The sequence below is a fragment of the Cupressus sempervirens genome, chromosome 5, assembly GCF_028749045.1.
Source record: "Cupressus sempervirens isolate cs-2001-9-10 chromosome 5, ASM2874904v1, whole genome shotgun sequence".
In the NCBI taxonomy this organism is placed as follows: domain Eukaryota; kingdom Viridiplantae; phylum Streptophyta; class Pinopsida; order Cupressales; family Cupressaceae; genus Cupressus; species Cupressus sempervirens.
Window position 1 is genome coordinate 919,196,008 of NC_143122.1, and position 72,089 is coordinate 919,268,096.

The following is a 72,089-nucleotide window of genomic DNA, read 5'->3' on the forward strand; positions in this document are numbered from 1 at the left end:
AGCCCTGCAGCTTACACGAAATGAAACATCAGGGAACCTTAAGAACAGTTTCGGCTGGGCATATTATACTGACCGTATTCCGCTATGGAATAGGTCTACTAGGGCTCTGGCCAATTTTTCAACTTACTTTCAATTCAATATTGATCTGAACAACGAAATATGCGATAATAATGGAGATGAACTTGCGCTCTTCATGGCACCATTCGAACTGGAACCACCAGAGGATGCTTATGGTGGATTTCTTGGCTTGTTTAATGAGGAAAGCTTTAAACAATCATCTTATCAGATGGTTGCTGTGGAGTTTGATACATACAACAACGATTGGGATCCTGACGACAATCATGTTGGGATTGACGTCAATAGCATTTTCTTGAAGTTCATTTTTCCGCTCAATACATCCAGTGTATTTAATCGCTCTACACACCAAAATCTCACAAACGCAACATGGGATGCCTGGGTGGATTATGACGGTGTAGAAAAGGTTCCGCACTTCTTTCTCTGGTATAATTCTTCTAAACCCAAAATCCCTCTATTTAACCACACAATAGATCCAAGTAACTATCTACCAGAGTACATCAAGATTGGCTTCTCGGTTGCCACTGGAGAGTACAAAGAGACGCACATTGTAAAATTTTGGAATTTTACTTCTGAATATTCGTGGGGAGTCGGACCTCCTGGTGAATTACTTAGAAATGGCAATGCAAACAGATTTTCTGTGAAATTTTATTTGATATGTGTGTTCTTCCACTAATAGATTCGGCACCGATTTGTGACGGCTATGTGTCACAATTACGATAGAAATGTGTCGCGACTGTGACAGACATAGATGTCGTAGTTATTTAGTCACAATTTACGACGTCTAACCTTGCCGTCGCATTTGCGACGCCCATCCATCGCTCTGCAACCACCTTATTGTCACACCAACCCCGTCACAATTCCTCTTCTTTCCGTCGACATTGCGACGGGGTTTCCGTCACATTTGTGACGCCGATCCGTCGCTATGCAGCCATATATTTTTGGTTTAACTTCCACAGCCTTCGCAATTGCGACTCCAATTGCGACGGGGTTGCCGTCGCATGTACGGCAACCCCGTCGCAATGTCTGGGGTTGTCGTCGCAATAGCGACGGAATCCCCAGCAATTGCGACAGGGTTGCTATACATGCGACGGCAACCCCGTCGCAATTGCGACAGATGTGGAAGTTAAACCAAAAAAAAATATTGGCTCGAAACTAATAATTTTTAAAAAATTACTTGACCTTTAAATTACCATCTATAATTTATTGCAACATAAATAAAATAATTAAATACACTTTTGAAACTGTGACATTTTGTTTATGAAAAATAAGAAATTTTTAAACAAGCATATTACACTAAGATGTTTAAACAAAAATCTAAACCAAAAGTTCTCTTTCTGCCTACCAAAGCCATTAAAAAATTGAACTCATCTAACCACAAATCCAAAAAATTGAATGCTGATAAATGATATGATCAAAGAATACATTCTTACAATATAAACAAGTAATTTTTTATATTGTAAGAATGTATTCTTTGATCATATACCTTGTCTCGTACATTATCTTGTCTTGTACAATGTATTTTTTATATTGTAAGAATGTATTCTTTGATCAGAAGCATACCTTGTCTTGTACATTATCTGCATCTTCGCATAATAGTTAGAATTGATCAACAAGGCACCCATCCACCATGGAGACACTTAACCTTGATGCTATGTACAAGTGAACTTTGGATAATCACTTGTCTATATCGTCGATGCTAGTGAGCTGCATGATGGACCAATGACTTGATTACTGGTAGCAACCATTATGTGATAATCATCATGATATGCATCGAACTTCATATGCATTGCCATCCACAGATATGCATCCACTCATGATACATACATTGTCATCCACATAAATGCATCCATTTATGATGTTCCATCACATGCATACATATATTCATGACACCCACACCATATATAGACACATCCATCTAGATGTAAATGCATCATTATCATGCATCATGCACATCATGTTATCATTGTCACATTATTGCATTCCAATCCACATTTCATTAAGCATCATATAAGTATGCACATATCTCTGAAAAAAGGAAAATCATCAAATCTAATACAACAATAACCATAGATCATAAGACTAATGAATCACCATACATCATTAGACTAAAGAAAAATATGATCGGCCATCACTTTCGATTCATATATGGGCCTTATAAGTTTACCATAGTACAATAACATACGCTGATAGTATTATCCACCTGGCAATTAGTGATTCATGATTAATAGCATAATCAGCTGGCAATTGTTAGCAATAATCACTTATGATTAGTTCACTGAATAATCATGAATGATTATTGGGTAACAATATAATTAGCAGTTGTTATGAAGGGTGGAATCTTTCCACCCGCACAATTTCATAGTTTGATGCACATATATATACAGGTCAATTAGCTCTCCAAGAGGCAGTGAAGAATTGACGTTTGATAACTTATATATTCCCTTGCGGAAAGTGCTCGACTTAGGAGCATAGAAGGTTACTACCACAAACACTGGTACAAGTTATTTAATTGTATATCAAAGACAACATCCATTAGAGAAGCATAAACCATACTTTCCATATCAGAGATAGCTTCACAATCCAAAGAATTAGTGCATAAGCCATTCAAAGATATACCAGAGACAGCCTATCTCCGTCCATGAACACCATACCGATGTGTATTTGCAGCATGGATTAAATAGAGAGATCAGAGACAGCCCTTTAGGTTATTGAGCATATTTTTACATTGTTATATTTGGCACAGCCTTCGCTTATTTTTATGCTACATTCTATACTGTACAAAAATTCAGCATTTGCATTTGGACTTACCAGGAAGATATTTCATTCTGATCATAATTGTGTATGCCTTTGTATATTTGAATCATTTGCATTATTTACTACTTGTTAATTAAAATTAGATCAATAAAACAATTATTTAAGTAGGAATTGTATATTTTTAGTAGTGTCTCATATATACCAAAAAGGGGACATACAAACACCTTGTATCTGGATGGCAGTGCCCGTGAAACAGTAGGTCTTAAGATAGCATCGTTAATTGTTTTAAACAAAACTTGTGAAGCTCTCAACTCAGAAATCTTTTTGAAAAAGGATTCTAACTATTCTCCAATCTTCATCAAGATATGTAGCTGATTCTGCAAATGATGTTGGGAAGTCCACCAAATTGCTTCATAGGCTTCTTCATCCTCACCACAATCTTGGCTTATAGACTCTTCCTTTTGGAGGAGATTTACTAGTTCCTCAAAACTGGGAATATGTTTCGTGACATTCAATGTTGTCACAAATGCCTTGTATCTGAATGGTAGTGCCTATAAAACGATAGGCACCAAGATAGCATCATCAACTATTTTACCCAAGGCTTCTAAGGAAGCTCTCTACTATTCTCTTGTAGAGTACAAGAGAATATAGAAACAAAAAATTAACATTTTTGATAAAAGGAGTTGAGAGATATACAAATTGTTTTCAAAACAAAATTTTACAATAATTCATTTTGAGATTTAGGAAAGAATTAAAAATAGCTCCCCACAAATTTAATCATATATGCAGGCTTCTACCTTTTACATACATGTCTACAAGTAAACTGTTAGAGAAAATATAGGAAACCAATTGACGAAATAGGGGAGAGTAAGATGAAATGTAGCTTACTAATCACCCAGTTTAATTCTAGAAGCTTGGCATTTTAGTAGTTCTTGGACTCTTGGGTTTTGTGATGTCTGTTGAGACCATGATCTGTGACTAAGGTTGTCAACCCACCTAGTTTGCTTTGCCTTGTCATCCAATGCCACTTATTCCATGATTCAACAACATAGATAAAGTGAGCCTACATCCTAGACAAGGTCCAAAAGTCCTAGCTAGTATGGACCTAGTCCACCTAGTCCAAACTCATCGCCACAATTGACTCTTGCAAGTTCAAGAGGAGATGCAGCCTCTTTTGCTCTAGCAAAAACTCTCTTCAATATTTTTAAGATGTTGAGGCTTTGGTCTCATAGGAAGATGTCAATGCTATTATTTTAAAAACAAAGAGACTACTCAAACAGAGGCAATAAGGGAGCACAGAGTCACCACTTTATCACCTAAGAAACATTCAATCAATATCACATGATAACATTCATTAACACATTAGATTCATAAACACACAACATTCATCAATATTTTGCATTAACACATAATTCATGAACATACATTAGCACATAATTAAATTCATTGAGACATGAAATTCAATCATTATCAATTAAGGTATGTAGATGACAATCATTTCTTTTTTTTCTTTCTATTTCTTTGTTCTATGTAAGCTCTAAGAGGAGCATCAGTGTCATCATCAATTCCCCCCTCATCAGTTCCTTTCTCTATTCTTGATGATCTCAAATTCATATGATGTTGCAAAGGGGGGTCCTCTGCAATAACAAATAAAAGAGTTAAATTAAAAACAATTTATTATAATTGTTACAAGTATTTAATTATTTTAAATAACATAACTGTGGCGCTCTTTACCTAATCTAACCACATCATTTTGTCTAGACTCAACGTCAACACGCTCATGAACATCGACGCCTCGATCCTCTACAGCTGCTATACAAAATGTTACATTAATCCAAACACCAATTGCAATTACATATAAAAAATTTAATAGCAAATGTATACCTCCACCACTGGGATGCACATCATGCGAACCTTTAGCATTCACAGATTGTGTAGAAGGATCGTCAGGCTACATTCCAACATCCTACACATTTTTATCATTGCTTGCTTAACATCAAATAGACTAATTGGTAAAGTATTCAATTTGAAATAAATTTCATTTAGCTTATTTACCTATGACTCAGATGCATCATTATTAAAACCTTCCACACTAATTTCAGATCGTAGCCATTCAGCCACGGCTCTATAGCCTTGTTGGAAGCCAATTCTCTTATCCTCTTCTGTGAGGCATCTCTTGAACTCTGAGCCCTGCATTTTTGCGTGGTATGGTGAATTTCACTTGCATTGTTTCATCAACCAATGGAGGGTAGTTAAAATATCAAAAGGAAATACAAAAGTTGCAAAAGTTGAGGATCAAAAATACTTACAACTCATGCTTGAAGTTTCAAAAAACCACCAGAGCCGAGCATGTGTGTCCCGTGCTTTTCTAGTCTTGCCTTTGTTGCCTTTGATGTGTTAGGCAATCTATGAAAAGTTTGAAATATGTTAGATAATATAAATATAGAGGTTAATTAGTACATAATTACATTCTCAATAGTATCACATACCTTGGTGGTGTACTCTCTACTGGTGTAATTGTATTTTTCTTGTTAGCTTTATACTTTCCATCCAAAATCAGAGCCTGCCACTCAGCCTCAAGAACATAGGGCAGACGCTCGTACCTAGGGTTATCCCGTAAATTTTTTTTGTACTGGTCCCTAATATACTTCAAACATAAACCAACTTTTTCAAGGAGCTTGTTTCTCTCGAATGCACGAGGTCCAAAGAGTTGGGTCATGCTCTCTAGAAGATCATCCTTCAATTTTTTGTCTTGTTGATTCCACCTTTTAAGTAAAAAAAACCATGTTAGACTCATAACTGAAGTGAAGCTACCTTTAATATAGTTCAAGAAATGGATGAAAAAGAAAACTATTCTAGCAATGATATGAAATCAAAATAGTGGTTTGGGGTTTTAGTTAGGATATGATGTTCTACCAGGTACACACGGTGGGCCCGAATATTCGCAAACACTCATCACCAAGTTTTTTCCAAAAAACATCATTCCCTACAAAACAATCATGGGATCATTAGTCGATGAAGAGTGATCAAAAACTAAATTACTATTATATCACTATAGAATAATAACTTTAAAGTACCTAGAACTTTGGCTACTTTTAATGGAATGTCTTCATCGTCGCTGACGATCAATATGACATCCTTCACCGTTCCCGTGCTAGGAACATAGGAACATCTAGGGAATGATGTTGCAGCTCCTATTGCAAAAAGTTTCATAAGTTTCATAAGTTCAGATAAATTAACCTGTTTCAGATAAATTATTGCAAAGAGAAATTTGGAGATATTTATTGCAAAGAGAAATGGGTTTTTTACTTTATCTACATCTGCAAGGATCACCCTCTTTTATTATTAGTTGTTCCAACAATCAACATCAACTAACTAATCAAGTCAATTCAAAAGAGACATCAATTCAACCATCTCCTTGCTCATTGGGCATTAAGGGTTGCCCATATCCTAAAATGCTAAAAGTATCCTTGTACATACCGATAAAGTGGATAGCGATACAAAGATAGTTTAAAGCTCTGATCCCTTTGGTTCTTCATCATTAAATGACTAAATCTATTATTTCAAATTACATCTAAACACATTATAAATTACAAATAAATTAAAGAAAAGTATAAAAAAACCAACAATTATGCTTACCCTAATCTCAAATGAAAAGAATGGAATCAAATTTGTAAAGGTATTTCACTGTTTGTTTCTGTCTTTGTCGATTGGTGCCCACATTTGTGGCACTGCTCAATTCTATATTTCTAGCTATAAGTAATCAAACTTTCCATTTTGTTTTTTAATATATTTTAATAGCAAGTGTTGGACAACATTAGTGACTTTGAAAGGGACTTCATTTCATATATTTTGTGGCAAAGGTGTTGTCTCTTGCCATTGTTTAACTTTACTTCATCTTTGTACCCTTCTGCTAGAGATTGTGCTATTTTGCAGCATACTTGTGAGATTGCGCACATGACAGATTGTTTAGCTAACCTATTAAAGAGGCTAAATCTTCAAAGAGAATAAATTATGGGTCCCAGATTCAACTCTAATCTGTTTTGCAGATTCTATAATACATCCTGCCTTTCACCTTGGCATTTAATGCCTAATATCAACAGAACATTTTTTTTACTATTTTGTTTCTAAGTTCTAAAGCTTTTTTTTATTTTAAGCTTTCAAACATATCAGTTTCTCCTTTATGATTACATTTTGTTATTTGCAAACCAGGCACAGCTTCTCATTTGTGTTTCTGTTAGGGAATGTCATTTCATTTGTGTTTTTGTTTGGGATAAGTCATTTCATTTTGTTTCTGTTTGGGATAAATCATTTCATTTGCTACATTTTGAATATTTTAAATGTAAAAATGAAAGATATTGCAAATCAATTGTTACTTTATTATACATTGACACCATGTGCATGACAAAAGAGAGAAAAAGAGGGATTTGTGTACCAGTAGATGGTACAATAGTCGATGCATGTAAACTACGTGTTGTCGACTCAGCAGTCAGAAAGAGATTTGTGGTTGTCTTGGATGGAGGCAGTGTCATCATAGGATCTGAAGCTAAAGAATAAAATTGTTAGAGCATGCATAAATATAGAACGCGTGCATAAATTCAGTCTTAATTGCATGTATTGTCAATGATTATGATAATTTCTATCTATATTCAATGGAAAACACAAGTGGGGAATGGAACATGCGATCTACCTGAACCACCTGCAACACCCTCATCATGGGAATGAGGCTCGAAATCACGCAAAAAACTCTGTAAAGACAACACATCCATATTTTAATTAATGGCATAAAAGAGCATAACATAAAAACTATTATTGAACTCGTGTTATAATTAAAAATTTCATTAATACTTATTTTTAAAGTTTCAGAGGTGTGCAACAATTCAGATGCCCTATTTTTTATTTCCTGAGTAGTAGGCTTAATGGTTGCCAAACATATAATTTCTCTGCCAATTTTCTTTAGCAACTTTTTAATTGAACCGATCGGGTCATCAGTCTCTGCTAAATCAATATAAAATGGGTCCTCCTCAAGGGTGGACTGCTGAGGGAGTGCAGGTTCCTTTCCCTCCCTCCGACCACTGGCCCTCTGTGACAACAATAGTATTAGTATTATCAAAATTACTCCAAAAAAATGAAGAAAACAACATTAAAAAAATAACATTTTGCTTCTATCTAGTTTGCACAATTACAATGAGTTTTACCTGCTCATGTGTAAATGAGCCGGGAACATCGCTAGCATCCCCTCCAGGCGGTTGCTCCATATTGTGCCCCTGTGTCAAAGATCAAGTATAAAAATGTTAGCCAAAAATTTATTGACTAAATGGTATGTTGGAATTATTGATTAGAAGTTGGTTTAATAGTATGTACCACCCCCATGATAGTAGCCTCGTTTGTATCTATGCAGTTCAAATTGTAATCAATAAGAAGCTCTTCCCCTGCATGTATTTCTTTTATCGCACAGATGAATACACGATTTCCCTCGCGCGCCTCAAATATGCAATTGGGTTGCTTTATAGTTAACCCAGGTCGTGTACTATTTATAAAACCTGCAATATTCCCTATTTCTTTTGGCCTTCCATCAATGTATATAGTCACACTTTTACTTTGATTATTTTCTTGCTACTGTATATAATTTGCCGAGAGGGCATACCTACGCATACTTTTTTTATATTGAACAATATGCATACAACTTTTTTAATCATAACATGGTCCAACATACTCCATCAATTCAGAAACTTTGTTGTAAGACACCTTTATGCCGTCCATAGAAAATAGGCCCAAACCATGTAATGATGATGGTGCTATGCGATATATCCTCTTGTTAACACAAAAATCAGTGTTTATTGGAGGAAGTTCCTTGGGTACCCAATGTTTCTGTAGATGTTGGTACCTCAAGGGCACGTTGATGTCGCCTTCCGTCTCATCATCATAAGAACATGACCCCCCTTGAGCAAGGAAAAATTTCATGCGTTTATTGAATTTCCTTCTAGTCCTTTGACCTCTAGTTAATCTCCCTGTTCTAGATAAATTGTATGTCTCGCTTTCCTCTTCTATTCCTATATTTCCCTCACTCAAGGAAGACACTTCTGACAAATACCTATTCGCTGCTACCTGCAAATAGGAGAGATCTTAGAAGACATCAATCTTACTATTGATAAGTGTATTAAATAGACTGTCTATAAGGAGTATTGACCCATACCTGTCGATCCATGAGACTATGTGGGATGCTCCTAAAAGGGGTTCAGTTTCCTGCAAATGTAATTCAATTATCATGATTATAATCACATCATAATAAGAATCACATCCATCATAAGCATCACATAAAAATTAAAAACATTAAAAGGTACACAATATAACACTTAAATCAGGCTCACATTATAGATATTATTCTAGTTACAACTCCCTTTTATAAATATTTAATGAATTCCCTTTTCTAAACTAAACACTTACAAATGCTTTTGACCTAAAAGAAAATAAGGCTCAATACATTCATGCATCAATATGTGTTTTAAATAGTTTTATTTAATTAATTTATATTAATAGTTAATTTAGATTAGCAGTATTCTATTCTATTTCTATTAGAATACCTCTAAATTTCATCATCATCATCCTCATCGTCGTCATCATCATCATCATCATCATCCTCGTCATCATCATCATCCTCATCATCATCATCATCATCCTCCTCATCATCATCATCATCCTCAACATCATCATCATCGTCGTTGTCGTCGTCATCATCAACATCATCATCATCAACATCAACATCATCTTCATCTTCATCATCATCATCAGTAGCAACATCTACATCATCTTCTACTTCTTCGATATCTTCTTCTTCCATCGCATTATACTTTATTGTCCTTCCTCTCGGTTCATGTCTAACAACAAATGACCAACCCAGTTTATGTGGAACCTCTGAGTAAAATACCTGCTCACATTGGCTTGGAAGAACATAGGGCTCATCCCCAACTGGCTCAAATGACCTTGTATTAACCATTGTAAATCCATTATCATGTTCAATAACAGTTCTATCAGGATCATTTGGATTAAGTCGTAGCCTGTACCATTTGACAACGAAGAGTACTAATTTGAAGGAACTAAAATCACAGTCTAGTATATCATCCAAAATGCCATAGTATCGATTTTTAGACTCTCGAGGATGTAAGTCGTTTCTAGATGAAATATTAGTCACTTGAAAGACTGCAGTTATTCCTGAATCACAAGTTTTCTTCATGTCATCCAACACTTTGACGCGAAATTTCTGACCATTACAGAACATAGCCTTGTGGTGTTTAACCTGCAATAATATTTGAAACATGTCAAAATTATTGTATCATGAGTTGATAAACATACGGGTGATTAATAAATTTGTACGTACTTGGAAATCTCTTAAACCACATGCTAAATCTATTTCCCTTTGCGTAACATTGGAATCTCCATTATGATGAGCTTCTTTAACCAATGAAGATACACCTTCCCATGTTAATGTCCGACCAGAATGTTGACATCGTTCAATCCATACCGTCATCCAATCAAGATTGTTTGCAATATACAAATGTAGCCATAAATTGTTCAATCTCGACTTCTATTGCGTGCATGATAATTCATAAATTGAGCCAAGCTACTACACCTGAATAATTGTCGCATCCGTGGAATAATGGAGATGTAACAAAGAACCTTTTGAGGCACCTTTTTTGTTAGTCGATCTGTTTGATATCTACTCGTATGACATACAGGGCATTGTGTTGCAAATTCATGTTCTTTATAATATATAATATGATCATTGGGACAAGCATGTATTGCTTGATACTCCATTCCAATATCTTTCATAATAGTAGATAATTCTTGATATGAGTGAGGTAGAATATTTGATGATGGTAACAGAAACTCGCCTATCAATCTACAAGAAAAAAATATAAATTGTTAATATAAACAATATTAGTGGTACATTATTCACCCTTTGTTAACTATAAAGACATATATGACATACCTTAACATACGTGACATAGTTATGTTGGATAAACCACTCATAACCTTCAAGTTCAACAACAACAATACAGTAGAGAGAAGAGTTGTTTGGGAGTCTTTATATAGGGGCTCGTATGCCTTCTCAAGTAGAGGTACATCGAGGCTATCATCATCATCATCATCAGATACGCTTGTACTAAATGTGTCATGGATCAATGTATTTATACCATCATCTTCAATTGTGTTTTCTAGCGCATGATCGTCATCTTCCATGGGATCATTGTCTTCACCTTGGATATTTGCACCTCCATGTTCCTCCACTTCAAAAACTATATTCTTTGAATTGTTGTGGTTCATATCATGTACTTCCCTAGGGAGATCAACCTATATAAAATTGATTAACATAAATAAACCATGATCATCAACCCATCATCAAGTGATTTCATATGTATATAAATTGTTATAATGATATAATGACATTTAATCCAATCACCTTTTATAACATTCAATCAATTGCTCTAGGCAAATTTCTGGATAAGATTATTTGTAAAAAATTTACCAACCACCTGAAGGTCTTATTTCAAGAGACCTTACAACATTAAGCCACTAAAAAATATGTAATTTTCATACCCAAGCGCGCGGCTATATAACTCGTGCAACGACCTTCTTGCTTAGTTGTAGAAACTCTCCAGCAATCAAATCATACAAGCTACAAGGCCTAACAGCAATTTCAAAACATATAAGCTAAAAGTCTAGTTAAAATATACATTAGATTAAAAAATATGCAATTTTCATACATGAGTGTGCGGCTATATAACTCGTGCAATGGCCTTCTTGCTTAGCTGTAGAAGCTCTCCAGCAATCAAATCATACAAGCTACAAGGCCTAACAACAATTTCAAAACATATAAGCTGCAAGGCAAGACATATTATATGACATGGAAAAAGGAACAAAATTTACAAGTGTTAGCAAGACATATTAAATGACATCATAGTGCTAGAGAGATCACAATTATATGAGTCTAGATTTTGATTGTAGTCTTTCAAAATTGTGTATGGGCTATGGTAGTATACGCATTACATAAAGACCATTGTTATGATAGATTATAACATTTTCATTTATGTTTTATGCATGTGAAGAGGAGGATACTGCAAATTGGAGCAGTAGGAGGTCCTCCACACTATCTGGTCAAAGATAGATCTATTTGGTGGGGGCTTTCCTATAATGGTAAACCTTTAGCTTTAACACAGAGTTGTTTAGCCAAGGCTTGGAACTTAAAGGGGATCTCGTTGATACAAGACATTATGGATGGTGGGAAGCTAAGGGAGTGGGAGGATATCAAATACAGATTTAACATTCCTGACTCGCAGAAAAAGACATATACCCTTATTAAGAAAGCAATGCTTAGTTGTAAGCCAAAAGAATTGTTAGATGCTAATGGATCCTTAAAGAAGATTAAATGGATTAATGGTAATCTGTTGTCAGAAAGTACTACCAAAAATGTTTATCTCTGTATGAAAAATGACTCCTCTCTCATAGCCAGGGTGTCTCGGTGTTGGGGGAAAATTAAGCCTTTTTCTATTTGGTCTTTTTTCTTTGAATACATGTCAAAAAGTAAAGCAGAGCCAAAAAAAACTTTTTTTCAAGTGGTTGCTCTTATTTAAGAAGTTAGCTCTTGGGAAAGTCCTTTCATCAATTGGTCTTGCTCCTGTGTGTTGTAATATTTGTAATGTTCATGAGTCTTTTGAGTACCTATTTTTTGAATGTTTATATGCACGTAAGATATGGTCTATTTTTTTGGGGTCTCCATGTAAGTAGAACTGTATTAATAGTTTTTCCTAGTTAGAGATCCTTGCTGGATATGTGGATAGATTTGATTCTAAATTCAATAGTTTTTGGTTTGTTCTGACTATTGAGGTGTTATGGATTCTATGGAAGGACAGGAATAAAGAAATCTTTCAAGCCGAGATGAGTAAGCTTACTGAGTTTAATTTTAAACTCACCCATTTTAATATTATGTCACAAGTATCATTGGTTCTTCAAATCAAAAGATCAGACTTGATGAGGCTAATCTATGAAGGGTGCTTAATGATAAAGAAAGATCAAGTTCAAGCTGCAAACTATGTTTCAGGATTCCAATCCTTCTTGGCTCCAACAGAAATGGACGAATTGAACAAATATATTTGTGAATGTCAGTTGCAAGATGTCCCTCAAACTGAGCTTCCTCAAATAGGTTGGGAAAATATGTATAATCAAGAGGAGGATTAGGTTGATGTTGTTCAATCCGGTTGGGGAGCTGATCAGCAATCTGGTGGAGGTTTAGTCCATAATCATGAAGAGCAGGGACTAGTGTAGCATGATGGTTGGAATACAATGCCCAATCAAGATAATAGACAGAGTGAAGCTGATCAAGTGGCTCACACAGAGGTGTCCAACGTCAAGGATGGATGGGGTCAATTTCAATAGTGAATATTTAGATTATAAATTTGCTAATATTTGTAATGAAAATGGATTGTAGTCTAAGTATAGCTAGTTAAAAGGAACTAATACCGTCACCCCCTAATTTTGTAATTGTATATATTCAAGGGGGTGTGAAAAGTCCTTTTTTTTTTCTTTTTCTTTTCGAAACTCTGAACTCGTGATGTAGATATTTATTAAACTGTCTTAATAGAAAAAATATATATTATTATTATTGATAAATAGTTAGAATAATAAAATTACTAAAAATAATAATAACTCTAAAAATAAAAATAAAAATAAAAGTGAAAATATATGAACTTCAGGATTGAAAAAATTGATTGGCGAAATTAATAAAAGAGAGATGAAAACAAAGAGGGAAACTTAGATTTTAAATGAAGGTTTTGTATTTAAGAGTAATAAAAGTTTTAAGTCTTCAAATGTCGGCCGTTATTTCTGAGCTACATTATTTCAAGACTAAGATTCGGTTGGCATTCTATTTAATGACTTTTTTGAAAGCCAATTTTTCCAATCGCTGATGAGTGATTATTTTACAGGATGAAAACCGAACAGACTGTGAAAACCAAAAATAAATCATAATACAATTATTCGCCAATAATTGTTTCTGTAAAAATGCTTAATTTTGGCTAGATATATGCTACATAACTGTATTCCTAAAGGCCATATCACCTGGATTAGAAAAGGCAGTTCAAATTAGAAACCACAAAATTTAACAGCGGATATCTGTTGTTTGATTATTTTTTTCCTGACGAAGCTTATCTAGACGAGAAATTTGCAACTAAAAAGTTCATACCCACAGTGGAAAAGGTGTGATCTTTGTGAAATAGAAGAGGAAACTTGGAAACATACATTCATTCTACATAAAATTTAGATTTCAAACAAAGAAGAAACATTTACTGTAGCATCACATTGCACAAAGAACAAAATCAGGAAATAACTCTGTTAAGAATTTCAAAGAGGGTAATGGCAGTTGCATAGGAGATAATGAAAAGAGTTGTCTTCTTAGAGAGTATACACTGAAATGGTTCAACTCATATATCTCTAGGAAGTGCACTTTTAAAGAGGTTGAAGAGGAAGCAAATAACATGCAAAATGCAGAGCAAGATCACATGAGGAAGAGGGCAAGAAGGGATATAGATGATGGTAGCTCTCACTTTAAAGAGGTTAGCAAGATCTAATGTTCTTTTCTGTAAACATCTTCTAAATGCAATCACCACTAAATGTACTGTTCATATTTATAAAAGAATGAATACTAAATATGTAAGAAATATCTCGTCCATATGAATACCTATTGTACTTCTAAAATTGCTAAAAAGTTATAGTGTCCTTTATTCCATGAATATTTTTACTGTGCTTGTAAGCACTATAGAATCTAAGTGGTCGCCCATACAGTTTCAAATTACAGGTGGACGACAGGTGGGCAACACAACATTTTCCGCTCCATGATTGCCTTTGATTCTAGCTATTAGAGATAAAATATTGGTTGTTGACATGATACAATTTGCATCTCAGCTGTTAAAAAGTGGGAGACGCTCTTATATGCCGTTGAGGATGAACCGACAAAGGACAAGCTATGACTTCCCATAGGGTAATTTTGGTGCATTTCAATCAGCTACTTAAAAATTCAATCAAATAAATTATTTATTTATTATATTTAATACATTTAGGCTAAATTCATGGGTGAGAGGTCATAAATTGAAATCTTATAGGAAACATGTATGCACGTCTTCTTTGTAACACAGTTAAATAGTTCTTTTCAGAAGTACTGAATATGCTTATATTGCTGTAAGTTTCTATAAATCCATGTACACATTACTTGATATCATAGATTATAACAGAAGTGTTTTCTTTCTTTCTTTTGATTGCAGTTACTTTTATTTAACATCATGATAATAGTTCACATGACCCATACTATATAATTAGTTGATCTAAAATCTATCTACTACTCTTCAACATGATGATGATAGTTCATAGAATGCAACACTTATATACAGATTTAAAATCTTACAAGATCAAATCTAAAAACAACGTTGAACCCATCTACTACTACATTTTTTATTCTTGTTAAAATATTTTGAAGATTAATTTAACTAAATCATAATTTTATACTAATATATTTCTCGAGACCAAATTATTTATCTAAATAAATTTTAAAAATTGTAAAACATATAATTATAAAAAATTGCAAACAATTATAGAGCTTTGAAAATAAGAAAAAACAACACAATAAAAGTTCCAAAAATAGAAGAAATCAAAACACATAAACATACATACTCAGAATAATGATCCTGTTGCTCAATCTAATGTTGAATAGAAATCATAATATTGATCCTATTACTCAATCCAATGTTGAATAGAAATTAGAATATTGATCCTGTTGTTCAATACAATGTTGAATAAAAAAGAAAATAGGCTCTTGCCATATATAATGTTGATGTGTGATGGTTCAACTTCAAAGAATTGAAAACATGTAATGCGTAAAAATGGAGCATAAGACAAGACATTTGGTTTTCTTGTCATAACAGATTATTGGCTTTCTTCTTGCTCGAGTGAATGACGAAAAAAATATATTTAGAAACGTTTAAATGTGTCTTCACACTGTCAGCAATAAACTGTTATTTGATGACGACCCGACTGGACCTGATGTTCGCAATTACGGACTCGCAGGACGCGTGTTTAGTGTTTGGAAATATCGAAGCATTCAAACCAAAAATACAGTGTGGTTAATGAGGGAATGGGAAGCGTCAGTGTTAAGCATTGCTGGTCAAGTCTGAATGGAATTTCAATAAAGGATGTGGTATAACTATTCAACTACCTATCATATTTTTTCAAAATGTTAGATTATTTACAACAAAATGTGCTCCCATTGTAGAAGCCTCTCAACTTAATTAATGCCACTTAGAGAAAACAAACTGACGAGGCATTAAAATATTATACAAAAAAATGGATGTCTATGATATCTGACATTTGTGCACCATGCCTATTCGCCTCGAAAAAGATTGAACTCGTGGAACATCACAACAAGAACCCTCGAGAGTTTCAACCTGTTCGATCTTTTTCGTTTGTAATGGCCAAAGGAATTCCATGACAAATTCCGTAGCAGATGACATCGAAAATATTTCTCTTGCACGCTCTTCATATCTCAACCAAGACCTTGATGGAACCTGCATGTCATCGAGGTTTCATCATCACTAACAATTTCCTTGGTCTTATCGGTAAAAAAAAATATAATGAAATTTAACGCAACACGGAGAGGCCTATGTGTTTGTTGGTATGTCAAATTGTAATCACCCGACCGACTACATTAAGAAATGCTCAACTTCTATTTGTTTTCTAGGGAATGTCGAATCATAAAATCAGTAAGTAAAATAGAGACAAAAAACTAACGAGGAATTTAACGTTTTATAAAAATGAATCGACTTATATGCTAACCACCATCTTCTGCACCATGCCTGTCTGCCTTCAAAAAGACTAAAATTTAATATCGAACAAGAAGCCCATGAATTTCAACCTTAGTTTTCTACTTTTCTAGAATATCCACGGCGATTTCCACTAAGAATGCCATATCGCTTGATATCGAAAACACTTTCCCATCTGGTGTCCCAAGATTACAGTTTGGCAAGATGAGTGGAATATTAGTTGGGAGGGTTTACAGATATTTAGTCAAATGTTGCGAAGTGTGCAATATCGGGTGAAATTTTATATTATATCATACAAGGACGAGGTGCTTAGTATTATATGTGTATCATATGTGTTTTAAATGTTAAAAGAGTAAACAAGATTAGCATTAAAATATCAAGAGCACCATATTGGTCTAGAGTATTTTCTCTTTCATGCAAGATATCCAAATACAAATAACAAAGAGTGATTGTCACTATATCACACCTTTTAAGCTGTATGACGAATTCTAGATGATGCACACCACATTGAATGGTTAATGTTAAACTCCATGAGGTTCCAACTAGGTAGCGAATCCTCCATCGGTCGTTGCATATACCTATGCACTTAATCAACTCTTCTAATACATTCATCCTTAATCTATTATTACAAATCTAAAATCTTTCTCTAGCTCACAAATATGATACAGTGCAATACATTTGAAAAGATGAGAAATTTTTTAATGGAGAAATCACAATATATATAAACTTGCCTGCCAGCAAAAAAAAATACCCTATATATCACCGAATCTGTAGACACTGAGACAGACAATAATTGAAAAAAGAGTTTAAATATATGGAAAACTACAACATCATGTAACAGTTATCCTGATGGTTGAATAATTTTGGAGTGGCATGAAAGAAATAGCCACCACAAATAGAATAACAAAATCTTCATTTTTCAAATTTAAATAACAGAAACCAATGACTTAAGAATTCTAAACATAGAAAGACCAATGCAATCACCTCTCCTTTATAATAAGATCTAAAGACTGCACTACGAAATGGGGGAAATCATACCAGATTTAAGCTCTACTACAGTAGATATCCTTAACAAACCTAATATTTGTACAACTTAACACACAATCTCAATGTGGAAGTGGGAGAAAACCTTGCACAAATTTATCTACAAAATTGTATTTCAATAATCTGTCAAAAACTCACAAATTTGATGACAAGAAAAATTTACAGATAACCTTTGATAGTGACCCCAAAAGGAAAAACAAATATCAAATCAATTTTCACTTTTGTTTGCAAGGAACTTAAAAACCATCGTAGACTCTAGAATAGATCCAAAAGGTCTACAATAATTGACGAGAAATTTAGGAACAATCTGGAACCATAAATGGAAAGGCATTCACCCACGACAGTTGTAACTATAGTATTAAATGTCATATTTAAAAATTATTAATTAATCTTACATTGTCCTTGCATTTCAGCTGTCTATTTTATCGTTCCTCTCCACTCTAGCCTGGGCAATTAAAAAAAATTACAATATGTTAATAATTTTAAACTGCCATTTGTTCATTGGTTGGAATAGTTTTCTTTGAAAATTGTTAATAGATAAAATATAAAACCCCTAGCAAAATGCATATGGACTAATGAGAAAATAAGAATACTTAATAAAAATGAAGTTAAAAATATGTATGCACTACATACTATAGGATAAATTTTATTGATGTGTGATATTTCTATCAAGATTTAACTGTGTAGTTTTTTAGTCAAACTTATTGACCCATGTTTCATGAGTAGTGATTCAACATGAATCCATCCCTCATTAGAATAAATAGAATTGTTGGTTTCTAAAATTAATAACTCTGCATATTGTAGGAAAAACTCTTCTACTATCTTTTTGATTGAGGTTTTTGGTGTTTCACTTTTAATTTTTCTTAGTATCCTATTTGGTAACCATGCCACTTTCTTATAGTTTTTCAAACCCATTGAGCTAAATAAAAAATAAATAAAAATCGATGTAAATTCTCTCAACTCATTAGATTTTTTGTATTTTTGCATGGCTCTAGTAATGATTTACTCTACAAAGAAATCCCTATATATCTTACGCCAAAACTTGCAATCCATCAAGTAGTCTCTTGAAGTGTAAATAAATGCTCATATGATGATAATATTTTTGAAAACAATGCAATATATTTTGTCGCTCATTTTAGCATTTGACAAAATATATACATTCTTAGGTCTTTGCATGGATTTCGATTTGGAATTGCTTAAGATTTGTTTTATACTTATTTTTTTCCTAGTATACAACATCAAAATATTTACAAACATGGAAAATTTTGAGTCTATTATAATTCTATTTTGTGCATTTTGTCAATAAATATTTTCCAACATCAACCGTCTATCAAAAAAATTTTCATGCATGTTGACATTTTCTCAACTCACTCAATGAGTACATTTTTGTTTGTAGATTCATAATTTCTCACATTTTGGAGCGCTATTCTTACAATGGTAAGGGATAAAAGTAGCATTGGGGACCTTAAATTACAAATGGAACAACAAAAAAACTAAAAAATGGGTTTCCTCTTGTCTTATATTGCCTCAAAATAAAATAAAAAATAGATTTTCATTTGTCATTAAATGTTTAATTTTTTTAAAATTGTTTATTCATAAATTATTTCTAATTATTGATAATTTTTGTAATTTGGATAAATAAATGTAGATAATTTTAATAATCCTTATAGAACTTAGATTAGTCTGGTTTAAATTAAATATTTATGTCCTAATCTAAATTAGTAAAGATATAATAATTGAGCTTGTATGTTTGACAAAGATATAACTCTATTATTGGCATGGGCTTTTTGAGTGTTGTAGCTGGTAGACATCAATGGAGTTTTCCTTTTCTCAACCGATACGTTTTATGAAATCATTGCATATAGAGCATGACACTGGAACTATTATACTACTACATCCTAAGCTAAATGAGTAAAGATATAATAATTTAGTCTAAGACATTCAAAGTAAAGGTGTAGGTAGGAGCTTGTATGTTTGACAAAGATATAACTCTGCTATTAGCATGGGCTTCTGAGTGTTGTAGGAGGTAGACATCAATGGAGCTATCCTTTTATTAATTGATATGTTTTATGAAATCATTGCATATAGAGCATGACATTATTGGAACTATTATACTATTGCCAGCCTATGAATATGTTTTTGCTACTATTCTTGATTTTCTCTTCATGCCCTCTTGACTCCACATGTCATATACAGGCTTGTTTCTCTTCACAAGAGTGCACATATACTTACAAGTCAAGCATGTTAAATACTCCTATTGTCTGAGACTGTAAAGTAAAACACATAGAAAATAATATTTATTTACAATATGTGTAATTCTAGTTTCTATGATATTACAATTTCCATAAGAGGTCCTACTGATTCCATTTGTCCTTCTTGATTAATACAACTAAATTGGTATGCCCCTAAGCTTCCATTAACATTTGCAAGAACCATGTGATCGTGAACAACACTATAGCCATGATTGTTGTCAAGTCTTCCCTCATTTTACATGTTACCACCAGTACCTATAAGTAAAATTTCATCCAATTTAAAGTTCAATGCTGTATGCATTATCTTCAATTCCATTCCTAGACTTCTTAAGATGTCCCTATGATGCACCTGCATCATGAACTTCATGAATCATTTCTACATTTGATGTTTTTTCCATGCTTAATGTCCAATTTTTGTTATAATTTGAATCATTGTGCTAAGATGGGAGCTCTAATTTGGTAAAAAAGTAGGCTCCATCAAGATGAACAAAAGCTTTAAAAGTAATAGCATAGAAGAAACTAAAGAAAAGAAATGAATTCTTGTAAGTAAAAGGATCCTAGCAAACTGTGCAAAGGAGAAGAAAATACATGTCAATTGAATTACAAGAACTTAATCATTGATAATGAGGACAATTTTTCCATAGAAAGTCAAATCATGATATTGCTAAGAGGGTTTTACAATATAATCATTTGTTAATAAAGAAGGCAAATTTTAAATTCTAGAAAAATTGAGAAAGATTTAAGTTAGAGGCCTTTCCTTATAGATGATCATATTATGATTTATGATGAATCCATAAAGGCTAGATTTCTTTTCTTCTCTTAATATATATATAGATAGAGAAATTTAGAAACCTCTTGGATCCATGTATTTGGGGTCCCATTATAGGAAAAAATAGGAGATAGAATAGTAGCCCATATGGTTGCTCCATATGCTAGAAAAACCATGCTCTTTCGTAGGAAACTCGTGTCCAAAGGTTTCAAAAGAATGTGTAAAACATTTAATGTTCTTTTACATAAAAAAATACATTTTATGGTCCTAAAAAAACTTAATAGGTCATTTCTGATATGTACTTATGTTCTTCTTGCTTATTTCTATGACAATTAAACAGAGTAGGCTGATTGTATTTTATCATTAGCTGGCCCATCTTGTCCATAGTTAGAGAAGCTTATTTTATTGTTGTGAATCCACTGCATGTTGTGTAGGGGGAATGTTAGCAAAACCAAGTAGAAAGAAAGATCTACTTTATATTATGCTATTAGTCAAATATCTATTTTAAAAATTGGCATAGATATGCTATTTTATAAGTTTGGACATCTTAAAGTGACACAAAATTTTTTGAAGATGAGGTAGGAAAGACATCAATTGCTAAGAAAGATTTGGAGAATGAGCATTGAATGCTTGGATCAATGTATTGCCCGAAAAAACATGACACAAGAGATTATATCAAGGCCTAGGACCTACTTCTTACATACATCACAAGACAAGGTACAACCCATGTAGATTCTATTCTAACAAAGTTTTTAAGAATTATTTTTTCATAAATTTTTTTCTTTAAAAATACATAACTAAATGATACCTATAATTTTAAACTTTCTTTTATTATCAAGCAATAAAAAATATTTTCCCATAAGTCTATTCTCAAAATATGCATAACAACGATACAATAATATTGATCAATCAATATAACATGAAAAATAGTATAATCTAAAATTTTATATATTAAAAATGATCTATCTATTAAAAAGATTACTACTCATTAATAAAAATTAATGTATCATGCATTATAAATATATAAATTAATTATAATTGTACATGTGTATCTATGTTTATTTATCTAAACTTGGATGTTTGATAAACTATATAATGGATTGGTTTGAAATCAATTTTCTATTTCTTAAAAGAACAACTCCTATTTTTATTAAAGAGTTTCCTTAAAGTATTAGATTTAAATTGCTTCATGATGTATAATGAGCTTATCTAAATTATTCTACTACTATTTAATATCATGATAGTAGTTGATAAAACCTATAATAGTATAATTAGCTAATCTCAAATCCATCTACTTTTATTTAATAGTACAATAATAGTTCATAGGACCTATAGCATATAATTAGTTGATTAAAAATTCTTCTACTTTTGTTGAAAATCTTAATAATAGTTTGTAGGAGCTATAATTGATATAAATCTCATCTACTTTTATTTAACATCATGATAATAGTTCGCATGACCCATACTATATAATTAGTTGATCTAAAATCTATCTACTACTCTTCAACATGATGATGATAGTTCATAGAATGCAACACTTATATAAAGATTTAAAATCTTACAAGATCAAATCTAAAAACAATGTTGAACCCAGCTACTACTACATTTTTTATTCTTGTTAAAATATTTTTAATATTAATTTAACTAAATCATAATTTTATACTAATATATTTCTCGAGAACAAATTATTTATTTAAATAAATTTTAAAAATTGTAAAACATATAATTATAGAAAATTAAAAACAATTATTATTATTAATCCACATAGTAAATAAATCTAAACAAATTTAAATGGTTTTCTAATATCAATAATTTGAAAGCATATATGAATTTTAACAATATAACATGAAAAATAGTATAATCTAAAGTTTTATATATTAAAATTGATCTATCTATTAAAAAGATTACTACTCATTAATAAAAATTAAAAATTAAAACATATAATTATAAAAATTGCAAACAATTACCATTATTAATGTTATTTTAAAATAGCTTTGTAATGTTATTTTAATAATAGATAGAGTAATATAATCATTGATTCAAATAATCTAATGAAGAAGTCAGATTAATTAATACTATAATATCTAAATTCTAAAAATCTAATATTTTCAATGAAGAGAAAGAAATAAAAAGAAATCTGCAATTGAGTAGAATTTCTAATATAACAAAGTTTCTAAGAAAATTTAAGGAAAGTATGCAGATTTCAAAATATGAAAAAACTACACAATAAAAGTTTCTAAAATGGAAGAAATACAAATCTACAATGTTTCTAATTGAGAAGAATTTCTATTCTATCAAAGTTTCTAAGAAAAATTAAGGAAATTATAGAGCTTTGAAAATAAGAAAAAGCAACACAATAAAAGTTTTGAAAATAGAAGAAATCAAAACACATAAACATACATACTCAGAATAATGATCCTGTTGCTCAATCCAATGTTGAATAGAAATCATAATATTGATCCTGTTACTCAATCCAATGTTGAATAGAAATTAGAACATCCAACCTGTTGTTCAATACAATGTTGAATAAAAAAGAAAATAGGCTCTTGCCATATATAATGTTGATGTGTGATGGTTCAACTTCAAAGAATTGAAAACATGTAATGCATAAAAATGGAGCATAAGGCAAGACATTTGGTTTTCTTGTCATAATAGATTATTGGCTTTCTTCTTGCTCGAGTGAATGACAAAGAAATATATTTAGAAATGTCTAAATGTGTCTTCACACTGTCAGCAATAAACTGTTATTTGATGATGACCCAACTGGACCTGACGTTTGCAATTACGGACTCGCAAGACACGTGTTTAGTGTTTGGAAATATCGAAGTTTTCAAACCAAAAATACAGTGTGGTTAATGAGGTAATGGGAAGCGTCAGTGTTAAGCATTGCTGGTCAAGTCTGAATGGAATTTCAATAAAGGACGTGGTATAACTGTTCAACTACCTATCAAATTTTTTCAAAATGTTAGATTCTTTACAAAAAAATGTGCTCCCATTGTAGAAGCCTCTCGGCTTAATTAATGCCTCTTAGAGAAAACAAAATGGTGAGGCATTAAAATTTTGTACGAAAAAATGGATGTCTATGATATCCGGCATTTGTGGACCATGACTATTTGCCTCAAAAAAGACTGAACTCGTGGAATGTCACAGCAAGAACCCCCGAGAGTTTCAACCTGTTCAATGTTTTTCGTTCGTAATGGCGAAAGGCATTCCATGATAAATTTCGTAGCGGATGACATCGAAAATATTTCTCTTGCACACTCTTCATATCTCAACCAAGACCTTGATGGAACCTGTGTGTCGTCGAGGTTTCATCATCACTAACAATTTCCTAGGTCTTATCGATAACAAAACAATAATGAAATTTAACGCAACACAAAGGTGCCTATGTGTTCGTTGGTATGTCAAAATGTAATCACCCGACCGACTGCATTAAAAATGATCAACTTCTATGTGTTTTCTAGGGAATGCCAAATCATAAAATCAGTAAGTCAAGCATCTTAAATACAACAATTGTCTGAGACTGTAAAGCTTAACACATAGAAAATAATATTTATTTACAATATGTGTAATTCTAGTTTCTATGATATTACAATTTCCATCAGAGGTCCTACTGATTCCATTTGTCTTTCCTCATTAATACAACTAAATTGGTATGCCCCTAAGCTTCCATTAACATTTGCAAGAACCATGCGATCTTGAACAACACTATAGCCATGATTGTTGTCAAGTCTTCCCTCATTTTACATGTTATCACAAGTACCTACAAGTAAAATTTCATCCAATTTAAAGTTCAATGCTGTATGCATTATCTTCAATTCCATTCCTAGACTTCTTAAGATGTCCCTATGATGCACCTGCATCATGAACTTCATGAATCATTTCTACATTTGATGTTTTTTCCATGCTTAATGTCCAATTTTTGTTATAATCTGAATCATTGTGCTAGGATGGGAGCTCTAATTTTGTAAAAAAGTAGGCTCCATCAAGATGAACAAAAGCTTTTAAAGTAATAGCATAGAAGAAACTAAAGAAAAGAAATGAATTCTTGTAAGTAAAAGGATCCTAGCAACCTATGCAAAGGAGAAGAAAATACATGTCAATTGAATTACAAGAACTTAATCATTGATAATGAGGACAATTTTTCCATAGAAAGTAAAATTATGATATTGCTAAGAGGGTTTTACAATATAATCATTCGTTAATAAAGAAGGCAAATTTTCAATTCTAGAAAAACTGAGAAAGATTTAAGTTAGAGGCCTTTCCTTATAGATGATCATATTATGATTTATGATGAATCCATAAAGGCTAGATTTCTTTTCTTCTCTTAATATATATTGATAGAGAAATCTAGAAACCCCTTGGATCCATGTACTTGGGGTCCCATTATAGGAAAAAATAGGAGATAGAATAGTAGCGCATATGGTTGCTCCATATTCTAGAAAAACCATGCTCTTTCGTAGGAAACTCGTGTCCAAAGGTTTCAAAAGAATGTGTAAAACATTTAATGATCTTTTACATAAAAAAAATCATTTTATGGTCCTAAAACAACTTAATAGGTCATTTCTGATATGTACTTATGTTCTTTTTTCTTATTTGTATGACAGTTAAACACAGTAGGCTGATTGTATGTTATCATTGGCTAGCCCATCTTGTCCATAGTTAGAGAAGCTTATTTTATTGTTGTGAATCCACTGTGTATTGTGTACAGGGAATGATAGAAAAACCAAGTAGAAAGAAAGATATACTTTATATTATGCTATTAGTCAAATATCTATTTTAAAAATTGGCATAGATATGCTATTTTATAAGTTTGGACATCTTAAAGTGACACAAAAAATTTTGACGATGAGGTAGAAAATACATCAATTGCTAAGAAAGATTTGGAGAATGAGCATAGAATGCTTGGATCAATGTATTGCCCAAAAAAGCATGACACAAGAGATTTCAAGAGAGAATACCTAGACCAACACATTGTCCACAAAGTTATGACACAGGAAAGTTCAATGGAAGACTTTCTAAAAGAAAATGGAATCAAACACTCATTTCCAAAATAGCAAGCTTGGATTAGGAATTAAATTAAGATCCAAGAATTCATATTTTCTAAACTTCGAGTGCAAATACATTGAAAAAAAATATAGCATGATAGCCTTGGTATGCTTAGCATAACCTATATAGTCAACTAAGAGAAACTGGAAAAATTGACTTTAACACTCAAACCATCTAAAATCAATTCTTATTGTTTTGTAACTATATATAATTATTGATGACTACTTCTTTTGCAAATTTTTGGTTGTATTGAATCAAGCTATGGCAATTACTTCCTTGAATTTCATGTTTTTTTAATTTTTAGCTACTATGATGGCTTTGTTTATTTGGATATCCAAGTTTAAAGCTTGGTTGAAGACAAATTCTGTAGTAGCATGTTTGCACCATTTGTTGGAAGGTCAACTACTGAATTTTGAAAGCCTTAACTCTACATACTAGATAGACATCTGTATGCTAGACAATAGTCTACCTTGGTTAGTTAAGCATGGTGAGCTTGTATTTTACTGTAGATTGTAGCATTTGATCAACAAAACATTTATGCATTTTAATTATATCCGATTCACATTTTGTGTCATAATCATTATTGAGAGCATGAATACCATATTGTTCAAGCCAATGGTAAGACAAACTCTTGACACAAAGTTTGGTCATTACTTCACTTGGCTTTAATATGTTGAGGGAAAGCACATGGTATAGGTGGTTGCAAGAAGAACCTCTTATAGAATTATCACATGAATAAAGTATGAGACAAATCTCAAACCACATTGTATGGTTCTTTGACCTTTCCTCTGATTTTCATAACTAGTGGTTCGTCAATGAAAAAAGGGGAAATTTTGTTTAATGTTTAAATACTAATAGTTGCCAACTAGACTTTACAAGGTCTAAGTAAACTTTGTGTAGATCATTTAGGGAGGACCTTGACTTGCCATCATTTCTTATGCAAATAAGTTTAAATTTTCTTTCCACTTAATTTTTTTTTAGAATATAGGAAAAACCAATGAGTCCTTAATCTTCCAATATTTCTTTTAGTGAGTCTATTCTTTTCTCATATATTTCTATTTAAATAGAATAATTCAATTTTTACCATGGAGCTTCTCATTACATGGGAAACCATCATTCCTTAAGGAGAGATGTGATAAATATTGCTCATGGCATTCCCAATCAATGAGAAATATCACTGACCCAAGCTTATTCTGATCTATCTAGAAAAAATAGTGTCTAAGTATCACAATCCTTCCATCACACCCCATTAACCCTGTCAACCAACTTTCAAAGTTATGTCAAGCCTTAGTGCCCAAGAATATCTCCTCTTCTAGCTCAATAATCTATGCCCAATTTTAACTTAAATAGCTCAATGCTCTCTTGGAGCTATTTGGAATTTGGTAGATTCATGGTAGTGACGTCTCCAATGAAAAGACTTCCATATGCAAGGGCCATAAAATATCTTCTCAAGACTACTGCTCACCTAAGCATTATATTTGTTTAGGTATAAAGTTTAAACTGTGTGAATGCTTTTAGTCATGAATCACTATCTCTATCTCAAGTGGGTATATACATTATTGAGACTTGCCTTAAATTATTTAAGCCGGTGATCCCTACAATGACCATAAATGTCTATAGAGGCTAGGGAATATGGATTCTATTAGAACTACATATAAAATTGATAGGCAGGATCCTAGCTTAGATGTTGCTAGTGAAACAACTATAGTTTCATCCCTAGTGTTCTGCAACATGAACCTTTCCTATTCCAAGAGGCTCATTTGTGCTTCCATCATGGTAAATTTTTAGTAGCTTCATGAATGCAAGCTATATTATATTCTTTTTTTTTTGTTGAGGAGCTCATCAACCTTCCTATTCTAGATATTTTTATTTCACTGAAAAGCATAGATGATCTTATAGTAACTTGTTTAAGTCTACAATCTCTCCATTCTATTGCTCTTCTTATGAGTTAGACGTAAAAGTAAATAAATGTGGTATGTTTTTAGATTATACTACAACAAAATATTAGTTGAATTGATTTTCTTGGGTGATCTCTTAGGATGAACTATTGTGGAGCTGGGTGGATATATAAAGTAATAAAAAGTGTAAACTATTTGATTTACATTCAAGAAAATGGCTAGAGTTTTTGAGCTCATGAATTAGACAATATACATGGGTGGTTCAATAAACATGTTGGAATCAGAGTGATTTTATTAAGGTACACAAACTTGAAGTTGTGGGTGTTAATATATTTCAAGGTTTCATTATGGATTTTTTTTGTTCTATATTATTTAAACTAAAGCTATCTAAGTAGATGCTTTACTACAAATTGTTTTCATGGATTGACTACAATTGGGTATACATTATTTTGTGTGGGAATTCCTTAATGGGAAAGTGCAGTCTCTTTATGACCACAATTATCACATGCTAATAACTATATCTATCTACTATGCCTGGAACATCAACTTTTAGAACTAAATACACACTAGGTGGGATAAAAATTACTTTATCCAACTGAATGGATTCTACTATTGTGATAGAAATCCAAAAACCTAAAACTAGTGTTTATAGCTTGTCAAAACTATTTAGATGCATCCTCCTTCGAATAGGAATGACAATGCTCAACTTAAACCAACAAGTATTCAGTATAAACTGTTCTTACTTTGAAGGCCTTGTGCATCCAGTGAGATTTTATGCAACTCGCAATAAAAAAATTGTATTATAATGGCTATTTTCTTCCTACACCCTTATTGCACCCTTCTTCACTATTTTCTTACTCTTCACATCTCCCTATCATTGCCCCACAACCCCACTTCTCTTTCTTGGTCACAATAGCCTACCTAATTTCCAATGCACTCCCCTATTTTATTACACTCAATTTGGTTTTGTTTTTAAGTTCTTTAAAATTTTCTTCCATCATCTTCCCTATGAAAATTCAACTTCTACTTGATGTGTATTTTTGTGTTTAGAATTTGAGTTTAATGGTCTTCTTGGACAACAATCTAAAATTGATTCAATAAATTAGTTACTTTTAAAGGCTTTCAATCTTGGCATATGTGGTGATGAAAAATACTTGTCATGCCTGTGTTTACTTCCACATTAGGTGTACGCGTGTATGAGGTCAATTGTAGCTAAAATGTTTCTCTGTTTTTGTATGTGCATACCCATTTCCAAAGCCTCAAGTTAGCACATGTAGAGAACATACTTGTAAAGGTTTTTAAATTAGAGTTTAGTTTTTTTAAAACTATCAAAAGCTTTAGCCTTTTAAGCAACATTTGAAACCATGTATTAAAGTTTACAATTAAAACAAGTTTAAGTTCCATCTAATTTGTTTCAACATCTATGTGATGAGCATGCAATCTTGAGTGCAAGATGTAAAGCTACCAAAGCCTATCACCATCTATCCCAATGCAAGTCTCAAGTCATCATCAATGTTCCTACTCATTGAATTAGTCTGCCTTGCTCCCTTCTTGTATCTCTTATTTGTAAAACCTTAGACTATTATTTTTCCTTATTTTAAAAGGTGTTAGCTCAATGGATGAGCCCCTGCATTACAAGCAAGGGATGGTGGTTCAAATCCATCATGCCTTAACATGAATTAATTAATTACACTGCAATATATATATATATATATATAGAACTTATTATTTTGATACCATCTTTTCGCTAACTATTTTCAAGAAGAAAATAAGCGAGATTAAAGACGTTTCTATAAAGAAAATACTAAAATCATCTCTAAGACACAATAATAGTGTTGTTCCTTATTGTCTTTCTAAGACAATAGTCTAAGACACTCACTTAAAGACAATACTTAAGACAATACACAACTTTTTTTTTGTCTCCATTTACAACAATTTACTCAAAAATTATCTCCAATATTATCTTAAAACCCCCCTTCATTTTGTAGTGATCACCCAATGTCCTAATCTTTAAAAAAAAGATTCATCTTCTATTTTGATCAAAAGAGAGGGACCTCAGCTCCTTTAAGTGCTCTTGTTTTCTACGAAATTCCGGATCATAATATTAGAGAAAACAAACTCACGATGTTATACGGAAAATTGGACATTTATGATAGCTAGCATTTTGTGGGCCATGCCTATTCGCCTTGAAAAGACTAAACTTGCAGAACATTGCAATAAGAACCGCAGAGAATTTCAACGTATTCGATGTGTTTCTTTAGTAATGCCCAAAGGCATTCCACAAAAAATTTCGTAGCGGATGACATCGAAAATATTTCTCTTGCACACTCTTCATGATATGTCAGCGTCAACGAAGACCTCGATGCGTTTCTTCGAAGTTTCATCGTGACTAGCAATTTCCCAGGGCTTATCCATCACAAAACAATAATGAAATTTAACGCAACATGGAGAGGCCTATCTGTTCATTGGTAGGCCAAAATGGAATCATCGGACCAACTGCAAGAAATGCTTAACTTCTATGTGTTTTCTAGGAAATGCCGAATCATAAAATCAGTTAGTTATCTAGAGAGAACAAACTAATGAGGCATTTAACGTTTTGTAGAAACAACTCCACTTATATGGTATCCACCGTCTTGTGCACCATGCCCGCCATCCTTCATAAAGACTAAAATGGAATATCAAATGGAACTATTATACTTTTTCCAGCCTATGAATATGTTTTTGCTACTATTCTTGATTTCCTCTTCATGCCCTCTCGACTCCACATGTCATATACAGGCTTGTTTCTCTTCACAAGAGTGCACATATACTTACAAGTCAAGCATGTTAAATACTCCTATTGTCTGGGACTGTAAAGCTTAACACATAGAAAATAATATTTATTTACAATATGTGTAATTCTAGTTTCTATGATATTACAATTTCCATCAGAGGTCCTACTGATTCCATTTGTCCTTCCTCATTAATACAACTAAATTGGTATGCCCCTAAGCTTCCATTAACATTTGCAAGAACAATGCGATCTTGAACAACACTATAGCCATGATTGTTGTCAAGTCTTCCCTCATTTTACATGTTATCACAAGTACCTACAAGTAAAATTTCATCCAATTTAAAGTTCAATGCTGTATGCATTATCTTCAATTCCATTCCTAGACTTCTTAAGATGTCCCTATGATGCACCTGCATCATGAACTTCATGAATCATTTCTACATTTGATGTTTTTTCCATGTTTAATGTCCAATTTTTGTTATAATTTGAATCATTGTGCTAAGATGGGAGCTCTAATTTTGTAAAAAAGTAGGCTCCATCAAGATGAACAAAAGCTTTTAAAGTAATAGCATAGAAGAAACTAAAGAAAAGAAATAAATTCTTGTAAGTAAAAGGATCCTAGCAACCTATGCAAAGGAGAAGAAAATACATGTCAATTGAATTACAAGAACTTAATCATTGATAATGAGGACAATTTTTCCATAGAAAGTCAAATTATGATATTGCTAAGAGGGTTTTACAATATAATCATTTGTTAATAAAGAAGGCAAATTTTAAATTCTAGAAAAACTGAGAAAGATTTAAGTTAGAGGCTTTTCCTTATAGATGATCATATTATGATTTATGATGAATCCATAAAGGCTAGATTTCTTTTCTTCTCTTAATATATATCGATAGAGAAATCTAGAAACCCCTTGGATCCATGTATTTGGGGTCCCATTATAGGAAAAAATAGGAGATAGAATAGTAGCCCATATGGTTGCTCCATATGCTGGAAAAACCATGCTCTTTCGTAGGAAACTCGTGTCCAAAGGTTTCAAAACAATGTGTAAAACATTTAATGTTCTTTTACATAAAATAATGCATTTTATGGTCCTAAAACAACTTAAAAGGTCATTTCTGATGTGCACTTATGTTCTTCTTGCTTATTTGTATGACAATTAAACACAGTAGGCTGATTGTATGTTATCATTGGCTGGCCCATCTTGTCCATAGTTAGAGAAGCTTATTTTATTGTTGTGAATCCACTGCATGTTGTGTAGGGGGAATGATAATGTCAAAATCATTGGTAGGCCAAAATGGAATCATCCGACCAACTGCAAGAAATGCTTAACTTCTATATGTTTTCTAGGAAATGCCGAATCATAAAATTAGTTAGTTATCTAGAGAGAACAAACTAACGAGGCATTTAACATTTTGTAGAAACAACTCGACTTATATGCTATCCACCGTCTTGTGCACCATGCCCGCCTGCCTTCATAAAGACTGAAATGGAATATCAAACGAGAAGCCCATGTATTTTACAATTAGTTTGTACTTCGTTAGAATATCCACAAGGATTTCCACCAAGAATTATACGTTGCTTGATATCAAAAAGAGTTTTCTTGGGCTCTGATCCCTACGTCCACGAAGAGCTCGATGAAATCTGCGGGCCATCAAAGGTCCATCCCGACTAACCAATCGGCAGGTCCTAATCCTGTAAGATAATAATGAAGAGAGAGGCTTATGTGTTCGTTCCTATCTCGAAATGGAATCGGCTGAACAATTGCAATAGCCTTCTTCCTATGAAAGGCACTACAAAATATAATTGCTAACAAATTACCCTCAGAGACCCTCTAAATCACATATTAGGATGGCTAAATTCACTCACCCTACACGGGCCTTCCTTTTCTTAACCTGTGTTGCTCTTTTCCTATTATCATCGCATGCAGGAAACGTTACTTTTAGCTTCCCTCCTCTAACAGGTATAGAAAGGAAAAATGATGCCACATATCAAGAGAGTAATGAAGGAGCCCTGCAGCTTACATGAAATGAAGCATCAGGGAACCTTAAGAACAGTTCCGGCTGGGCATATTATACTGACCGTATTCCGCTATGGAATAGGTCTACTGGGGCTCTGGCAAATTTTTCAACTTACTTTCAATTCAATATTGATCTGAACAACGAAATATATGATAATCATGGAGATGGACTTGCGCTCTTCATGGCACCATTCGAACTGGAACCACCAGAGGACTCTTATGGTGGATTTCTTGGCTTGTTTAATGTGGAAAGCATTAAACAATCATCTTATCAGATGGTTGCTGTGGAGTTTGATACATACAAAAACGATTGGGATCTTGATGACAATCATGTTGGGATCAACGTCAATAGCATTTTTTCGAAGTTGATTTTTCCGCTCAATACATCTAGTCTATTCAATCACTCTACAGACCAAAATCTCACAAACGCGACATCGGATGCCTGGGTGGATTATGACGGTGTAGAAAAGGTTCTGCACTTCTTTCTCTGGTATAATTCTTCTAAACCCAAAATCCCTCTATTTAACCACACAATAGATCTGAGCAACTGTCTACCAAAGTACATCAAGATTGGCTTCTCGGCTGCCATTGGAGAGTACACAGAGACGCACACCGTAAAAGTTTGGAATTTTACTTCTAAATATTCGTGGGAAGTCGGACCTCCTGGTGAATTACTTAGAAATGGCAATGCAAACAGATTTTCTGTGAAAGTTTATTTTATATGCGTGTTCTTCGTTGTTGTGGTCCTATGTGGCTTCATAGTTGTTCGCTGGTGGCAGTATTTGAGAAAAAGGGGAAGAGAAGGTAAGGCTAGGGAAGAGAGCGATCCAGAGCTAGACGAATGCTGTTCTCATGGCCCCCGAAGCTTTTCCTACGCCGAGCTCAGTGCCGCGACAAGAAATTTTTGCGAGAAAGAAAAGCTTGGACAAGGCGGCTTCGGCAGCGTTTACAAAGGAATCCTGCCCGGCACAGGGGACGCGCTGGCTGTGAAAAGAATAGCTCAAGGATCGAGACAAGGAAGAAAGGAGTATGTCTCCGAAGTTCAAACAATCAGCAGGTTGAGACACCGTAATCTTGTGCGGCTTTTAGGATGGTGCCACGAAAAGGGAGAGTTACTTCTGGTCTACGAGTACTCTCCAAATGGGAATCAGGATAAACACATTTTTGGGGAACAAGAGGATACGCTTGATTGGAGCCGAAGATATAGTATCGCCTGTGACATTGCCTCTGCTCTTGTTTATCTCCACGAAGAGTGGGACCAGCGTGTCGTTCATCGAGACGTGAAGGCAAGCAACGTAATGTTGGATTCTGATTTCAATGCCAAGTTGGGTGATTTTGGTTTGGCGAGACTGATGGAACGTGACTAGGAGGATTCCCATACGACCATGGTGGCGGGCACGCGGGGGTATGTTGCTCTAGAGTGCTACATAATAGGGAAAACCAGTCCAGAAGCTGACGTGTACAGCTTTTGGGCGGTTACACTAGAAATTGCCTGCGGAAGGCGGCCGATTGATCACAGCCTTGAAGAACACAATTGTTTCCCTTTTCTTGTCAACATCTATTGCATACTGGACCTTCTGATGTACGGACCACTTTCATTCGTAGATAGCATTCCTGACAAATATAACACATCTGTGGCATTTTCAAGCTATCCAGTTGTTGTTGAAACTTCATTTGAGATCTATAGAAATTATCCTTAAGAAATACAGTTGGGTTTTGTATATTTTCTCTGTTGCCTTATCCACCTAAATTTATCCTATTTTGGCTTGTAGGATGAGGTGTTTCATGAACACGCTCTATTGTTCTTGAATTTTCATTCTGGTGACTCATTTCCACAAATATAGGTAATGCTTGATTGTACCTCTCACTTGATTCAAAATCAACTTCATGTCTCCCTTGTGTTTCAAAATGAGATACTTCATCGGATGTTCGTTGACAAGAAATTTTATCCCTATTTTGTAATTCCAATTCTTGTATTAGCAATCCTACCCTTCTTCTAGCATAATTTAGTCGTCGGACTTCATTTTTCCTTCTTCTTTCTTCTTCTCTTTCAGCTTGTGTCATTTGTTCTTGTCGTCATCTACGATACTCTCTCTGGTATTCTCTCTGGTATGCTCTTTGTTGCTCCATTTGGTATTGTCTTCTTTCTTGATCCGATTGGAAATTCATACTTGATTTATAAATTTGTAACCAAACATTAAAAAAATAGTAGATTTAGTAAATTATATTTTATAAAATTGGTTTAAAATATCACATTAATTTAGTGGCATTGCACTTTAGATGAGATAGATATTTATTCATTTCTAATTAATAGTTTAACAATTCACAAATACATATAGGAGGAACTTTTTTGTGTAGACAAGATCTACAAATATACTAAATACCAAATAGTCTTGTATGTATAATACTAAATTTATTTAAGACAAAGGAAAAATAACATACGTTCATCAAAATTGATAAGTCAAACAAACAAATTAATAAAAAAAAGTGATAATGTCAAATAATATGACTCCTAGATTCCATTATAGTGATGCAAAAACATGTGGAATTCATCAGTGAGGAAAAGGTTATTTTCGCCATCCATGTGCTCTTCATCATAGCAGATGTCTTTCATAAATTCAACGAACCCAAATGATTTCTTCCATGCGTCATGAATTTCCTTTGTATATTGTCCCATCTAAAAGATTTGAGAATCTTGGACACCTCAAACATTAAAGCTCGCATTATGAATTCCATCTGTAATTTTTTTACAAGACTCAGAAATGATTGTTCCCAATCTATCCAAATAAATTTGAACAACTTGGCTTGATTGCACCAAGTCGTTTGGAAGAAGTGAGCTTGTGATAGTGTTCTCAGAATTATTTTGTTGAGCATCCATAGTTAAATTTTTTTTTGATATCTATAATGTAAGGATAAAAAATGATCAGTATCAAAATGACAAGAATTAAGCTATGCATATATAGCAATAAATTGGTATTTGAAAGAGAAGAAGATTTGTTTGATTCTTTCTTATTGACATAATTCTACGCATTTAATTTCTTTTAACAAAAAACTTATATCTTCTTAATATTACTTATATAATTTTCTAATCTTTGATTTAAAATTTTAATAATAAAACCTAACTTCAAATATTAAGGAGAAAATAGATAACATTTCATGAAATATTGTTTTTTATTTTCTTCATATTTTTATAAACGTTAAAATTGAGATTTATAAGTAGAATAAAATTTATAAAAATTAAAAGACATTCTTAAATATAAAATTTAAATTTCCTGATGCATCATTTCATTTAAATGTGTATTAATCTTTCAGACTTAGTTGATAGATCTAATTGAACTTTTCTAATCTATTTTAATATAAGGTTGAAATTTATAAATTTGAGAAAATTTGAACAAAATTTTAGAGATTATATCAAGGCCTAAGACCTACTTCTTACATACATCACAAGACAAGGTAGAGACCATGTAGTTTCTTACCTGCATCATGAACTTCATGAATCATTTCTACATTTGATTTTTTCTCCATGCTTAATATCCAATTTTTGTTATAATTTGAATCATTGTGCTAAGATGGGAGCTCTAATTTTGTAAAAGTGTAGGCTCCATCAAGATCAACAAAATCTTTTAAAGTAATAGCATAGAAGAAACTAAAGAAAAGAAATGAATTCTTGTAAATAAAAGGATCCTAGCAACCTGTGCAAAGGAGAAGAAAATACATGTCAATTGAATTACAAGAACGTAATCATTGATAATGAGGACAATTTTTCCATAGAAAGTAAAATTATGATATTGCTAAGAGGGTTTTACAATATAATCATTTGTTAATAAAGAAGGCAAATTTTAAGTTCTAGAAAAACTGAGAAAGATTTAAGTTAGAGGCATTTCCTTATAGATGATCATAGTATGATTTATGATGAATCCATAAAGGCTAGATTTATTTTCTTCTCTTAATATATATCGATAGAGAAATCTAGAAACCCCTTGGATCCATGTATTTGGGGTCCCATTAGAGGAAAAAATAGGAGATAGAATAGTAGCCCATATGGTTGCTCCATATGCTAGAGAAACCATGCTCTTTCGTAGGAAACTCGTGTCCAAAGGTTTCAAAAGAATGTGTAACACATTTAATGTTCTTTTACATAAAAAAATGCATTTTATGGCCCTAAAACAACTTAAAAGGTCATTTCTAATATGCACTTATGTTCTTCTTGCTTATTTGTATGACAATTAAACACAGTAGGTTGATTGTATGTTATCATTGGCTGGCCCATCTTGTCCATAGTTAGAGAAGCTTATTTTATTGTTGTGAATCCACTACATGTTGTGTAGGGGGAATGATAACAAAACCAAGTAGAAAGAAAGATCTACTTTATATTATGCTATTAGTCAAATATCTATTTTAAAAATTGGCATAGATATGCTATTTTATAAGTTTGGACATCTTAAAGTGACACAAAAAAATTTGAAGATGAGGTAGAAAAGACATCAATTGCTAAGAAAGATTTGGAGAATCAGCATAGAATGCTTGGATCAATGTATTGCCCAAAAAAGCATGACACAAGAGATTATATCAAGTCCTAGGACCTACTTCTTACATACATCACAAGACAAGGTAGAGACCATGTAGTTTCTATTCTAACAAAGTTTTTAAGAATTATTTTTTCATAAATTTTGTTCTTTAAAAATACATAGCTAAATGATACCTATAATTTTAAACTTTCTTTTATTATCAAGCAATAAAAAATTATTTTCCCATATGTCTATTCTCAAAGGATGCATAACAACAATACAATAATATTGATCAATCAATATAACATGAAAAATAGTATAATCTAAAATTTTATATATTAAAAATGATCTATCTATTAAAAAGATTACTACTCATTAATAAAAATTAATGTATCATGCATTATAAATATAGAAACTAATTATAATTGTACATGTGTATCTATGTTTATTTATCTAAACTTGGATGTTTGATAAACTATATAATGGATTGGTTTCAAATCAATTTTCTATTTCTTAAAAAAACAACTCCTATTTTTATTAAAGAGTTTCCTTAAAGTATACGATTTAAATTGCTTCATGATGTATAATGAGCTTATCTAAATTATTCTACTACTATTTAATATCATGATATTAGTTGATAAAACCTATAATAGTACAATTAGCTAATCTCAAATCCATCTACTTTTATTTAGTAGTACAATAATAGTTCATAGGACCTATAGCATATAATTAGTTGATTCAAAATTCTTCTACTTTTGTTGAAAATCTTAATAATAGTTTGTAGGAGCTATAATTGATATAAATCTCATCTAATTTTATTTAACATCATGATAATAGTTCACATGACCCATACTATATAATTAGTTGATCTAAAATCTATCTACTACTCTTCAACATGATGATGATAGTTCATAGATTGCAACACTTATATAAAGATTTAAAATCTTACAAGATCAAATCTAAAAACAACGTTGAACCCATCTACTACTACATTTTTTATTCTTGTTAAAATATTTTGAATATTAATTTTACTAAATCATAATTTTATACTAATATATTTCTCGAGAACAAATTATTTATTTAAATAAATTTTTAAAATTGTAAAACATATAATTTGACATAGATCCTTGATTCTTGATTTTTCCTTCCAACAGCTTCCATTAATCATTTTGATTAAGATAGGCTTCCATTTGCATCTTCCATAACTGAAAGTTCTACCCTTAAACCTATCAACCCTTAGCTTACCCTTGTCTTCCATCACTCCCACTCAACCGTGAGACTTTCCTACATAGGATAAGTGAAAAACAACCTAACTTTGATACCACTTGTTAGGATTAAACCTTAGATAGAAATAACAATTACATGCAAATATAACCAATAATAGAAAATAATAGATCACATAGAAAAGAACACAAGACAACAAGATTTAAAGTGGCGCACTCAATCCCTGGGCTATGTCCACCAAATAGAAAGTTTGATATTATTACAATCTAGTGATTACAACTTGATTATAATTTGTAATCCCTTACAACTCAATACTGCCACAAGAACCAATTTTGCATCACCACAATGAAATAATCCCTAACCCTAGGCCCTTTTATACAAGTATTTTTATGCCACTTTAAGGTTACAATATGTCCACCATATGTTAGCCATACATCAACCACAACGTCTGCCACAACGCAATTTTTTTTTTCTAGGTGCTACCCCAAACCCCAAAGAATTTATTAAGTATGTCTAGTACTTCCTTGATCATTCACCACAAACTAACAAGATCATCCCTTACAAAGATTACAAATTTTTCCTTTATAGTTCAATCATAACTAAGATATTTCTAATCAAGTTACTCCACAACAACTATCTTAAATGCTCAGAGAATAATCATAGAGTTCTAGAGAAAATTTGACCTTGACATAGATTCAAATATAATGAAATCTAATATTTTTCCAAAACAAAGCCTTGAGAAGATAGAACAACACCATTAATTCACTCTAACCACATAGATGGATAAAACTAGAGGTGGTGGAGTGTTTTCCTTCATTCACTAGGCATGGCATTCATTGGAGAGTGGTTGGAATCGATTATGAAGATTGGATCATGCAAGAAAACATTTCTTCCTCATAGTTGGCTCGATAAACTAGAACAGTCAATAGGTCAACTGAATCTTGCAACCAAGATGGGCCACGTGGGCCAATAGTCTTATTTCTTTTTGCCACCCCACAAATTCTCCACTCATTTGAGCATATCACTTTTAACTAACCGTACCACCCTCAAACTTAACCATGGTAGTCAATGAAAAGTGTCAACCCAATTGCCAATGTTAACTCTAATGGTACCTCCTCCAACCCACAAAGACATGTAACCTACAGGCACTTCCCTGCAATGTCTAAAGTTTTAGCAATTCGATGATGCAAGAAAGCACTAATCATCGATCTATGAAAGATCGATGATCAATGAAATTTTTTGTCATTACTACGCCTACCCCATTAATACTTTTAGGCCCACAAACTACTCAACACCTACCTTAAGAAATCCTGGCATCCAATTGGCCCCACTTTTAGTGCTAGCAGCCAACAAAGAAGGACAGACCCACCAATCCATATGTCACAATATCACTTGCTTGCATTGTCAAAAAGTCTAACAAAAGATAGAATGTGGGAAAGTGTTTGCCAATAGAAACTTAGCCGTATTCCAGCTCATATTAGCATATAATCATGGTAAAAAAGGTGACCTGCAAGAAATTAGACCTATATAGCACATGGTAGCGAGGTACATTCTTGCTTTATGTAAAGGTCATTCACATTGAAGAAGCAAGAAAGTGCCCGCTGTAGATCTGTGCAAGATTTGATGGTGTGCAAAATTGTAGGAGCCCCGAAAGAAAACTAAACAAGATATGAAAATATTAAAAGCCCCCAATTTAATTATTTCATATTTCCATGGTATTCAAATATTTAAAAAGAATGGAAAGTGGTCGTTTATCATTTAAATTCAAATAGGGTGATTTTGGTAGAAAGGCAAATTTGGCCAATAGTTAATTCAGAATTTGGATTCATACTGATAAAAAAGACAAACTAATAATATAGAATTAAAAATTGGAAAGTGTGTGATATCGAGAGCATTGGGGAACACATTTGGCTTGCATAAAAGATTGTTTTAGATAAAGGTAAAAATAGGTTTTGAAGGGGACCTAAAACCCTTAACAAGAAAACAAAAGATAAACCATTAAGTTCCACAAAGTTTTACAAGGACTTGAAACCTACCATTTTAAAAGATTCAAATTCAAATTTTACAAGGACCTAAAATCACAAGATAAAATCAAAAAACAAGACCAAGTTTTAAAAGGACCTAGAACCTAGTTTTAAAATAACAAAACTAGATTAAAAACCTAAAAAATTGACTAGAAACTAGAACAACTACCAAGATAGAGACCAAAAACCAGAAACATAGAAAAACTGCTATTATAGTTCTTTGATCATTTGGACCACCTCTTTTCTAGCCTCCATAGTACTTTGGATGGTGTTAACTATAGATCCCACGATGCCCTCAGCTACTTTTTTCCTAGAGCTCTATCTGGTTCATTTACATGGACCACCCAGAGATATGATTTCTTCATTAGTTCTCTTCCCTAAGCTAGCAGCAGCTACACAAATGCTAGAAGTAACCTACTCCATATTATTACAACTTTCTTCGATCGATAACTAGAGCTTGTTTTCATATTCCTTTAGTTTGTCTGGTATATTACCAACCTGAATTACCAAATGGATGGTCTTTTTGCAATTAGTTTCTTGGTTCTTCTCCATTGTTGTGACTTTTCTTTTCAAGTTCATTAATTTGTTATACACCTAGGAGTCAGTTTGATGGGAAGAGTCTGCCTTTAAGTTTGTAGTATGTAGGAAAGAAAGCCTTGTATCTCTACCAGCATAATCATCATTATCATCCCCCATATCTTCCTTACCCATAGACTCATTCTTCTCATTCCTTATGTCTTCCTTCACATTTTCAGCATTCTTATTAAAGAGTTCCTCCTTTCCCTTCTCCATTACTTCTTCTTCATCCCTCACTCCTAGGGATTGTTCACTCTGATTGGTATCCTCTTCACTAGCATTACTTGACACAGTATTTTTATCATTGCTTTCATCTATCTCCTCCTTACCAGATTCACCCTTGCCACCAAGGTAACCTTCCAAATTCGAGCTAAAATCTCCCACATCTCTGTTCTCCTCCTCATCCACTAACCCCTTCCTCTCCTTTACTATTCCTAGAGTAGGTTTCACTCACAGAGCCCTTCTTTTTCTCAGAAGGAGGGGAAGAAACAATAGCATTGTTCTTACAATAATTCTCAATTGGTAAAATTAATCCTTCATGAAAAATCAAGTGGGTTTCTTCTTTTCTATGAGCTTGGAGACTATGGAGCAAAGAAAATATGAAATTAAAAGGAAATGAGATTCTATCTTTGTGCCTAAAATGGTTTAGAAACACAAAATGAAATTTATGAACATGTTTAGCTCTACCATCCAAGATAAAGTACTCATGAATGCATGAAAGCACATCTTGCTAGATAACCTTAATTTGGCCCAGTTTCTAAAAATCACCATTCTTTTCCTCCTCATCCATTTTCAAGAACTTCTTAAATGTTGCATTTGTTTATCCATCTAAGAAGATAGAAATGCAACGTCACATGAAATATTGTATCAAAATGTTACATCTTGTATGGGTTTTGGTGGTATTTTCAAATGGAAAAATATCTGAAATAATTTTTGTTTTAATGTTTGTGCTCTTCACACATTGACGAAGACCTCGATGTGACCTAATTTCCATCAAAGGATCTTCAAAACTAACAAATCCCACAGTCGAAGACACTGTAAAATAGGCCATCAGCCTATACCTACTCTACTTTTATTTTGCTTCATTGTTTCATTTATTTTATTCACACATTCAACAAGTGTTAGCTTTAACTTCCCTCCTATGATAGCTATTGAAAGAGAACACGATGTTGAATACAAAGAGAATAATCAAGGAGGCATGCAACAGCTATTGGAGATATGAAGCTCAACCATTTTTCATTATTCCCTCCAAGAGACTCTATCTCTTCAATTCTTCTACTGACATTCAAGAGTCTCCCTTGGAGCTCTTTTATATATTGTATTCGCTGTAACTTGTAGATGTATTTCTAGATTAGATAATATATTCTCCTGCTTAGTGTGGACATAGGCTTTATTGTTTGAACCATAATAAATCTGTGTACTCTACTTTTGCATTATCGTTTATGCATTTTATTGCTTTTCTAACTTTTACAATTGGTATCAGAGCAAGGTATTGCTATTTAGAATTTAGGTTTGAAATTCTAGGATCTTGGAGGAGGTCAAAGTGTAGAAATTTATAGGAAAAAGTTTTGGCATATGGAAGGTGCAAATGGAGTCACTATTAATTAAGCAAGATCTGGCACTTGCTTTAGAGGGGAAATGCAAGCAACTAGACATGATGTCTAATGACGATTAGGAAAAAATGGACAAGAAGGCAAGAGCAACAATTCTTCTTTCACTATTTGAAAATGTGATCCTTAATGTTGCAACAAAAACAACAACAAAGGTAGTTTGGGACAAGCTAAGAACTACTTATGTAATGGTGTCTATTGCAAAGAAGGTTTTCATCATGAAGAAACTCTATAGTCTCAAAATGAAGGATGGTGGTAATATAGCAAATCATCTCAATGAGTTTAATACTCTAATCAGTTAAGAAAATTTGGTGGGCATGCCATGAAGTGATGAAAACAAAGCTATCTTATTGTTATGTTCTCTTCCATCCAGTTGGGATGGAGTTGTAACAGCCATAAGCACATCGCTTCCCAATAAGAAAAAGTTATTTTTTGATGAAGTTGCAGCTACTCTTCTCGGTGAAGACATGAGAAGAAAGAGCGATGTTCCCTCATCCGGTGAAGCCTCAACAACAGTAAGCATTGACAATAGAGGAAGGAGTCATCAAAGATGTAGAAACTCCAACAATAGAGGAAGATTGAAGTTTGCAAAAGGGACAGATTTGAAAGAAAGCAAAGGGGATTGTTGGTTTTGTGGCAAACCATGCCACTCAAAGAAAAATTGTCATGCTTTAAAAAGGGCACAAGATAAGGTGTGGGATAGTCAAGCTAACACTGCTTATGAGAAGTGTGAACCAAGGATTTTAGTTCTTGCTGCAAGTGATACTATTTCAGAATCATGGGTACTTGATTCCAAGGAATCCTTTCATGCTTTCTTATGCACGAAGTTGTTCACAAATTATAATGAAGGTGAATTTGGGAAAGTTTATTTCGGTGACAATAATGCTTGTGACATTATTGAGAAAAGTGATATTTTATTACCATCACATGGAGGAGGGTAATGGCTTTTAAAAGATTTTCGAAATGTTCCAAAATTGAAGAGAAATCTAATTTCCATTTCTCAACTTCATACTCAAGGCTATCATACATTCTTCAATCCTAATACATGGAAGATAACAAAGGGATCTTTGATAGTTGCAAAAGGAGATAAAGTTGGGAGTTTATATATTCTAGAAAGTAACAGTGAAGTGGGACCTACTATGACAATGGTGGACATAACTCAGAGCTTTGGCATCAAAGGCTTGGGCACATCAGTCAGAAAGGACTCAATGTAATGTTAAAAAGAAATCAACTGCTAGGGCTGAAATCTATTGATATAGAATTCTATGAACATTGTCTCTATGGCAAACAGAGGTGAGTCAACTTCTTGCAGACTAGTAGTGAGAAGAAGGGCACACCCTTGGAGCTTGTTCACACAGATGTCTTTGGACCCATTGAGGTAACGTCTTTTGGTAGAGCTAATTATTTCATTACTTTTCTAGATGATTGTACAAGGAAATTTTGGATTTATACGCTCTCTAGGAAATTAGAAGTTTTCTCTAAATTTCAAGTTTTTAAAGGCCTCGTTGGAAAGTAAAGTAGACACAAGATTAAGTGTCTAAAAAGTAATAATGAAGGAGAATTTTTCTCCTCATAATTTGATTCTTTTTATGCAAATAATGGTATCCATCAAATCAAGGTTGTTCCATTTACTCCACAAGAAAATGGAGCATCAAAAAGGTTAAATAGAACAATTCTTGAGAGAGCTCAATGTATTCTCTCTAATGCCAACTTGAGTAAGGAATTTTGGGCTAAGGCATGCAACATAGTGGTGTATCTCATTAATCAAAGTCCCTCATCATGATTGGACTTTGGAATTCCAAAGGAGGAATGGTTAGGAAAAAGAATTTCATATTCTCACATCCAGGTGTGAAGTATTTTTCCATGTGCCTAAAGAAAAAAGAACCAAGTTGGATTTTAAATCATAGCGGGGAATCTTCATGGGCTATGGTGAGGATCAATATGGGTTTCATATTTGGGATCACAAAGAGAAGGAAATCATCAGGAGCAGAGATTTTGTCTTCAATGAGAAGACATTTCTAGGTTGGCAGCTATAATCAACATTAGAGGTAGAATTTGTGCCCACAATTATTTTGAAAAACAATGACTCAAAGACATATACTAGTGGAAGTCAATAGTTCATTTCTCCTACGACTTTATTTTCACCAATCTCTGTTACATCTAATTCAAGTGAAAAAGATATTAGAGATGGCACTGAACATCTATTTTTCCTAATAAACATAATGACTACACACCAAATGTGGTGTTTCCAAGCACTTCAAACTCTTCATATGCTGGTCTAACAATAGATACTGCTGTAATAAATAATAACAGAAGTTGAGGGGGTTATGTCCCCCCCTTCACGTGTGGACTTTTCTTCCCCATGTGGAGACAATGTGCCAGTAGTTGTAGCAGGTGCTTTGCCTCCCTCAACTGCTATTCAACCAGCAATTGCAAAGCCATTTGATAGCTCTTAACCCATGTTGATAAACATCTAGAACATGCAAAAAGGAGCTGTAGTTAGCAATTTAGAGGGAAATAACTCTAATTCAAGTGCACTCCATAGGAATGAGGAAAATACTAATCCTCAAAATTCTAAAATTGCTCAAGGACTCAGAAGATCATCTCGATAGAGAAAACTTTCAGCAAAGTTCTCTAATTATGAGTTGTTAGTTGCAAAGGAGGCAGAACTGTCCTTACTAGTGTTTGATCAATTAGAGCCTACAAATTACAAAGCTGCTTATATAACTTCAGATTCACAAAAATGGCTAGATGCCATGAGGGAGGAAATGGATTTGTTGATAACAAATCAAAGTTGGGATTTGGTGCCTTTACCACCTAATAGGAAATCTCTAAAGAACAAATGGGTGTATAAAATAAAGGAAGAAGATGGCGGCAAGGTTTGTTATAAGGCCAAATTAGAGGTCAAAAGATATGGATAACTATAGGGCATCGACTTCAATGAGATCTTCTCCCTGGTATTCAAGATGATTACTATTAGAGCCATTCTAGGCTTGGTTGCTACATGGGATCTTGAGCTAGAGCAATTGGATGTCAAGATTGCATTCCTACAAGGTGATGTAGATGAAAACTTTATATGATGCAACTAGAAGACTTTGTAAAAAAAAGAAAGGAGCATCTTTATTGCAGATTGAAGAGAAGCTTGTATGGACTAAAGTCGGCCCCTAGGCAATGGTACAAGAAATTTGATAAGTTTATGGTTGAGCACAAGTTCATATGCTTAGAGGCTGATCCATGTGTTTATTATAAACAGTTGCTCATGGGTGAATTTATAATTCTTGTACTATATGTGGATGATATGCTAGTTGCCAAAACTAGTATGAAGATTGTTCATGAATTGAATAAGCATTTGGCAAGCAGATTTGTAATGAAAGATTTGGGGGCAGCTAAGAGGATACTTGGGATGACAATTTCATGGGATAGATCCACAAGGAAACTTTGGTTATCTCAAAAGCAATACATTGAGAAGGTATTGGACAAATTTGGCATGCTAAATGCCAAACCAATTTGTGGCCCTCTAGCATCTCATTTTCGTTTGACTACTAAAATGTGTCCCACAACACACGAGGATAAAAAATTCATGAAGGGAATCCCTTATACTTCAGCGGTTGGTAACATTATGTATACTATGATTTCTACACGTCTAGATATTGCTCATGCAGTGGGAATAGTTAGCTAGTTTATGAGTAATCTTGGCAAGCCTCATTGGGAGGTAGTTAAATGGATTCTCCGGTATCTTAAAGACACCTCTACTTTCTCTTTATGTTTTGGAATAGATAAGCCAGCATTGCAAGGGTTCGTAGATTCAGATCTTGGAGGTGATTTAGACAAGTGGAGATCTACCTCAAGTTATGCTTTTACATTTGTTGGTGCAACGATCAATTGGGGCTCTAGATTGCAACATTCAGTCGCTCAATCATCTGCTGAAGCTGAATACATGGCTCTCTCCGAGGGTGCCAAAGAGATGGTATGGTTGCAGATTTTGTAAAAAGAATTGCGTTTGCAACAATAAAATTTTAATCTTTTCTATGACAACAATAGTGCTATATTCATGAGCAAGCATCATACATCTTAACGATGCTCGAAGCACATTGACTTGTGTTATCATTACATTCAGCATGTGGTTAAAGAAGGAAAACTTCAAGTCATCAAGATTGACACAAAATTAAATCCAGTTGATGCCCTCACGAAGGTTGTAACACGGGAGAAGTTTGAGTTTTGCCAAGCTTCTCTCAGTATTTCTCACGAAGGTTGTAACACGGGAGAAGTTTGAGTTTTGCCAAGCTTCTCTCAACATTTCTAGCATGTGATAGCAAGGTTTAGAGTAGGGGAATAGCTTGTTACAGCAGTGGTTGGATTGTTGGGGATATGAAGCTCAGCCATTTTTCATTATTCCCTCCAAGAGACTCTATCTCTTCAATTCTTCTGCTGACATTCAAGAGTCTCCCTTGAAGCTCTTTTATATATTCTATTCGCTGTAACTTGTGGATGTACTTCTGGATTAAATAATATATTCTCCTGCTCAATGTGGATGTAGGATTTATTGGCCTAACCACGATAAATCTGTGTACTCTGTTTTTGCATTCTTGTTTGCGCATTTTATTGCTTTTCTAACTTTTACAGCAGCTTACCAAAAATGAAGCATCGAGTAGGCTAGGTGGCAGCAATGACTGGGCATTTTATAATAAATCTATTCCCCTATGGGACAGATCCTCAGGCTCTGGCTAATTTTTCTACCCATTTCCAATTCATTATTAACATGAACAACAATATTTATGACAATCATGGAGACGAGCTTGCATTTTCTTGGCACCTCTCGAGTTGGAACAACCAGAGAACACTTCAGGCGGAGGTTTCGGCTTATTCAATGTGGAAACCTATAATGGACCTCTCCATCCCGTGGTTGCCCTGGAGTTTGACACTTACAACAACGAAATGGATCCCAATGATAATCATGTTGGGATTGATATCAATAATATATTCTCAAAGTTGACTGTTTCTCTCAACAACCCCAGACTATTCAATACCTCTTGCTACCTGTATCTATTAAACGGTAAACCATGGGATGCCTGGGTGGATTATGATGGTGTAGAAAAGAGTTTGCGTGTCTTTCTCTCTTATAGTCCAAACAACACCAATGTTTCTTATAAATCCAAAAGCCCTCTGTTTAATTGTATAATAGGTCTGCGCGACTATCTACCAGAAAACATCAAGGTTGGCTTGTCGGCTTCCACAGGACACTTCACTGAGACACGTGGTAAGAGTTTGGAATTTTTCTTCTAACCATTCGTGGGAAGTCCGAGCTGCTGTGGATGGAACTACAAATCACGATAAAAGAAGATTTATTGTCCAAGTTTTTTTGATATGTCTGTTGTTCGTTGTCGTTGTCTTATGTGGCTATATAATAGTTAGGTGGTCGCAGTATTTCTGAAAAAGCAAAAGGGGAGGCGAGGTGAGGGAAGAGAGTGATCCAGAGCTTGACGAATGCTGTCGTCGTGGCCCCCGAAGCTTTTCCTATGTCGATCTTAGTACCGTAACATGAAATTTTTGCGAGAAAGAAAAGCTTGGGCATGGAGGCTTCGGCAGCATTTACAAAGGCATCCTGCCCTGCACCGGAGAGGTGGTGGCTGTCAAACGAATAGCAGGCTGCTTCTGAAATTCAAACGATCAGCAGGCTGAGACACCGTAACCTTGTGTGGCTTTTAGGATGGTGCCATCAAAAGGGAGAATTACTTCTTGTCTATGAATATTTGCGAAATGGGAGTCTGGATAGACACATTTTTTGGAAGGAGAAGGATACTCTGCAGTGGGACCAAAGATACAGTGTCGCCTGTGATATAGCGTCTGCTCTCGTTTATCTACATGAAGAATGGGACCAGCGTGTCGTCCATCGAGACATAAAGGCAAGCAACGTAACGTTCGATTCCGATTTTAATGCCAAGGTGGGAGATTTTGGTTTGGCAAGATTAATTGAGCGTGATCAGGCAGCTTCCCATACGACCGTGGTGGCTGGCACGCGGGGTTATGTAGCTCCAGAGTGCTATATAACGGGGAAGACCAGTCTAGAGGCTGACGTGTACAGCTTTGGGGCGGTTACTCAGGAAATCGCGTGCGGAAGGTGGCAGGTTGATCACAGCCTTGAAGAATAGTACAATTGCAGACTGGTAGAGTGTGTTTGGGATTTAAATGGAAAGGCAAAGGCACTGGATGCAGCAGATGAGAAACTTGGTGGAAATTTCAATGCGGGGTAGATGTGGAGTGGCTGATTGTTGTGGGGCTGTTGTGCACCCAAAATGAGAGAGGTGATAATGGTAATTAGAAGTGAAGTTGGACTGCCATACGTTCCTTCGGATTTGCCGCTAGCTGTGTGCAGCCAGTGTACTCCGGTTATAATGAGTTCAGGCTTGTCGAGCTCTGTGGTGCTTCTTTCCGGGGTGTCGTCAAGTTCACCAGTCGTCAGGTCGACGGTTTTTTTTACTCGCGACTACAACTGGTTGTGAAAATCTGTCGTCGAGTCCTCTACATTTCACGACTAGCCTTGTCAATTTAGACTATATCAAATTGAAGTGGGAATCTAGAATGGAAATTTCATGTTATAAATCTGTGTTTGGAAAAAATAAAAAACATAATTAATTTTGTATTATAATTTATATTGGCTTTCTTTCCTGTCATTTCTTCAGTATATATGCAAAAGTTTTACCTAGTTCAATTATGCAAGAGGCTCCTAAGCAGATTTCGAATATGAGATGCATGTACACCTTTTTTTGACAACACTTGATCTTACAAAATTGCCACACAATCAAATGCTAAAAATTCAGCTATAACAACATATAGTTGTCACAACGATGCTTTCCCAAAAGCTATTGTTGATTTATTAGCATTACAAATAATTAAAAAATTCACATGCTAATATGCTATTATAAAGATTGAAATAAAAACATAATCAAGATTAATTTTTAAAAGAGAGGAGAAGAGAGGGAAGTTGAAGAGAGATAGAGAAATATATATGTATATGTCAATGAAAAAGAGGGAGAGCGAAGAAAATAGATAGATAAAAACAAGATAATGAGGCAAAGGGAAAAATAAATTAAGAAGTAATATGTAGAAATAGATAAGTAAAATATATTCATGAAAACTATCAAATATGTAATAAATAGAACTATAATAATATTGTATAGTAAAATAAATAAAAGATAAATCCTAACATTTAAAATTAAAAAAAAAACAAATTACAAAAAAATAATATTTTGATATTAAAATATTCTAGTTATTTGTAATAAGATTTTTTTATTTTAAATAATTATTGATTACTCAATGTATATTTTTGTTATTACTTTATTTTTTAAAATGTGTTACTAAGTTCAATTATAACTAATTTATTTTTTATTAATTAAATTTTACAATTCGTAGTAGTTTGTAAAGTATTAAGTTTATTAAATTTTACAAAATTGTGTTACCAATCTCTACAATTCTTGTGACATATTTGTATAATAGAGATTGTGTTTGTGGAGAGTTTTGTAGATTATAATCTCATTTTCCTCTAGTGTAAATAATAGAGAAATAGATATGGAAATGGAACAAAAGAAGTTGAAGAATGAAAAATCATGGATCTAATAAGAGTATGCACCATGTGATATCACTTCTTATAATCTGAACTAAATCAGACAATAAATTTTTTATTTCATCTCATTTTTGTTTGGTAAGGAATATATTTCTTAAACTTTTTAAATTTAAAATAATTAGTTTAAAACAATATATTCATATAAATGTAAAGAACAATTATTTATTTTGCTATTAATTTGCTTCATTTAAAAATTTAAAAAAAAAATCTAATACACAATATGCAAAAAAAAAAAACTAGTCTCGAGTTAAGAACAACAACTAACAAGTGTCATATAGTGGCTTGTATTTGTCACATTGTTTAATTAACTAGAATAGTAAAAGAATTTTTTTTAGAGTAATACAAAAATTTGAATGATAATAAAAAAAATAATTGCATTTGATTGGTTGATATGGAAAATATTAATTAAAATCATTTAGGTCCATAGATAGTTTTTTCACTATTTTGGTTATAATTTTTTGAAATTTAATTTATAAATTTTAGTTTTAGAATGTGTTGGAAGTATCAAGTAGAAAGTCTAAATTGAGTTATTCTCAAATTTTGAATACGGTAAAATCTTTGTGCAAAAATGAATTCAATTAAAATAATGAGATTTCAAGGTGTAGGTTTGAAAACTTCAAACAAAAGTTAATTTTGTAGAGAGAAGTACTCAAGGATTATAGTTTTCTTGATATCTGCTACAATTGTACAAAACTTCTAGTTTTGATATACAAAGGTATAGTAGTTTACTTGGCACAACATGTGCTCTTTTGGTCAAATTGCTATTGTCATTTTAATATTCTTGTTGAAAATAATTAAATATTAAAAGAAAGTAATGAATTTTTAGTTTTCATCCTTACATAGTTTTTTCACTGTTTTTATTATAATTTTTTAAATTTTAATTTATAAATTTTAATTGTAGAATGTGTTAGAAGTATCAAGTACAAAGTCTAAATTAAGTTAGTCTGAAATTTTGACTATGCTAAAATCTTTTTGCAAAAATGAATTGGATTAAAATAATGAGATTTCAAGATATAGGTTTCAAAACTCACATGGAATTAAAATGTGTAGAGAGAAGTTCTCAAGGATTATAGCTTTCTTGATATCTACTATATGTGTACAAAACTTGTACTTTTGATATACAAAGATATAGTAGTTTACTTGCCATAACATGTCCTCTTTTCATCAAATTGTCATTGTCAATTTAATAGTCTTGTTGAAAAAAATTAAATATTAAAAGAAAGTAACAATTTTTTTTTATAGAATCAACTTTCTTACTTAAAGATTTAACCCACATAAAGATAAATGAACTAAAAATGAAAAGAAGTTATAAATAATATTAATAAAAATAAAATTATTTATCAATTTTTACATTAAAAAATACTTTTAAATATTGAATTGAAACAAACCAATCAAAAAAATTGGAAGATTTGCATTTGTCACTATTACTATCATATGAAATCATAACATTGAAATTTTAACACCTTACAACCTTAAATTCAAAATCTCAATTAAAAACCTTGAATTACTAATAATAGTAGCCAACTTGTTATATAGCTCCACTATTCAATCATTATGCTTTAAAAGATTAGAATAAAAGTCTATAATTGGTAAGTCTTTTATAAACTGCTAAGGTGGATAAATTTAGTAGGTAACCCTCAAAATGAGGAGGAACTAGATTTGAAGTTTCTATTCTTGAAAACTAAGCATGTAGTTATAATAAGTTGAATTCATACAAATTATACATCTCAAGTCCTTTTCAAACCATTAGTTTCTATTACACTTAATTTTATTTTAGTGTATAAATCTTTTAATTAAATTGAGAATTTATTAAACATGTTTTATATGGTTGATATATATATAGACTGCAAGAATCAGTGCAACACGACCCCCCTATAAATTGTAGTGCGCCTGGTAAACTTTTTAACGTGACCGGTAGCGCTGGCGTGACACGCCCACAGGGGAGACTAGAACCCGTGACCAACCCCCTGCAATAGGGAAGATTTAGCCAACCAAGCTAGGGCCCCTGCCCTTATATGGTTGATATTTTAATATATATGTGCATCCTAAAATATTTGTGTACAATATGAGTAGTGCTTCCTTCAAATTGGCTCCTATAAGATCCAATATAAATGAACCAAATAAATTAACATAAAATACTTTTAATAATTTTAAAACTTAAAATTTCACATTTAAACATTAGTCAAATGAAAAATGAAAATAAAACAAAAATAATTACATTTGATTTGCTGAAACTAGGACTAACTGATTGAATAGTGTATTGCCTAGATCAAATACAATAATAAAGACCAAACTAAATTAATCTTGTTTGTTTATGTTTATATAAATATATATCATGTGATTTAATAATTAATAAACCATGTGTAAATTCATGGGTATGAAATGAAACATTAAAGAACATAAATTTGTGATTGAAGAAACGCTTACCTTACAATTATTATTTCCTGTCGAAGTTGGGATACTAGTGTTTTTGCTTAATCCAAACTCTTTTTCAACCGGCCAATGAAATTTAACAATTTTATTGCTTGTTGATAATAAGCTAAAGTTACATTATTAAAATTTATTTAAATAATTCAAATATTAGTATTTATCTGTAGTCCAATTGGAAGCCAAGGGAAAAGGCAATGAGAAAATTAGTTCATTTAAAATGTTTAAATAAAGAAAAATTAAAATGACACTTGTGAGACAATGGCATATGTTTGAGAAGTTTACTATATATTTATGCTATAGTGTATCTATAATGGCTTCATTGACTGCATTAAATGAAAATTAATACTAAAAGACTTAGCTGGATTTCTCTAGCTCATACATTTAGTGATTATTAAATAAATTTGTTCCAACATCATCCTTTATCCATTTTGTATCAAAATTATGAAGCGTTCTAACACCAAATTTTTTTGTCATATTCTCCACATTTATGTGTTTCTAGATTGAGGCTGATGCAATCAGCGCATCAATATTGTTTCAGAATTTCCCTCTTATTTTGTAGGTTGAAAAATGTTTTCATGGATAGATTTTATTGGTAATTGAGCTAATTTTGTTTCTGGTCTAAATTGAGATTCATTTCTTGCAAGCCATTTTTCCACTAAAGTTGACATTCATCACTAGATGACTTATATCAGTCAAAGTTTTCTCTGCAACAGATCAACAGGAATCAGTTCACTTAATTATTCATCAATATAATTGCTAAATTGAACCCAATGTATCTTTTATTCTAGAAACTTCGCAAAATTTACTTGTGAATACAAAATCAAAACTACACTTGAGAGCACTCAGTGAATCTTTTTGAATTGAGTTCTCAAAGTTTTGTTTTATATTTCATGAGAGCGTTGCCCAAAGAAAAAAATTGCAGAGCTTTTTGTTCCTAAAGTGAAAAATAACATATATAGTACTTAGCTCTCATAAAAATAATTGCTCTGACCTCACATGGCCATATAGTTTATTCTTGTGTATAAATTTATGCTCTATCATGAATAATATACCTGGTTTATTTTTGGTTCTTTGTTTTTTATTCTTTGATGATAACTGCTTTGAAACGAATAGGAGATCAATAATCAGGCACAATCATTGCATATGGTTTGAACAATCAGTTGCTAAAAATCACAATGTTGATGATATCTGAAAATAAAATCAACATTTTCAATCTCTAATACAAAATGAAAGCAATCAACGTAGGTGACTCGAAGGTCCTATTTGGCCACATGAAGAGGGGCTTCAATGCGCTTGTAATGTGTTCATATCAAGTTAGAAACTATAAAAGGTATTAGGTTAATGATGGGTTTAATGTAAAGATTTATGACTTATCATAAAAGAAAAAACTAATAATATGTTTCAAACGTTTTTACTTTTATTTTTGTTAGGGCTTGAAAACCTAGTACTGTATAAATTGCTCCCTCATAGCTCTATATAAAAAGATAATTTCTTAGATTCATAGAGATAGAAGCAATAAAAAATTTAGGAAATTGTAGGAAAGCACATGAAAAGTTACCTTACATGCCTAATTTTGACACAAAAATTGTTCCAATTTCTTTTCCTGTATTGCTTGGAATATTTCTACTGCTCAAACAAAAAATAACAAGATGTTCCATTCACCACTCAAATGGTACAAAAGACCATTGGCATGAATCCATTTTAGCAATGTAATATTTAAAGATAATGGTTGTAGATCGCCTTTTACAATGGTATATCCAGTGAAATTAAAATAGATATTTCAATAATCTCACATATTCCAGTGTAATACCATTTTCTAAACCCAACAAAGAGATGTTGTGGAGACCGTCCAGATTCTAAGTGAAAATTTGACAATTCCTTGATGAGTTGAAGACGTTGGTAGCGAAGAAAAAACTCTACTGGATTTCTTTGCAACACTTGATAAGTTTCATTTGATTTCCAAATCCTGGTGTACTTGCCTGGATTTCAAGATACATCCCCCAGAATTGCTTGCCCAATATCTGAATTTGGATGATCATGATCCATTCAGATAATACCCTTAGGTTTGTAATGTATTTTGAGTAGTGACGTTGGATAGGTTAATATGAGAATTGAGATTTAAATATTCCTCGAAGCTAATCCCAGTCTCTTTATCAAGGAAGAATTCTCTTTCTTGGAAGATCATTAAAAAAGAGAGAAGTAAATGCCTGGAAAGAATAAAATAACAAGCCTAAAATATGTATCTGTACCCATAACCTGTGCATGTGAATCCATGAATACTAATAGCATACTATGCTTAATTATCATCTTTTCAGACTATCATTTTGTGAATTGTCAGAACAACGGTTGATTTTATTTCATTCAACTTGAGAAATTCTGAACATGTTACCTCCATGAACCATGTCTATATAGCAACATCTAACTTTCACTTGATTTCTGTTGAGGGACTCTGTTAACTTACTAAATCCATTTGCTCCAGCTGTGATATCAAATTTCCAAGTGGCTTCCTGCCTTTGCCTAAATGACACTTAGCCATCTTTGCAAAAAAGCACGTAGTTGCATTGAAGATCTCCACATGTCTGTGTGGACTCCACGTAGGGGCTATGTGGCTTCTTGTAGAGTCTAAAAAAATCAGCAACTTATTTAAGGTATAGAATTAAAAAATATAATTAATCTTGTTTATCATATCAAGGGATTGCTTTTGGATGGTTTGGTTTCTTGTGTTTTCTTGAAGGCTCGGCTAGAAATAAATTATGACTTCAAATAATTTTATTGAATGTCATCAATACAAATTTTGTCTAAAGAACTTCACATTGACTAAAAACCAAGCTTTGGTAAACTAGGCATTATCTATTTCAATTGTCGGAAAAATAAAATATAATATCACTATTTTCAACTAGAATCTTAGCATTTATTTAGTTTTAATCATAAATAAATTAATATACATCCTCAAATTAATGTAAAGTTGTTTAATTTTATAATTTAATTTGATTAATTAATTTTATTTCAATGATATGTATTCATATGGCATACTTTGGTTATGATATATTACTTTTTATAAAATTGATTACTAATATATATATATATATATTTATTTATTTATTTATATATATGTGTGTGTGTGTGTGTGTGTGTGTGTGTGTGTGTGTTTGTGTGTATGTGTGTGTGTGTGTGTGTATATATATATATGTATGTATGTATGTATGTATATATGTATATATGTATGTATTTATGTATGTATATATGTATATATATGTATATGTATATACATATATACATATATATATATATATATACATATATATATTTATATATTTATATATATATGTATATATATATATGTATGTATGTATATATATATATATATATATATATATATATATATATTTATATATGTATGTATGTATGTATGTATGTATACATATATCTATATATGTATATATATGTATATATAACATCAACAACAACATTTTAAAATAATTGAATATCAAATTTTACTTTAAATTGATTTTAATATATGTTAATATTAACTATGTTTTAAACTTTTCTATACATATCAATTTTAATAACATCAACAACTATTTTTATTTTCATTTAATTATTTATTAATTTAATAAGCTTACATTTTTATTACAAAATTTATAAATTAATATTTAAATATTTAATTAACTTTTTGATATTAATATTTGAACTTTTAATTTTTCATGTAATTTAATTTGATTGAAGAAAAAAATAATTTATAATCATTTATAATTTATTTTTTAATATATTTCAATTATTGATAATCTAGAATAGTTAACTTGGTCTTCACAAATTGAAAACCGTCTCACATTTGACATTTTGTTTCAAGTTCACAATGAAATGTACAACTTGACATTACCCAAACCCCACCACACTAACTTGCTTCCCTCGGTTTATAGGGAATAATGGATCATAATATTACTAGCTTATATATATATATATATATATAAGCTGACAGTTATCCTTCTCGAGGCGCCTATTGCACTTAGTTAGATTATGAAAATAGGTGCCTCGAGAAGGATAACTCTCAGCTTATATATATATATATATAAGCTAGTAGTAGACGCGACACACAATTAATAATGTTATTTGTTTAAATATATTATATTTATTTTTCTATTATTATTTTTATTTTTAAAAATATTATTTTAATATATTAAAGTTATTTAATTATTAGAATTAATAACTTTAATTATTAATAAATATTAAAATAAAATTTGGCATAATGCATTTGAATAATTAATTTTGAACGACTTGATAAAATGTTAATTTTTTTAAAGGGTCGGTATCAATTTAATATTTTTATACAGTTTATTATTAGTTTTAATGATTGTGCATAGATAATATGGCATCTAACATATGAATAAGAGTATAAATTTTATACATAATATACATATCAATGTCAGCAATTCCATAAATATTATTATTAGTGTTGATGATTATGCATAGAAAATGTAACATCAAATATTGTAAGTGTACCTTTAAACATCATTTGAAGAGTGGAATTTATTTATTTATTTTGTTGTTCACGAAATTCACATAGATGAAATAGTGAAAATAACTTATTCATGTTGTTGTTCATAAAAATTACATAGATGAAATAGGAAATATAAGCCCAAGTAGAAGTATTCAGATGAAGTATAGGAAATATGAGAAGAAACTAAAAAAAGAACATTTCTCCATAATGATGTAGCTGCATCACATATTGCTTAGTGATAAGGATGGTGTTGCGACCTTTATTAGAGCAATGATCGTGGTAGACTTCTTTCATCATTTTTGGAAATGCATTTGTTTTTGCAGATGTGTCACGCATAACTTTGGCAACATCTACCATTTCCATTATTTCTAGTTCATCAACAGTATCAATTGACAATGCAGCATTCTCCAAAGCTTTGATTATATGTGAGCACGATTCCCGGATTATTCGTTTACATTTATCTAAATCAATCTCAAAGAAATTATTTGAGGTTATGGAAGTAGCAGGACTCATAACAATGATATTTGACTCTCCAATAGAAGAATCCATAGCTCAAATGATATGCTGCAAAATTTTAAACAAATATCAATAAAAAAAAATATAAAACCATTATAAGATATAATCAAATACAGAACACACAAATTAAATGTAGCAGTTATACTTAAATATAGACCAAATGAAGTCAATACAAATAAAGTTTAGTTCACTAATTTTAAAATTATGAAACAAAACCAAATTAATATTGAATGATAATTAGAATAAGTAAATTATATTCATTAATTTTTTTCCTTCAAATTATATAATGAATCTTTTATTTAATAGTTTAAATAAAGAAAAGTTATCCATAATATTGTCATCAAATATTAAGAGATATTGAAGCAAAAGTAAATATAATTTGTAAACATAAAGTGATATCAATGAATGAATCAGTACAATAATTACTTAAAACATAAGTAGAATTAGTTAAGATATAATTATTACTTAATACATCATTACAATTAATTAAGATCTATAAAAATAAAATATCATGAAAAAAAGACAGGATTTCTCAAAATAGAATAAATTAAAATGAAGAAAGTTATTTTGATCATTTATCATTGTATAATAGAGACATTTTTAAAACATTGAATATAGTAGGAAGTGTTACAAACAAAATACTAATGTGTTCAAAAAGATTTTTATGGACACAACATTTAAGAATAACATATCACATCAACTATCTTCAAGGCACTTAAAGTCTATTTTCTTCATCCTTGTGCTTGGAAATTTGTCTACCCTTTTTCATTTTCTCATAACGATCATATGTGAAAGGAGGCATTATTCTCAAACATTGGAGAGATTTTACACGTGAAACTGCCATAAATGTCAATCCTGCTCTTTCTCTTGGTCCAATATCAATTGTTGTTTTAGGAAGAGTCAATCCCTGAGATTTGTGAATAGTCAATGCCCATGCCAACCTCAATGGCAGTTGAAGTGTTCTACCCTTTTGTATTGGTGGTATTGGAATTATCTTTGGATTATGATCTTTGAATGGTAACCCTGAATAACCATCAAACTCAACCATCACATATGTTGGAGGCTCAGGTGGAGCACTACCTTGCTTGTAGACAATTTTTCGAATGTATCCAAGAGCCCCATTTACAAGACTAGCCTCTATACATACATTTGAAGTTAGCATGACCCTTGAATCCTTACATATTAACAACTCTAGATCAAGCTCATCATTTGAATAGTCATCTATTATATTAATAGTACCTGCTTTTGGTGCAACACAACGTGCAATGAGATGCTTCAATGAATGTAGCATTTTTTTATTATGAGCATGAGAATTTTCATTTGTTGAGAATAAATTAACATCATTATCAAATTCAAATTTTGTTGCAACATCTATGTTGATAGGGGTCCTTGACATTAGCAACCTCCAATCATCAATTTGTGGGTTTGCATCTCTTAGATTCATCAAAAGTTATCGAAATCTTTGTTGGCCAATATCTTCCCCATCTTGTCTAAATATCTTATCTAATGTGACAACAATCTTGAATTCTTGCCATAGCAACTTTGTGCCCCCATTTTTGTCATATGCTGCTCTATCATTGACAGGAGGCAACTAGTCCAAATCTCCCACCAATATTATAGATACACCTAAAATAAAATTGATGAAAATAATTATTTTTAAAACTATGTATTAATTCATAAATTTGATTCAAATATAGTATATTTCACACATGAGTTAGCCATTCATGATGCAAAAATAGAATCTTTACCTCCAAAGCTTATATGTGCAAATTATGGGAATGCTTGGTGCAATCGTGAATCTATATTTTCCAATATGTTTTGACCAATGAAGCTCATTTCATCAATCAAAATATATTTTATATGTGACATTTCTTCTTGAAAACTTGTGAGTCTTGCTCCTTCCAGTTGAGAAAAATCTATTATTGGTATCTTCAATTTTGAATGAGTTGTAGAAGCTCCTACATTGAATGCTGCAATTCCTATTGGTGCAAGTAATAGAAGTGTAGAATGGGATGGCATTGCCGCATTTTGAAGAGATTAACTAATGGTGCCAATTAGATATGATTTTCCTATTCATGTTATTCCTTGAATTATCAAAAACAATGGTTTTGCATTTTGATTTCTTTGGTAGTGCATCATGATTATGTTGACTACCTTTGTTTGTTTCTCACCAAGGGTCATGTAGTTTATGCATTGAGGAATTTCATCATAGGTAAGGCACCCATGATTCTTCATGTTACTTATGAAATTGATTGATCTGGAAGTGTACTCTTCTCCTTGATAATCAGTAGACCAATATTTTTGTCTATCAAAATCTCTTCTCCCCAACATGTCTATTTCTAAGCAATGTATATTTTAACCCTAGTGCAACCTAGATATAATCTCCCATTCATGTTTTGTAGTATTTCTATGGACATCTTCATTGTCTTCAATTTCATAATCATTTGGGTTTTCAACATTTTGTGCAGACATTATACGTTGAACATGCCAAGGGTTGTAAGTGAATGTCTCCCAACTTTGTATGATAGAGGCATCATCATGACCACTATCCCATTCAATATCATAGAATGGCTTGTAGAGAAGTAACTCTGATAAACAAAACTCAATCCATTTACCTGATTCACTTGAAGGGATAGATACAAACCTAGGAAATACTCTAACAATTGCAGCTTTTCCCGTAGGCTCCCATTTGTTGTCTCTTTTTCTCTTAGGATTATATATCCATGATCTAGCTACATTAATTAATGTAACACCTTCCATACATAATGGCCTTTTTTTATAAGCATCAATGAAATAATTACCTGCAAACCATCTTTCCCTTTTTTCATAGGCATGCACCCTCCTTACAAATCGTGTGTCGCTCCACACAATTTAATATTTCCTCATAGTCACGGTCCAAATCCACCTCTGCAAGTTGTCTTGTGTTTTTGAGACATGGATGTTGTTGAAAATTGACCAATGCCTACAATTGAAGGTAAGAAAAGATAAGTACACTAATTAATATCACATTACATGAATATATATAAATTGATTAACATGCTTGTATATTTCATTGATGAGAATCATTTCTAGGGTTCCATGCATGAACAATGGAGTGAAAATATCTTTCAGCACTTCTTCTTTCCTCCTCATTTGACCAGTAAATTTTATCCACATCAGGTGCTCCTTCAATCCATATGAATCCATGTATGTGCGGGGACCCCGTATGTTGCCATTCATATCTACACCAAAAGTCCTTGACATTCATTCCCTTTTCTAGAATCTCTTTTCTAAACATTGAGTTTATTAATTGCATATAGTGTGCAACTATGTGAGGATAGTCAATAATATTTTGTCTTCTCCAATTCGAAGGTTCTTGTGGATTAGTTGGCATTGTTCCTAGCATAAGTGAATGCAAATCAGGCCAATACATATCTGTTGCACTTAATGTGAAAAATATTGTAGGAGTACCAATTTGATGAAGCAAATCTGTCAATTCTGCACAAGATTTAGTCCAATATGACCGTGTTCCCCTTAATGATGTCCCAAATCACATCAATTTATTTTCTAGATTGGAGTGGGGTGTGTTTTCCATATGTTATCGCAACTCATGGATGGTAATGGGCATGTCTTTAAAGTTTCTTTTCACAAACACTGACGATGAGTTTTATGCACGATGTCTCATTATCATGTTGAATACAAAATATCTAAATCTGGGATGTTTGCCAAAACGATGATCCCTATAACGCATCAGATATTTCACAAATTCGTGAAGATAAACCTACCACAACCATGGCTCTAACCAATCACAACTTCCATCAGGAAACAATGTTGGAAATGCCATATCAAGTAATCCTAATGTCACATATTCATTAATGGGAGATACACCTATACTTGGCCAATCTATCAATGATGTTGGATTCACATCAGGGTTATTGACCCATGCACGAATAAGTTCCATTTCTTTTTGGGCATTAGGTGGTTTTGAAGCCATTGATGTTGTATGATCTATTATATTTCCTTCATCTGACTCCATGACTGGACTAACAAAAATAATCTCATTTGCATTTGAATCAAATTCCATATAGACTGTCTTTAATTTGGGAAAGATATTTTCATCTGCATTTCTAGGTAGATCATTGAGAGCATTTTCATTAATTTGGACATCTGAATAAAATTTATCATGCTCTACTTTGTATTTGAGTGCTTTGTAGACACAATCCCTATTCACAGTAAAGTTATAGTTTGTTCCACATTGATCTCTTCGTCTAACAATAATAATTGGCAAATTATCTATTGTGTGTGGCAATATATTGGAAACATGTTCTATATTTTGTGGGAAACTTATTTTATGCCCTTTATATTTATATTAACCGCCTATTGCATGTGTAACTTGAAGTATGGGGCTGACACATGCAATTAGAATTTCCTCAACTTGGGTCAAGTTCACAAGCTCCTCAGGTTGTGGCCCTAGATCCATATTACTTAAAGCTGAAAATCTATTGTTTCCCTATTCTTTTCAACATCTATTGCATACTGGACCTTCTAATGTATGGACCACTTTCATTCGTAGATAGTATTCCTGACAAATATAACACATTTGTGGCATTTTCAAGCTATCCAGTTGTTGTCAAAACTGCATTGGGATCTATAGAAATTATCCTTAAGAAATATAGTTGGGTTTTTTATATTTTCTTTGGTTCCTTGTCCACCTAAATTTATCCTATTTTGGCTTGTGGGATGAGGTGCTTCAGGAACATGCTCTGTTGTTCTTGAATTTTCATTCTGGTGACTCATTTCCACAAATACAGGTAATGCTTGATTGTACCTCTCACTTGATTCAAAATCAACTTCATGTCTCCCTTGTGTTTCAAAATGAGATACTTCATCGGATGTTCGTTGACAAGTAATTCTATCCCTATTTTGTAATTCCAATTCTGGTATTAGCAATCCTACCCTTCTTCTAGCATAATTTAATCGTCGGACTTCATTTTTCCTTCTTCTTTCTTCTTCTCTTTCAGCTTGTGCCATTTGTTCTTGTCGTTGTCTACGATACTCTCTCTGGTATTCTCTCTGGTATGCTCTTTCTTGCTCCATTTGGTATTGTCTTCTTTCTTGATCCGATTGGAAATTCATACTTGATTTATTCATTTCTATGAAATAAATTTGTAACCAAACATTAAAAAAATAGTAGATTTAGTAAATTATTTTTTATAAAATTGGTTTAAAATATCACATTAATTTAGTGGCATTGCACTTTAGATAAGATAGATATTTATTCATTTCTAATTAATAGTTTAACAATTCACAAATACATATAGGAGGAACTTTTATATAGTCTTGTATGTATAATACTAAATTTATTTAAAACAAAGGAAAAATAGCATACATTCATCAAAATTGATAAGTCGAATAGAAAAATTTATTAAAAAAATTGATAATGTCAAATAATATGACTCCTAGATTTCATTATAGTGATGCAAAAACATGTGGAATTCATTTTCTCGAAGTTCATTTCCTGATGACAATCATGTTGGGATCGACGTCAATAGCATTTTCTCGAAGTTCATTTTTTTCGCTCAATACATCCAGTCTATTTAATCGCTCTACACACTAAAATCTCACAAACACGACATGGGATGCCTTGGTGGATTATGACGGTGTCGAAAAGGTTCTGCACTTCTTTCTCTAGTATAATTCTTCTAAACCCAAAATCCCTCTATTTAACCACACAATAGATCTGAGCAACTATCTACCAGAGTACATCAAGATTGGTTTCTCGGTTGCCACTAGAGAGTACACAGAGACGCACACCGTAAAAGTTTGGAATTTTACTTCTGAATATTCGTGGGGAGTCGGACCTCCTGGTGAATTACTTAGAAATGGCAATGCAAATAGATTTTCTATGAAAGTTTATTTGATATGCATGTTCTTCATTGTTGTGGTCCTATGTGGCTTCATAGTTGTTCGCTGGTGGCAGTATTTCAGAAAAAGGGGAAGAAAAGGTAAGGCTAGGGAAGAGAGTGATCCAGAGCTGGACGAATGCTATTCTCATGGCCCCCGAAGCTTTTCCTACGCCAAGCTCAGTGCCGCGACAGGAAATTTCTGCGAGAAAGGAAAGCTTGGACAAGGCGGTGGCTGTGAAAAGAATAGCTCAAGGATCAAGACAAGGAAGAAAGGAGTATGTCTCCAAAGTTCAAACAATTAGCAGGTTGAGACACAGTAATCTTCTGCAGCTTTTAGGATGGTGCCACGAAAAGGGAGATTTACTTCTAGTCTACGAGTACTTGCCAAATGGGAGTCTGGATAAACACATTTTTGGGGAAGAGGAGGATACACTGGATTGGAGCTGAAGATATAGTATCGCCTATGACATTGCCTCTATTCTTGTTTATCTCCATGAAGAGTGGAACCAGCGTGTCGTTCATTGAGATGTGAAGACAAGCAACATAATGTTGGATTCTGATTTCAATGCCAAGTTGGGTGATTTTGGTTTGGCGAGACTGATGGAACGTGACCAGGATTCTTCCCATACGACCATGGTGGCAGGCACACGGGGGTATGTTTCTCCAGAGTGCTACATAATAGGGAAAACTAGTCCAGAAGCTGACGTGTACAGCTTTGGGGCAGTTACACTAGAAATTGCCTGCGGAAGGTGGCCGATTGATCATAGCCTTGAAGAACACAATTCTTTCCCTTTTCTTGTCAACATCTATTGCATACTGCACCTTCTGATGTATGGACCACTTTCATTCATAGATAGCATTCCTCACAAATATAACACATCTGTGGCATTTTTAGTTGTTGTAGAAATTGCATTTGGGATCTATAGAAATTATCCTTAAGAAATACAGTTGGGTTTTGTATATTTTCTCTGTTGCCTTGTCCACCTAAATTTATCCTATTTTGGCTTATAGGATGAGGTGTTTCAAGAACACACTCTGTTGTTCTTGAATTTTCATTCTGGTGACTCATTTCCACAAGTACAGGTAATGCTTGATTGTACCTCTCACTTGATTCAAAATCAACTTCATGTCTCCCTTGTGTTTCAAAATGAGATACTTCATCGGATGTTCGTTGACGAGTAATTCTATCCCTATTTTGTAATTCCAATTCTTGTATTAGCAATCCTGCCCTTCTTCTAGCATAATTTACTCGTCGGACTTCATTTTTCCTTCTTCTTTCTTCTTCTCTTTCAGCTTGTGTCATTTGTTCTTGTCGTTGTCTACGATACTCTCTCTGGTATTCTCTCTAGTATGCTCTTTGTTGCTCCATTTGAAATTGTCTTCTTTCTTGATCCGATTGGAAATTCATATTTGATTTATTCATTTCTATGAAATAAATTTGTAACCAAACATTAAAAAAAAAGTAGATTTAGTAAATTATTTTTTATAAAAGTGATTTAAAATATCACATTAATTTAGTGGCATTGCACTTTAGATAAGATAGATATTTATTCATTTCTAATTAATAGTTTAACAATTCACAAATACATATAGGAGGAACTTTTTTGTGTAGATAAGATCTACAAATATACTAAATACCAAATAGTCTTGTATGTATAATACTAAATTTATTTAAGACAAAGGAAAAACAACATAGGTTCATCAAAATTGATAAGTCGAACAAACAAATTAATAAAAATAATTGATAATGTCAAGTAATATGACTCCTAGATTTCATTATAGTGATGCAAAAACATGTGGAATTCATCAATGAGGAAAAGGTTATTTTTGCCGTCCATGTGCTCTTCATCATAAACAGATGTCTTTCATAAATTCAAAGAACCCAAATGATTTCTTCCATGCGTCATGAATTTCCTTTGTATATTGTCCCATCTACAAGATTTGAGAATCTTGGACACCTCGAACATGAAAGCTCAAATTATGAATTTCATCTGGAATTTTTTACAAGACTCAGAAATGATTGTTCCCAATCTATCCAAATAAGTTTGAACAATTTGGCTTGATTGCACCAAGTCGTTTGGAAGAAGTGGGCTTGTGATAGTGTTCTTAGAATTATTTTGTTGAGCATCGATAGTTAATTTTTTCTGATATCTATAATGTAAGGATAAAAAATGGTCAGTATCAAAATGACAAGAATTAAGCTATGCATATATAGCAATAAATTGGTATTTGAAAGAGAAGAAGATTTTTTTGATTCTTTCTTATTGACATAATTCTACGCATTTAATTTCTTTTAACAAAAAGCTTATATCTTCTTAAAATTATTTATATAATGTTCTAATCTTTGATATAGTAAAACCTAACTTCAAATATTAAGGAGAAAATAGATAACATTTCATGAATTTTTTTTTTAAATTTTCTTCATATTTTGATAGACGTTAAAATTGAGATTTATAAGTAGAATAAAATTTATAAAAATTAAAAGACATTCTTAAATATAAAATTTAAATTTCCTGATGCATCATTTCATTTAAATGTGTAGTAATCTTTTAGACTTAGTTGATAGATCTAATTGAACTTTTCTAATATATTTTAATATAAGGTTGAAATTTATAAATTTGAGAAAATTTGAACAAAATGTTAGAGATTATATCAAGGCCTAGGACCTACTTCTTACATACATCACAAGACAAGGTAGAGACCATGTAGTTTCTATTCTAACAAAGTTTTTAAGAATCATTTTTCATAAATTTTGTTCTTTAAAAATAAATAACTAAATGATACCTATAATTTTAAACTTTCTTTTATTATCAAGCAATAAAAAATTATTTTCCCATCAGTCTATTCTCAAAAGATGCATAACAACAATACAATAATATTGATCAATCAATACAACATGAAAAATAGTATAATCTAAAATTTTATATATTAAAAATGATCTATCTATTAAAAAGATTACTACTCATTCATACAACTTAATGTGTCATGCATTATAAATATATAAATTAATTATAATTGTACATGTGTATCTATGTTTATTTATCTAAACTTGGATGTTTGATAAACTATATAATGGATTGGTTTCAAATAAATTTTCTATTTCTTAAAAAAACAACTCCTATTTTTATTAAAGAGTTTCCTTAAAGTATTAGATTTAAATTGCTTCATGATGTATAATGAGCTTATCTAAATTATTCTACTACTATTTAATATCATGATAGTAGTTGATAAAACCTATAATAGTATAATTAGCTAATCTCAAATCCATCTACTTTTATTTAATAGTACAATAATAGTTCATAGGACCTATAGCATATAATTTGTTGATTAAAAATTATTCTAGTTGTAGGAGCTATAATTGATATAAATCTCATCTACTTTTATTTAACATCATGATAATAGTTCACATGACCCATACTATATAATTAGTTGATCTAAAATCTATCTACTACTCTTCAACATGATGATGATAGTTCATAGAATGCAACACTTATATAAAGATTTGAAATATTACAGGATCAAATCTAAAAACAACGTTGAACCCATCTACTACTACATTTTTTATTCTTGCTAAAATATTTTGAATATTAATTTAACTAAATCATAATTTTATACTAATATATTTCTCGAGAACAAATTATTTATTTAAATGAATTTTAAAATTTTTAAAACATATAACTATAAAAAATTGCAAACAATTATCCACATAGTAAATAAATCTAAACAAATTTAAAACGTTTTCTAATATCAATAATTTGAGAGCATACTTCAATTTTAACAATATAACATGAAAAATAGTATAATCTAAAATTTTATATATTAAAATTGATCTATCTATTAAAAATATTACTACTCATTAATAAAAATTAAAAATTAAAACATATAATTATAAAAATTGCAAACAATTACCATTATTAATGTTATTTTAAAATAGCTTTGTAATGTTATTTTAATAATAGATAGAGGAATATAATCATTGATTCAAATAATCTAATGAAGAAGTCAGATTAATTAATACTATAATATCTAAATTCTAAAAATCTAATGTTTTGAATGAAGTGAAAGAAATAGAAAGAAATCTGCAATTGAGTAGAATTTCTAATATAACAAAGTTTCTAAGAAAATTTAATGAAACTATGCAGATTTCAAAATAGGAAAAAACTACACAATAAAAGTTTCTAAAATGGAAGAAATACAAATCTACAATGTTTCTAATTGAGAAGAATTTCTATTCTATCAAAGTTTCTAAGAAAAATTAAGGAAATTATAGAGCTTTGAAAATAAGAAAAAATAACACAATAAAAGTTTCAAAAATAGAAGAAATCAAAACACATAAACATACATACTCAGAATAATGATCCTGTTGCTCAATCTAATGTTGAATAGAAATCATAATATTGATCCTGTTACTCAATCCAATGTTGAATAGAAATCAGAATATCGATCCTATTGTTCAATACAATGTTGAATAAAAAAGAAAATAGGCTCTTGCCATATATAATGTTGATGTGTGATGGTTCAACTTCAAAGAATTGAAAACATGTAATGCGTAAAAATGGAGCATAAGGCAAGACATTTGGTTTTCTTGTCATAACAGAGTATTGGCTTTCTTCTTGCTCGAGTGAATTATTAAGAAATATATTTAGAAACATCTAAATGTGTCTTCACACTGTCAGCAATAAATTGTTTTTTGATGACGACCTGACTGGTCCTGATGTTTGCAATTACGGACTCGCAGGACGCATGTTTAGTGTTTGGAAATATCGAAGCGTTCAAACCAAAAATATAGTGTAGTTAATGAGGGAATGAGAAGCGTCAGTGTTAAGCATTGCTGGTCAAGTCTGAATGGAATTTCAATAAAGGACGTGGTATAACTGTTCAACTACCTATCAATTTTTTTCAAAATGTTAGATTGTTTACAACAAACTGTGCTCCCATTGTACAAGCCTCTCGGCTTAATTAACGCCTCTTAGAGAAAACAAATTGACGAGGCATTAAAATACTATATGAAAAAATGGATGTCTATGATATCCGGCATTTGTGGACCATGCCTATTTGCCTCGAAAAAGAATGAACTCATTGAACGTCACAACAAGAACCCCTGAGTGTTTCAACCTGTTCGATGTTTTTCGTTCGTAATGGCCAAAGGCATTCCACGAAAAATTTCGTAGTGGATGACATCAAAAATATTTCTCTTGCACGCTCTTCATATCTCAACCAAGACCTTGATGGAACCTGTGTGTCGTCGAGGTTTCATCATCACTAACAATTTCCAAGGTCTTATCGGTAAAAAAATAATAATGAAATTTAACGCAACACGGAGAGGCCTATGTGTTCATTGGTATGTCAAAATGTAATCACCTGACCGACTGCATTAAGAAATGCTCAACTTCAATGTGTTTTCTAGGGAATGCCGAATCATAAAATCAGTAAGTAAAATAGAGACAACAAACTAACGAGGAATTTAACATTTTATAAAAATGACTCGACTTATATGCTAACCACCATCTTCTGCACCATGCCTATTTGCCTTCAAAAAGACTAAAATTTAATATCAAACAAGAAGCCCATGAATTTCAACGTCAGTTTTGTACTTTGTTAGAATATCCACGAGGATTTCCACTAAGAATGCCATATCGCTTGATATCGAAAACACTTTCCCATCTGGTGTCCCAAGATTAGAGTTTGGCAAGATGAGTGTAATATTAGTTGGGAGGGTTTAAAGATATTTAGTCAAATGTTGCGAAGTGAGCAATATCGGGTGAAATTTTATATTATATCATATAAGGACGAGGTGCTCAATATTATATGTGTATCATAAGTGTTTTAAATGTTAAAAGAGTAAACAAGATTAGCATTAAAATATCGATAGCACCATATTGGTCTAGAGTATTTTCTCTTCCATGTGAGATATCCAAATACAAATGACAAAGAGTGATTGTCACTGTATCACACCTTTTAAGCTATATGACAAATTCTAGATGATGCACTCCACATTGGATGGTTAATGTTAAACTCCATGATGTTCCAACTAGGTAGTGAATCCTCCATCGGTCATTGCATATACCTATGCACTTAATCAACTCTTCTAATACATTCATCCTTACTCTATTATTACAAATCTAAAATCTTTCTCTAGCTCAAAAATATGATATAGTGCAATACTTTTGAAAAGATGAGAAATTTTTTAATGGAGAAATCACAATATATATAAACTTGCCTCCCACCAAAAAAAATACCCTATACATCACCGAACCTGTAGATACTGAGACAGACTATAACAGAAAAAAGAGTTTAAATAAATGGAAAACTACAACATCATGTAACAGTTATCCTAATGGTTGAATAACTTTGGAGTGGCATGAAAGAAATAGCCACTACAAATAGAATAAAAAAATCTTCATTTTTCAAATTTAAATAACAAAAACCAATGACTTAAGAATTCTAATCATAGAAAAACCAATGCAATCACCTCTCCTTTATCATAAAATCTAAAGACTGCACTGCGAAATGGGGGAAATCATACTAGAGTTAAGCTCTACTACCATAGATATCCTTAGCAAACCTAATATTTGTACAACTTAACACACAATCTCAATGTGGAAGTGGGAGAAAACCTTGCACAAATTTATCTACAAAATTGTATTTCAATAATCTGTCAAAAACTTACAAATTTGATGACAACAAAAAATTACAGATAACTTTTGATAGTGACCCCAAAAGGAAAAAAAAATATCAAATCAATTTTCACTTTTGTTTGTAGGGAACTGAAAAATCATCGTAGACTCTAGAATAGATCGAAAAGGTCTATAACAATTCACGAGAAATTTAGGAACAATCTGGAACTATAAATGGAAAGGCATTCACCCACGACAGTTGTAACTATAGTATTAAATGTCATATTTAAAAAGTATTAAGTCATCTTACATTATTCTTGCATTTCAATTGTCTATTTTATCGTTCCAGTCCACTCTAGCTTGGGCAATAAAAAAAACATTACAATGTGTTAATAATTTTAAACTACCATTTGTTCATTGGTTGGAATAGTTTTCTTTTAAAATTCTTAATAGATAAAATATAAAACCCCTAGCAAAATGCATACGGACTAATGAGAAAATAAGAATAATTAATAAAAATGAAATTAAAAATATGTATGCACTACATAATATAGGATAAATTTTATTGATGTGTGATATTGCTATCAAGATTTAACTTTGTAGTTTTTGAGTCAAACTTATTGACCCATGTTTCATGAGTAGTGATTCAACATGAATCCATCCCTCATTAGAATAAATAGAATTCTTGGTTTCTGAAATTAATAACTCTGCATATTTTAGGAAAAATTGTTCTACTATCTTTTTGATTGAGGTTTTTGGTGTTTCACTTTTAATTTTTCTTAGTATCCTATTTGGTAACCATGCCACTTTCTTATAGTTTTTCAAACCCATTGAGCTAAATAAAAAATAAATTAAATCGATGTAAATTCTCTCAACTCATTAGATTTTTGTATTTTTGCATGGCTCTACTAATGATTTACTCTACAAAGAAATCCCCATATATCTTACGTGAAAACTTGCAATCCATCAAGTAGTCTCTTGAAGTGTAAATAAATGCTCATATGATGATAATATTTTTGAAAACAATGCAATATATTTTGTCGCTCATTTTAGCATTTGACAAAATATATACGTGCTTAGGTCTTTGCATGGATTTCGATTTGGAATTGCTTAAGATTTGTTTTTTAATTATTTTTTTCCTTGTATACAACATCAAAATATTTACAAACATGGAAAATTTTGAATCTAGTATAATTCGATTTTGTGCATTTTGCCAATAAATATTTTCCAACATCAACCGTCTATCAAATTTTTTTGCATGTATGTTGACATTTTCTGAACAGACTCAATGAGTACATTTTTGTTTGCAGATTCATAATTTCTCACATTTTGGGGCCCTATTCTTACAATGGTAAGGGATAAAAGTAGCATTGGGACCTTAAATTACAAATGGAACAACAAACAAACTAAAAAATAGGTTTCCTCTTGTCTTATATTGCCTCAAAATAAAATAAAAAATAGATTTTCATTTGTCATTAAATGTTTAATTTTTTAAAAATTGTTTATTCATAAATTATTTCTAATTATTGATATTTTTTGTAATTTGGATAAATAAATGTAGATAATTTTAATAATCCTTATAGGACTTACATTAGTCTAGTTTAAATTAAATATTTATGTCCTAAGCTAAATGAGTAAAGATATAATAATTGAGCTTGTATGTTTGACAAAGATATAACTATGTTATTGGCATGGGCTTTTGAGTGTTGTAGCTGGTAGACATCAATGGAGTTGTCCTTTTCTCAACTGATACGTTTTATGAAATCATTGCATATAGAGCATGACACCGGAACTATTATACTGCTACATCCTAAGATAAATGAGTAAAGATATAATAATTTAGTCTAAGACATTCAAGGTAAAGGTGTAGGTGGGAGCTTGTATGTTTGACAAAGATATAACTCTGCTATTGCCATGGGCTTCTAAGTGTTGTAGGTGGTAGACATCAATGGAGCTATCCTTTTATTAATTGATATGTTTTATGAAATCATTGCATATAGAGCATGACATTATTGGAACTATTATACTGTAGCCAGCCTATGAATATGTTTTTTCTACTATTCTTGATTTCCTCTTC

At 32.2% G+C, this 72,089-nt stretch overlaps 1 protein-coding gene and 1 pseudogene across 1 annotated transcript in view; both read left to right on the plus strand.

Moving 5' to 3' along the window:
* LOC149558952 (seed lectin-like) overlaps nucleotides 1–751 on the plus strand; it is a 909-nt gene extending 158 nt beyond the window's left edge. Inside the window, exon 1 of the mRNA XM_089831157.1 lies at nucleotides 1–751. This exon is cut by the window's left edge and continues 158 nt beyond it. Coding sequence (XP_089687283.1) covers nucleotides 1–751 — 751 coding nt within the window.
* A 15,112-nt stretch (nucleotides 752–15,863) lies between these two features.
* On the plus strand, nucleotides 15,864–48,696 carry LOC149558953 (L-type lectin-domain containing receptor kinase IX.1-like; annotated as a pseudogene).
* Nucleotides 48,697–72,089: the final 23,393 nt, after the last annotated feature.